General features: G+C 41.5%; 1 protein-coding gene across 6 annotated transcripts; it reads right to left on the minus strand.

The window, feature by feature from the left end:
• Window positions 1-2,201: 2,201 nt before the first annotated feature.
• On the minus strand, window positions 2,202-28,682 carry pax2a (paired box 2a). Of its 6 annotated transcripts, none has more exons than XM_070915459.1 (11): window positions 28,580-28,622; window positions 26,868-27,033; window positions 25,580-25,777; window positions 21,973-22,058; window positions 21,650-21,769; window positions 20,642-20,686; window positions 13,775-13,950; window positions 11,626-11,746; window positions 4,077-4,178; window positions 2,545-2,631; window positions 2,266-2,342 (listed from the first exon to the last, which is right to left on the minus strand). In XM_070915459.1, exons 1-11 carry the CDS (start codon window positions 28,620-28,622, stop codon window positions 2,266-2,268), a joined length of 1,221 nt encoding a protein of 406 aa, XP_070771560.1. The 6 variants fall into 6 exon arrangements, with proteins under 6 accessions (XP_070771559.1, XP_070771560.1, XP_070771558.1 ...); XM_070915457.1 differs by having other exon boundaries at window positions 26,868-27,045; XM_070915458.1 differs by lacking the exon at window positions 20,642-20,686 and having other exon boundaries at window positions 2,202-2,323; window positions 26,868-27,036.
• Between the last annotated feature and the right edge of the window lie 43,407 nt (window positions 28,683-72,089).

Genomic DNA, 72,089 nt, shown 5'->3' on the forward strand with positions numbered 1-72,089 from the left:
GTGTGGATGTGTTTCTATACATGGAGGCACAGATGACTGTAATTTGGATTAACATAATGATCACAACATCTACTAACAGCAAACAGGACAATTTCTTTGATTGTTGCCAAGGACGTCAGTTTGATCGCGTCTTCATTTGTGGAGCAAAAGTGAAACTAGAGAGAAACCATTTCACACTGGAGGTCTTTTGTACGTCTTAATTTTTATGCTGTTCTCCATGGGGATTACTTCTTCTCTTATATAGCCCAACAACAAAAGATGATACAGAAAGCCATTTAACTCATTGCATAGTGACATAAAACATCATCATGACATTATCATGGAAAAAAAATAAAATGACAAAGACAACCTATGTGATGTTAGCATCTGAAACCTGCTACCACAGTATATGTAGCCACAGGTTATACAGTAGTTGCGCCTTTCCTCGGAGCACAACATTACATTAAGACACAAATGTAATGCATGTTTTTTTTTTTCCGGTCTGTATATCTACAAAGGGAGCCAGTACATTAGTATGATACTGCAATGGTGTGTGTGATATTATTTACAGAGAAGAATTGTCTTCACATTATTCACAAATCATTCTACAAAGCAGCATTTTGTTTGCAACTGATGGAATATTGAGTCACTGAATTTCACCTTTTTCATTACAGTCATATGCATTATGTTGTTCGCCTGTTGAAAAGTCACGACATACATGTTCAGTGTTGACTACTTATTTAAAAGATAATACTGCTTTATTTATGCATACATATACTGTAAATAAAATATTAAATATCAAACTAAGTCTTTGGCAAATGTAGTTAAAAGTACATTCACAAAATATTTTCCAAAAAAGCAAAGTGAATCAGTATTTCCTTTCAGTCCCTATGGAGAGTAGAGCGTAAATCAAAGAGGGTGGTGAATATGTGTTTGTAAAGGCAATTAATTTCATTGAACAGGCATGAATTTTACGTTGAAAAAACAGGTTTGTAAGGCAATTGTTGAAGCTAATTTACAGTTGCTTTGCTCAACTGCGTACAGCTTTCTAAACTGTGTAGGCATCTAGTGGTATGACTAAGTAGCTGAATGAAGTATAACCCAGGAGAATTGAATTTCATGTAACCATAGAGCTATGGCTGACAAACTCCTCAGGAACTTGAAAGCATTGCTTTTACTCAGAAAAAGATGTTCTCACAATAACATGTCTGTCTGTCTGTCTGCTTTGTGTTTTTACACCTACAGTATGCAACATAAATAGTTTCAACTTATGTTTGAAATTGGTAGGTTAATTAAAACATAATCTTAAGTGAATGTACCAAATAAATTAAATAAGCTGAGGTTATAGTGCAAACAAAGAGCAAAGGAGGATCATGCGTGGACATGGACATGACTGGAAAATGAGGGAAATGTGACAACTACTCTGAAGAAATCTTTGATAGCTTCTTTTTACATTAAAAAATAGTGACAGAAAAAAATAATTTAAAGTATTTAAAATTCTGGCGAAACCGTTTTGTGGCCGCCGCGTTTTTAATACTTTGCAAAATGATTTACATTTTTACATCTGATTGTTTGCCACAGGGAGTGTGATGTTACCATTGGTCTATATAGGGTCAGTAAACGTTGTAGGACATGCTGTGTTTATCTGATAATGCAGGTGGGACTGGAGACATGGGAGCAGAAGACGTAGTCAAAGCACCAGAGTAAAGCCCGCCCTACAATGTGGAGCCAGGATCTCATGAAGTGTCTAAGGGGCCCTCACAACACTGGTTCAAGTCGCTGCACCATCAAGCTATGGGACCTTTCTCATCTCCCCTGGACTTCTCTCTTTAGAGCAGAAAAATACTGCAGTTCATCACATAAAAGGAATGTGGGGATCCATGAATAAAATAACAACAACAACAACAGCAACAAAGAAAACAAAAATAAAAACCCACAACATTTTTTTCCACATGGTATTCTTCACACTGTTTTTCTTCGATTTATATTTTATAATATATATATTTATATAATCTCTTAAAGTCATTCTGGAAATGTTCAGGCCTGTGAGAGATTGAGGGCATGATGGGTGAGTTCTGAACGCCCGCGGGCCCTTTGTGACCCAAAAAGTGTGTGACGCTGAAGCTGGGCTAGATGCACCGGCGTCAACCTGGCTGATCCTTCCTCCACATCACGGGCTTCCTTTAGGATTCCACCTCGCTTCCCTTTGACCTCAGTGTTTCTCAGACGGGGACAATATGGAGGCCAAAGCCCTGGCCCTGCAGTTTGAGCTGGTCTCCATGGTAACTAGTGGCGGTCATAGGCAGTGGCAGCAGTGGGAGGTGCGGAGCCACGGGATGCGGCACTATAATAATAAGGGGAACCTGAAAGTTAACAGAAGAGCGAGCCGTTGGAAACCACGAGGTCAAACATCATGTAAAACGTGTGTAAAACAGGGAACACATGGAGCCTGGAGATTTTATTATTATTTGAATAGGATTTTAATTTTACAACATGTCTAGATGAGGTTAAGTTCATTAACAGTATGCACAGTATGTTTTTGTTATATAAGAGAAAGTTGCTTACTTAGTAATGCTGGATTGCTGAACCGCCATGCTTCGTTGTAAGTGGTGTACTGTGGATGAGAGTAAGGGTTTCCGGAAAAGTCCCCTCCTGGAGAACAAATCAATTTAAAACAAACATTAGCAAAGACTGAAATGACTGACAGCTTTCGTAAAATATGAAGCTGTAAAAAAAAAAGAAAAAAGTTACATTACAATCTTCCCACATAACAACGTGTCTGTGGCTGCTCGTATAGCTTGTCTCCACGGTCCCTTCAGGTGAATTGATTGTTTTATTAATCCTCTGTTAGTCTTTAGGATTTCCTCTATTCTTTTCTTAAGTGGGAATTTCAGTGCTTTTTTCCCCCTGCTTTTAAGCGATGATGCTTCGCTTCAAAACTCCCTAATAGGTTCTCGGAGACTGTCATTCGCTCTTTGTCCTCCCCTGTGCAGGTCGTGGTGGAAAGGACGGGAGGCTGAGGGGATGTCGGAGAGCGATGCTGGGGGTCCACGGGTTTCTTTCTTTTACGAGACTATAAAGGCTGGGTTTTATATGAAGCTGCTGAAGAATTTAACAGTGTTTGGGGCCAGTCACTAAATCTTAGTCATTCACCAGCAGATGAAAAAAAAAAAAACTACAACCTCTGGATTAAGAAGGTAGCTGTGCTTGTGTGCTTGTATGTGTGTTTGGGTGAGTATATCCATAAGCACTCTCCAGTGACATATAATCCAATAAAGCACAAGTAATTTTCTTAATTTGAGCTTTTACCTCCATGCATATCTTAAAATGTTACCCTCATGCACACTGAGCTCACTTTTAAATACTACACGCCTGCTTTGATTATTGGTCAGTGTGAAAGGTACATGTCTCCGAGCGATAAAGGGAATTGTGTTTTCCGTTGTTTGGAGGAGAGATCTACACACGCTGGCAGCTATAGCATCCTCACTGCTGGTCGTGTAACCCGAGCTCATCCCTGAGAGAGATAGTGATTTAAATATTTACAGGCCCTCCACGCCTCTGTGTTTTGACCCTTAACTGTTTGCCGTGAACCTGAACTGCAGGTTAAGTAGAGGGGAAAGAGATACGCTCTGCAGCCCTGGGTGTCCGGGGAGGCGAGGAGAGGCGCAAAAGCAGTGTTTATCGACGGGGCTGGTAAGAGTGCGCTGTGTGGACACGGTGAGGGTAATGAGCGCTGGGAGCTGGAGTGTAACTGAGAGGAACTGTCCTATCTCACGGCCACTGATTGTGGTGATCGCCTATCGAGTTCATCTAATGTCCTCGTCCGCAGACGCTAACCACGCACTAACCGCAGTCTAACAAAGCTATAACAAGCTTGCTTCAATCCTTTGGGTCAAGAGAAATGCTTTAAGGTTTCTTCAGTTTCTCAATAGTGAATGTGTTTGTGTTACATTTATACAGAAAAGCATTGGCACTTGTTTACCTTAAAGTGACCTCAAGTTCTTTAAACAAGATCAACTGAAGGGTACTATCTGGTGAAAATACCACCTGTAAAAGTAAAATTAATGGCATCATAAAAAGGGAGTAGTGTCACCTACCAGGAACCATTCCAGCGAGTGTGGAGGTGGGGTAGCTGCCTTGTCCTGTGGGGGGGACATGAGGCGGGTAGCCAGGTAAGGTGGTACTGGCCATGTCTCGACCTGTGGGCACACAGGAGGAAAATTCTTACAAGGATGCTTGAACAAAGAAAAGTTGAATAACTTGCTATACGTGTTAATTAACAATGTTTCCTCATAATTAAATACATGCAGCATTACATTTGCCTCAAAACATAATTTCTAGGAGACAGGGTTAATCATTTGTAGGGTACAACTACACACTGTCATAAGTATGATCAAATATAGGTATTTTTGTTGAACTTCATGCATTGTATGTTAATCGTTATAGTGATCAGGGTCATTGTATTGTTATATTTTCCCCACTCCTTTTTATAGGCAAATATTATTTCTCCTTTGCACCCTAAATGCTGCAATTATGATATTTCATAAACAAAGAACACACCAAAATCACCAAAGAGAAGTGAAACATATAGTCATGGAAAATAACAAGCAGTGCCACCGTCTGACACAATGCATCACCCCATTTAATGCAAGATCAATTTGAAAAAGGAAAGTAGTTCAAAAATGCAGAAAATGACCACAAATTTGTAATATATGCAAATGTCATGAAGCTGCATCCATTTTCTGAACTGCTTATTCTGTCGGTGCTGCAAGAGGCTGGAACAAGTACTGGACGAGAGTGTGGGTACACAGGTCACCAGTGTCTATCGCAGGGCAATTTGCATGTTCTTCTGAAGAAAGTAATTTAAATTATTTGTATGAAATGATCTGATCAGAGATTACAACTGCTGCAACATTAATACAGCAACATCCTAAGCAGCTTTAAAACTGACAGGAGCATCAAGCCAATGAGGGCTCTCTCTGCTCCACATTCAATCCTGTAATTAATAGTGACAGTATCGGGCCTGGCTGGACGAAGAGGCACACAGGACAGGGTGATATGGGTCCAAAGCTGGTCCTAGCATCAGCCCTATGTCTCTGCCTCTGCTCCCCCTCCCCCCTTTTGGCCTCCTCTGGCCCCTCAGACCTTGGGCCTGTCACGAGGCTGGAGGGACCTGGAGGCCTATTGTTAACCCGAGAGATGGGCAAAGGGTCAGGGCTGGAGAAAAGCCGGGTGGAAAGGGGGAGAGAGCAGTCGCTGTTAATGAGGGGCAAACAGTCAGTTTTGCTCCTGTACACACAACAGTAGGGCTACAAAGCATGATGGGATTGATGCCTGTGCAACTCGAGAGGTGGACGCTTTAATTTGGGATTAAATATTTTTATGTTTAATATTTGAGAATTGCTAAATTATTAGAGACGAACACAGAAGTAAATCAACTGAAAAGAATGAGCTTGATTGGATTCTGATCTGGTGATCTGGGCCTTATGGGTAAAGTTGTACCTGCTATAAAGGGCTGGCTGGCATACTGGCTGTAGCAGGGGCCGTGGGCATGGGCAGGGTAGCTGGGAGTAGAGGCATCTACAGAGAGGCTGGACTGGTGGGACAAGATGTCAGCTAGAGCAGAGTCCCCAACAGAGGAGGGGGTGAAGGGGGCAAAGGATGCCTCATAAGGCTCTCGCTTTACACACATGGAAGGTGGATATGATGGGTGAGAGTCTGCCAGGTGGGGGAAAAAAAAGAAAAAGAAAAAAAACTAGATATAATGTAGACATGCAACTCCACACATGCAGTACATACATTCACTTCAGTCACTCAGATGTATGATGGGATGGATGTACAGCTTTCTAGATAAATGTCCAAATAACCAAAAGGAAAACTAACATACAGAGGCAAAAACAAATCAAATGTGTCGCAGCAGAAGTTTTTAGATTTGTCATGCACATAGCCGAACACTACCACGGAGAAATAAATCAAACAAAGACAGGCTTCAAAATCTTTAGAAGATTTGTGGCATGAATTAAAGGGAGCCTAAATGAGGAGGAACACTACAAAAAGGGCTACCATACATTAACTTCCTATCTTCTACCAACTCAAGACCCGACATTTCATATGAATTCTGAATAGATAAGCAGTCTTTAGCAGTTGATTTGTTCATTTACATAGTTTATAATAATAATCTCATATGCACCCAGCAGTAATTCATTGAACTAAGTGGAAACATACACCAGTGAAATGTTGCAACAACACATCGCGCCTGATCAATCAAGCTCAAACGCGAAAAAAAATTTCCCCAAGGTTTTGGGAAAACAAACAACATAATCTCACGGCTGCTTTCTCACAACAAAATCACTCCCACAAATAACCAAACAATTGGCCTGCAGACAGTTCAAAACTATACACTTTGATCTAATTTGGCTGATGAGTCTTGGCATCTTTCATTTCACCGGCTCTGCCTCTTGAACCTATGCAATCAATGTGAGCTCTGTCTCCGGCCTCTCCGCGTCTGCCGCAGAGCCCGCTCTGTTCGCTGGGGCCTGTAGGGAGAGATGGCTCTTTCTCGACACCATGATAGCCTCATTAGCTGCTTCCCCCATCATTGTTATTTTACAACAGGACTGTGTGTTGCGATTCCTCATTAAGATAAGGGCTGTTCTATGGAAGGGGGATGCAACCCTGTCAGCCCTATGAACCTAATGCCAGGGAAACAGGCAACGTAACTGACTGCTTTCCCATAGAAATCCGCAGCAGGTTCTCCAAATCTCTTTGTCTTTGTGACAGCTGTAAATGTGGATGATTTAGACAGAGGTACTGCAATTACACAGAATTCTTTCATCTTATTGAGACAAATTGTCAAAGAGGGAACAACACAATGTTTAACAACTAATGTTTTTAACTTATGATCAAATCATTAAAAAAATGGTTGCCATGAATCTCTGGCAAGAACAGAAATATTTTAATGAGTGGGTTTTACATTTAATTGGATGGACCTAAAGTTTGTCATGTGCACTGCACAAGTATGTCACAAATCTATTTCAAACAGGGTCTGAATATAGGAATGATTGCAAATGGCTAGTGTTCACTTCTGTGCTTCAGTTAATTATAGCTAACATGCAGTCTGTTTAAAGTCTTTAAAGTTAAAACAGCTTTCAAAAGTCCAGTTACCCTGAGGTTGATTTGGATGCATAACGACCCCCATCCACCCTCAGAGAACAGGGATTCAGTGACAATATAATCATGTTTAGGGTTAGCCTCTGTCAGAAAAACTATATAAACACTATATTCAACGGTCTAAAGTCTAATGTGTTGGCCTTATAAACAAAATAAAACAAAATAAAACAACGTACTCTGTTATGAAACTGCATGGCCCACCTAACCTTTGGGACATTGATCATGAACTTTAGGATAAGACTGTGGGCGCCAAAAATGAAGCCCAGGCCAAGTCAGTTTATAGTGCATCAGAGACTTCCTGCATACTACTGTAGGCTTCTGTTTTCTCAGTGCCTGAGCAACCGTTGTCAAACAGACAGGGGTTACGACGCAACAACAACCGATACAAACGCTGCGTTCAAGACCACTGAACTCTGAAACTAATCAGACATGGTGTTGCTTATTGTCCTGGAGACGAGGCAGAGCCCGGGTAAAGGGAGTCTGTCAAATCACATGCCCTGAAGATGGAGATGGAAGATAAACTCAAGGTCCTTGGGGACTCTTCTCCCCAGCAAACACATCTCTGAAAGAGTGGAGATGCTATAGAGTTCTCCAACGTCTGTCTCTGCTCCACCACTGATACCACATCTACAGACCCCATCAACCATAGAAATGAACTATTAAGAACCTACAACAGCCCTCAGAGTGATGCGTCCAGATATAGCTGCAACAGCCGTCTCTCAAGTGAGCATTTCATTTTTAAATGTACACCGAGGAACTTTGGTGCGCAGACCATTTGTTGGCAGAACTCTTGTTTTCAACGGCTGACATTCAAGCCACAGAGAACTTTTTCATTCCTACAGTATGTTCAAGACCACAGCAAAACTTCCGTCTTGTGCAGTCATGTTTGCTTCGAGTAGAGCCAGTTAATCCTCTGCCTGCATTGTAGAGGTGGTCATTTATAACCACTTACACCAGAGAGGAACAAAAGAACGATCGTCAAAGGCTGCATCCAGTTGTGAGTAAGTAAAGAATATTTGCGGGGCCAAATAGCTTGAATTCCCCATCCACAGGTTTAAAGTAATTCATTATCAAGTGTGTGCTCAAAGGTTAGTGTGCTATTGTGGGGGGGGGGTGATATAAACATTAATTTCCAAGCTCTGGGCTGCGGGCGTTAACTGAGCTGAGACAAGCCGTTTGTCACCAGGCCACACACCAGGCACCGCAGGTGAGGTGGCTGCTGCTTGTTTGCCACCCAGCAGAGGATAGCTGGTGCTGCCAAGTCATAAACTGAGCTCAGAGTGTGGTGTACATTTCAGATGAAATTAATCTGAAATAAAGCATCGCTCTCTCATCTGTACAGTTTCTCACTCATAGGGAGAGAGAAATATATAGGCAGATAGATACTAAGAGAGATGGAAAAGCATAGGATCTTCACATCTGCTAGAGTTGTAGTAGGTCAGAGGGGTGCCAATTTACACCCGGCCTCCCCACAGGCTCTGGTGAGAGTGATTATCAAGCCCAGCCTGCACAGAGACTACAGTATTCTCATTGGGCGTAACCCTATTTAACTACTGATAAGTAGCTACAATACAATACTATCATTTATTCCACATATAAGGCTTGTGTCAGGATTAGAATAACTAAAGTCACTATGCACTGGATACTCTATTCTGCTTACTCTGTCCAGGTATCAATAGAAAACTGTGTGGACACATGCTGGACCAGAGCCAGAGACCAGTTAATCATGACCTGTTGTTTTGTCCATGGACACACTGAACAGTTCACTGTGTTCATCACAGTACAGTATAGCAGCTTCTCTACAGATTGTATACACCAGAAACAAAGGTTTACCCAGTCAGGTGTGCACAATGCTAGCGTAAACATGGTAAGTAAATAAAAGACACCATTTTGATATAATCTATTTGCCAATATTAGCAAGAGGCTAGATTTGTTATGTCTCTCTTAAGGGAGGATAAGAGAATAATTTACTTTCAAAGAACTATTGACAAATTTGGTATTTTTTCACTAAATGGTAACATTACATTGATTTTCATGTACATATTGAAAATCTAAAGCATTAGGGGAAACCATTTGTAAATGATTGGTGCTTCTTACTAAATCCTAGTGGTGTGTTTCAGTGCCCTAAATCTGCCTCTCTCTGATTGGGCTGCCGCCCTCCTTCCTAGGTAGCCATCTCTTTCACACATCAGGGTAAACAGAGGACACAAAAGATGGCCGACATTGCCTTCGCAGGCGCCCTTGGAACGCAAAACTGAGCACTTCATTAATCATTCATCTTTAATAGATTATGCAAATTTCAGGACATAAAAATCAACAAGATCAATAACTGTATGAATTTTAATTGGGAGCAGAAAACATTTAAAGAATGAATATAATGTCGTAGCTCCATCCAGTATGAGAGCATAATTTATTGATAATTGGATCCCAGCCTAAGTGAGGAAGGTAATTTAGCATTTTTCAGCCTTGGCATACATTCCTATTTACAGGGTTTGCTAATGGCAGAAAAAATAATATTATGCACTAACAACCTACACCCAATCAAATGCCTCATGCATTGCTTTGCATAGTCGTTGAAATTAAGTAATAAAAGTTTACTGGATATTACTTCTGAGTTTAATTTGGTGCTCAAAATACTCACTCACTCACACATGTTTTAATGCTTGTGCTAAAGTATGTTGTCATATTCCACTTTAAGAAAAGTTTTGCTAGTTTGCCTCCTCATTATGCAATCTGTGGCCCTGACATGTATCGCTTTAGGAGGCCCCAGGCCCCCAGGTGGCTTGAAGGCCACCTGCTATGAGTGTGCTCCCCAGAGCGAGACCGCTTTCATAGGAGGAGCCCAGCATAAAAGACAAAAACACACCTTTCTTCTCCTGAGGCCCAACTTTCTGGGGCAAATCTACCTCCCACATATTCAGGAATAAAAGAGGGGTCTTTCTTTTCCCATAGCTCTGTGCCTGGTCCGGGGCTGGACTATAGGGATCATTTGAGAAGGGCCACTGCAGTTTTCAATCATGCTGTCCTCCTCTTTACTTACTCTCTCTCACACACATACACACACTTCCACACACAGTGGACTCATTGACTTTGATGCCCACTGCATAATTATGGGCGTTTTATTAAAAGGCTGGTATATTATTCTCTCGTCAGTGTGGCCATCAGTAAACCTAACCTCTCCTGGGAAAGAGCCTCAGCAGCCACATCGAAACAATATTTCAATTAACCAGGCGGCCATCAACCTCGACAGCAGAGCAAAAGAAGCCATAGTGCAATAAAGGGCGGGTTCGTGTGGGTTATATGATACAGATTGTTAATACTACAAGATATTCAATACACTGCACCTGCTATTACCTGTTGGCTCTCAGTGGAAGTTACTATTGAAAACAGCAGCCAGTTCATAGGTTGGGAAAAAAACCTGTAATTTCAGTGTTTCTCTCACTGTCTGCGTCTCATCTGTATCTGGGTCTGTCTCTCGCTCTCTCTCCACAGCATGAAGCAGCCAGCCAGCCACGGTGCTATTCCAGCCGCTGTCAATCAACAGGCTATCATAGCCTTTGATGACAATGTCGTGTCGCGGCGAGAACAGCAGCTGTCTCTTATGAGAAGTGCTCCCAGTCAATCTGTTAGCGGGCCAATCCAGGCTAACACAATAGCCAGTTAGGAGCAGCGTGTGAAAGGCCTGTAGGATTTAATGGGCTCAGATGATATATCACCTCACTCTGTCCCTCAGAAATAAACACACAGAGGGCCTCAAAAAGTGGCTTGAAAGAGCTTTTTCATTTAGTGATAAGGATTTTATATCACTGGAAAATGTGTGCACCATAAGGAAGTGGCAGTCAAACTCTTGGTGTGTCAATGATGATGCTATATCAAGATGATTTTTTCCAATACTTAGTCAACGTTGACCAAATTTGAGAAAACTAATTTAAAAACATTTACTGAAATCAGTGGAGTTTCACATTTTAATACTTTAATCCTTGTGGATAACAGTTTGTGAAGTGAAGCCACAAGCAATTGACTGATTATAACTATTCTCAGTTGAGTGAAATCTGGCATAAAATTACAATATACAGTGTATTTTCAGTAAATTCAGGTGCATTATGGCTCCTTTGTCATATGCTGCCATCTTTACCAGCTGCAACAGTATGTACATGTGGCTTATGGGATTGAATTAGACTGATTTTTTTTAATATCAGGGGGATGAAGAATGAGTAAAGTATGGAAAACAGTTCAACAGATTCGCTTGATGTACTATAATCAGGAGTATGATATTCTTGGTTTTATTCGTACTAAAAAACCTTTGGAGAACAGTTGGGGAGATGCCATGAAACAATATGGAAACACGCAGCAGCAGAAGCAGAGCTACATGCACTACGTTTGTGTTCTCAGCACTAAGTTCACTGCAGATGTCTTTGACCCGTTGCAGCTGTGTGTATTCTTTTAGGGATCAATCTAGCGTGAGTCAGATTGTACCTGTCACAACAGAGTAGCTCTGGGAGACACTGGAGGCGAGGTCAGAGCTGGCGCTGGAGGAAAGGCTCGGCTTCACATCTTCCAGGCCAGCGTTCAGGGGTGGGAGCGAGTACTCATTCGCCTGTAGACAAATGCAAAAATATGTCAGTGGAGAAATGCACATGTGAGGAGAAAAAGAGAAAATCACACTTTCTATATACAATAATTTCACATTCCACCATATTGTGTCATGATCTGGTTAATATCACTCATGCATATGTGCATGCAAGCCCACTCTGGGATCAGGTTTCCCACTTTAGGAGACAATACATTAAATATGTCTGAAGGAAACCCCTGGTGTATCTGAGGAAGCGGTCTGTGATCCTCTCGCTGTGTTTCCTTCTGAATATTTCCTGTGAATTCTGTGAGCACCAGCAACCCCCCTCACCAAGCCGTCCCGTCCCAACTCCCCATGCTTTACCAAGACCTATGATGTATGCATGCATTAGGGCTTGTCTGAGGAGAAGGCAGAAAGGGAGAGAGGGATGAGAGAGGGATTGGGAGAGGAGTGAAAGGACGGGGTGTCAGCTGGCTCTTTGTGCTCCACTGCAGTCATCCCTGTGACCAGTCAAGGGAGGAGACATTCAGGGCTTTGTTACAGGAGAGACATGTGGTGTGTTTTTTTAAAGGGGAGTACAACCTCAAAATCAACCTTTGTGCTGCGCCTCTAGGATGAACACATAAAACTGGGTTAATAAAATTATAAAATAGCTTGTATTGTTTTACACCTTTTTATACTTTTATTAGTATTTTTTTTTAACTTTATATTGGAGGTTTTCATTGCATTTCCTTTCAATTGTGATAAAACATACTGTGCAACTGCAGCCATCTTTCATGTTTTACAATTTCTCATTCAAAAAAAGATGCAATACTCTGCTGTACTGCAGAAAACTTCCTGTAAGGATCAACCACCAACTAGTCTCCTTAGTATTTATTCACTTTAATCTGAGGTTAAGACTCTGCTAGCAGCTGTGATGAATCCTGTTTGTTAATGAGATGACACTTCCTGACCTGACTCTTCTTCTTTGAAAGGATAAGTGTGTGTGCACACATTTGTGTCCGTGAGTGTTTGTATCAGAGTGCGTGTGTGCATCTGTTTGTCTCAATGGGATGGGGTCCCACAGGGGCGAGCTGGTGACCCCAGTCTTGTCTGCCTCTATCCCAGATAAACTCTAATTGTCTGCTTACAACTGTTCCCTGGCACTAGGCTGGATGTTCCTCTCTATTCCGCTGGGCCTCAGCAGCACAAGAGCCATTTTGTCATGCAGATGGGCTGTGGGCAGGGCTGGGCAGGGCTGGGCGGAGGGCGAGTGGCAAGCACAGAGCGGCCTGAATGACCTGACCACATGGCTGCCAGAAGTGTGGGAGGGATGAGGCCTATTCAGCCTGGCCTCTTCAAAATGGCTTTTTAATGCCCTGACGCAGACACCAGACAAGCCCCTAATAGCCTAATATCCCACCTTTTCACCAGTTTAAGAAAAGGAGGGGGTGTTGGAAACAGGGAGAAAAAAAGGAGGTGCACAGAAGGAGTGGAAAGCGGCCTGATTAATATTACATTAAATTAAAACTGATTTTTCTGGACCATTCTGATGCCGTTTTTCTCCCCCCTCCTCCACCTTCCTCTCGCCTTTTTAATACCTTCTCCTCCACTCTTTGTGATTGCAAGTCATTTCCAATTCGTTTTGGTATTGATCTTGCCGTAGAAATCACTTTGGTAATTAGCTGCATTAGAGGCTGTATAGCAGGCTGAGGGGCTGTCCCTCTGATTTATCGCCGCTGTAATTCCCCGCGATCGCGCAGAGATGAAAATGAACTCAATTAGGGCACTGCTAAGGCTGCATGGGCACCTACATATATTCCAGTGGAAAAATGAATAGTCTCTTGTTGTTTAACAGTCTAATGAATGTAAATAAAGGTTATCCGCTGTACTGTAATAGGCTGGAGGCTTGTAGATTGCTTTGAGCAAGAAGTTGCATGGAGCTTTTTGTCACCTGTGTCAGTGTGTGTACCAGTTAATTCACTTTATAATGTTAGAAATCAATGTAAGTAATTTTATTGCTGACTACTACAGCTTAAGGACAGAAGAAAGAAAAAAATCTGTCCAGCCAACCTGTTCAGGTTTGATGTGTTCTGAAGTGGGGAAGACATCAGGGTAAGAAGGACGTTCAAACACACGGTCCAGGGCTTCCAGCTGCTGCTGGGTGAAGGCGTCTGCTCGCAGGTGCTTCCTTAAACTCTCCACACTGCCCTGAGAGTCGCTGCCGGGGCCTGAGCCATCAGAGCCATCTAGAGAAAGAGGGAGAGGAAGAAGGGAAGGGGGGGTGGGGGGTGACAACAGTCTGCATCAGGACACAGCTCCAGTCTTTTTACCTGATATTATTAGATATAGGCTAGCAATGTGAGATAAGCATGAGGAGAATTTTTTTGTTTTGAGCTCAACGGGTGTGAGAGTGATGGTATGAGGAGGAGCAGTAGTAAATTCAGGAAGACCCACTAACATGTCTGCCTTTTATCTCCCTCTCTGTTTTTCACTGTCTCCCTCTCTTTCTCTCACACACATACACTCACTCAGGCGGCTCTCTGACTCCCCCCACCCCCCGTCCTCTCCTCGTGGCCACCATCAGCACGGTCATCATGTGATGGGTCTATGGTAATTGATGGATTACCTTCAGTGCAAATATATACTTGTAAGGGAGAGCGTGTGTTTCAGGAGGAGAAAGCAGGGCTGGCGATTACATACAGAGCCTCTCATTCTGCCAGCGGGAAATGGAGAGCCATTATTTAACTGCACTATTTCCTCCTGAACATATTACCCTTCCCTTCTCTCTGTCTCTCTTTCTCTCCCTCCATCCCCCACATATTGCCTGTCTTCTGGAAAACAGAATGGAGTGGGGACGGTACTCAGGGCCGAATGAGGACGGGGCGTCGAGGGCAAGCGTATGCATTTCCTCACTCGGTCGCACTCTATATAAACAAATGAGCCCATGCTTCCCTCGTTCTCCTGATCTCTGACCCTATCATCTCGGCCAGGGAGCCCACCGCTGCCGCTGCAGCTCTCCCTCTGCTCACTCATCAAGTCCTGAACACTGAAAGAAAAAAAAATCTGCAGCTAAAACCTCCAGCCAGCATCCCAGCAGCCTCCACTGCCTGCCTCCCATCGCCCTCCCTTCCTCCCTATACCCCGCCGCCAACAGCGGATGAGGGCTTTAGCTCCCATACAAATCTGTCATTCTAAATTTGCAGCAGATTATGTTCTCTCCTGGGCGAGCCAGCGGTGATATATGATATGCAAGGCCGCTATTGATTGCCTGATCCGCCAGCAGAGGAGGGAGGCGAAATGAACTTGGAATGAACATCATGCCTCAACTCATTGTGCGTATAATACTCTACTTAATCCCACATTTTTCTGTGCTATGGAATTCAATTGATCAATCATGTTCCACTGATGGTACCATTTCAGGGGCGTTATTGCCATTCTGCTCGGCTGCTTGACCTTTTTTCAATGGCTGAGGCCAGAGGATGAACCCGGCTCGCACCAAGAAATAGATCCATGGAGAGAATGGAATAGAGGACTGCAATTGGGTATGAGGGTGTGTATGTGTAGATGGGAGTGTGTGTGTATGTGTGTGTTTCACTGCTAAAATATATCGACTTTAGCTTTGTGTAACATTTATGAAGGAATCAGTTTTTTGCTCCTGCCACATGTGTTTTTCCCATCAGTTAACCGAATATTTTAGCAGGCTTTTTTTTTTTTTTTCAAACAGCTCCCTTGGGTGCAGGGTTGAGGTTGCTGGTGGTGGAGCAGCATTAGTGTTGCTGTATGAAACTCAATTGTTGTCAGTGGTACAGAAGAAAATGGAGTCATTAATTACCTCGTATCAGCTGGTCTGAGAAAAGAGGCAAGCTCGATCAATAGCAACTGTTTGTCATTCACTATGGAGGAGCATGCTTACACTCAGCACCCCTTCACACACTTAATCAGACCTCCTGAGCTGGCTGCAAAAGGACATAGATTCCCATCATAGGATACTTTTTGGTGCACTGGATATAGACAAAAGCCTTGCTATCAAAATTAAAAATCTAATTTTGTAGCCTGGTAATTGGTTGGCAGGCATTTTAACACAAAAACTAACAAGAAGCAACAACAAAATCTATATTAGCAACACTTTGTGATGTTGTTAAAGGTTTGTTTACACCAGTAATGTTTTAAAAATTGGACTGAAACAGGCCTCATTTCTTAAATCATGTTCGGTTCAGACACACACATTCATCTCTAACTCTTATTTCACATTTTTGTGGTCAAATAATTACTGATTTGGCCTTTAAATAGAAATACTAGTAAATCATTTCTTTTCAGAATTCACCATTAGACGTTAATGTTTGACATATATCATAAGATAGCTGCAATAAATCAGATTCATCCTTTGACAGTCAGCGTGTCAAGTGGAGTGTGAAGCCCGACTGTCAGATCGTCTGTGTGTGTGTGTGTGTGTGTGTCTCATTGACTGGCTTGTTTCATTTTCTCAGTGTTTCTTCAACCCCTTTGGGTGTCTCAGCAGGTATTCTTTTATCACTCCCACAGCACCAGCTGACTGCGTCTCTTCGTTTTAACACCAAAGTGTGAGGAGACAAACCGAGATAAAAACAAGACTCTCCAACAGCTCACTTTGATCAGCTTGAACCAACAGACACTGTTTGACCTGTGTCCAAAAGTTTCATTTTTATCATGACATATTCAAACATTTAAGCGTAACTGGCCTTCTTGTTTAAAAATGCTGTGATAAAAGAATCTTAAAGTTGCTGTAAGTCTTTAGGAAATATTCACACTCATTCCCTTTTAGCCATTTGTACACACACGTACAGATTTAACCAATGACAGTAGCTGCTGTGAAACAGACCACAATGGTATCAAAGGCTGTTCTGTTTTGCTTTGTCTCTAAGGGGGATGTTAACGTCCTGCGGTGGCATGGTGCCACTTTATGTCCTTCTTTCATCTCCCCTGTTCCTGTGATAAGATAACTCAGAGGAGAGGTGGGGGCTTGTTTGAAAGGCAAATTAATTCCTACACACTGCCTGGCTCTCTACGTAAATCAATGGCACGGGGTTTCCTAGATCAGGAGGCTGTGAGTCCTCTGCTGATAGGTGAAATGATGCAATCACAAATTGTGGATCATTTGTTGATGTTTTTAAAAATGCAGTTATGCTTGAAAAAAAAAAGAGAGAGCACAAACAAACTGGTATACCCAGAGGGTGAACACTCCTCCCCTGTAAGCTAGCTATATTTATGAAAGCTCTGAAGCGGAAAGGAGAGAGGTGGGTGGGGTGGGGGAGAGAGAGGGAGAGAGGCAGCAGCACTGCCATGGCTGTTAAGATCCTGTTATGTTGTGGCGTGTTTAAGAGCTTTATTAATTCGATTTAGCACCACCAACCAGTGTACTGACTGTCAGCAAGCATAGCGATGCTTATTTGATATCTGCACTCACTGCCAGCTCTGAGCCTGCATCGACAGTATTTTGAAACACTCTAGTTATTTTATTTACTTTGATTTAAATTCTTAGATCCAAGCCAATGCAGAAAGTTTATAATGAATAAATAAAAGCACACGACTGTTTGGATATAGTTATAACATTAATAAGAGGGAGGCTGTAGATCAGCTGGTAGTGGTTTGATTCCTGGCTACTCTTGTCCACATGTCAAAGCGGTCTTGAGCAAAACACTGAACCACTCCTGATGTGTGTTTGCAGGGGGAAAAAAAAGTTGGTTTGCAGTGAGACTATTGTAATATATTCATGAAATTAGTCTTTAAACAAACTAGAACAATGAAACTTTATTTAAAAAAAATACTTAAAACACTTTCGTTTGCATTGCAAACAAGTTTAAAAAATATATTTTTTAAGAAAATAAGTAATTTACGGCTCAGTTGCAGTTGCTCTTTGTCCTCCTCTGCTTTCATCGCTACCCTCCTCTGGACCAGCCTGTTTAGCGTTGCCACCCTGTGTGGCGAGTATTTGTGGAAATGCAATTAACGTATCCCCTCTTTTCTTTTGCCTTTTCTCCCTCCTCAAGCTGAGTAATGCATCGCTCCATTAATTCTCGGCATCGCTGCCCGTAATTGACTTTTCTCTGACATGATTCCTCTCCATTGAGTGAATTTCCCTCCCTTATATTTTTGTGACGGATCTCATTGTATATTGTTTACAACTATACGTGGCCATGTTGCCGAATGCAAATGGTTAACCCACAAGACTCGGAAAGACGACGGGGGCCAATAAGAGGAGAAATTAAATGTTGACGAGAAAAAACGACAGAGATAGAGCAGAGAAGGAGGAGGGGGAGAAATGCATTGTCGACCCTTTTGTGTCCTCTTCTACTGTCGGGGCCCTAACAGCTTCTTGTCTCTATGTTACGCTCTGTGGCCCCTCTCAAACCTGGGCTTTTCTCTCTCACACACACCCCATCAGGGCCATCATGGCGCTCATGATTCCATTTATTTCTGTCTCGCTCTGGATGCATTTATTTTCTAAAGTGATCCTCTATTGACTCATTGTCATGGACTGGCTTGACTAGCCAACCAGTGTAGGCCCAGGTTCAAATCCATATACTAACTGATTTAAACTCCACAAACGGGTCATATGTGCTAAAAGATACACACCGGACAATCTCCAAAAGGGCCAAATATCACATTTGAACAAATCAAAACAGTGACTGTATTCATTTTTCCTCAAGCTATTGAACAAGGCTGATATGACTCCGGCTGCTGCGTGCGGTCGTTCTTTTATGCCATGAATGAACAACCTGCTAGGCCATATTTTTTTTCTCCCTGCTCACACACTCATCAGTTCCTTCTACACTCATCCCACACCCACGCTACAATCACAAGTTATGACCTTTGCTTTCTCCATCTAATTTATCACTGTAGCTCCCTACTGCCTGTCCTCCCCAGAGCTCCACTGGGCTCCATCCAGGACGTGGGTAAGCCAGCGATGAGAGAAACATACAGTTAGGTCACATCAACCTGACTGCATACAGCAGCAAGGTCAGGAGTAACCTGTCAGTGTGCGCAAGACTAGGAAAACTCTGAATTAATAAAATGAGCTCTAATACGAACAGCATTTCCTTTAAAAAAAGAACAAATTCGAGCAGAAGTCTCTCACATGATAAATAGCTCAAAACCATCTTTGAGAATCGACCCAAACTTTTCAAATGAGTGCATGGACTTGTAGCACAATAATACACATTTGACAATCACACAGCAGTTGTCATCCAATCCTCTCTGCCTTTTCTTGGCGTCCTCTTCCACCATAGGTTTAAATGACTGAGTGAGAGCATGCTGTACAACAGGCTAATTTCCCCACTTCACTATTAATGCATTTGGCAGGAACAACATTCCATTTCCTGTAATGAGATACACAAATAAATCTGGCTATGGATAGATTCGAGGTGGGGTGGTGGTGGTGGTGATGTTGGTGAGAGGCGGAGGAGGGGGGGGGGGGGGGGGGCAAAGGAGGGGGCGCATTGAGACGTATTCTCCCAGCACTGGCATAATTGGTATCGCTGCTTGCAGACATGCAAACCAATCTCTCCACAGATAGGGCTGAGACTCTCTCTTTTCCCCCCTTAAGGCTATTTCTTTTGTCTTTTCGATAGCTTGCACATCCAAGATAGAGGGAGAGAAAAGGGGGGGAGATGTTAATTTGTGAATTAATAGCTTTTCTCTGCAGAATTGCAAATTCTTTTAAATGTCACTATGTTCACTGTGCGAGGAGCATCTGAAGCCACAGAGTTACAAACAGACACACGCGTGTCCGTGCATAGGTGTGTGTACATACGCATGCACAAATCCTAAAACGAATCCTTGCTCAACTCTCATCGAGGCTGCCAGGACCTCCTTCTTCCCTCCTTCCCTCATAAAAGCCCATTTTTTTCTCTCATTCCTCTGCTCCTCTGTCTCTCTCTCTTTTTCCTCCTCCCATCTTCACTTGAAGCCATCCAGTGTAACATGCTACTTTTAATTTGCAATAACACATGACAAGGACAGATTAATGGCTCTTACGGCACCTATGTCCCTGAAGCTCGTCTTACGGGGACCCGGTGTACATAACGCGTGTCACACTACATTATCTCTACAGCCCTCCAGTAATGGGGGCCTTTTTCTTCCTCAAAGGGCAACCGCTGACTTCAGCCACACAGGGATCACACGCCATCACAACACCAGCGGTACAAGGACCGTGTTTCATGTTCATCACGGTCAAATTATCACAATGTAGGCACAAACATGTGACGCTTTCAAGGTTAAAATGTTTACAGGCATGCAACAAAGTCAGGTGAGTCATTTGTAGAATATTCTAAACAATGTGAAAGATCTGCTGCACTTTAATGTATTCATTCACTTACTTATCTAGTTACCTATGTATTTACTGAGTCGCCTGACATGTTAACATTTTAGCAGCTAACTTTCGGCTGTGACCTAGTCTTGGCTAGCTCAGGTAGATGGTCTGACAGACAGCTGAGACCGTCCCTAAAACTCTGTTTTGTAAAATAACAACAATTCTGAAATCATTTTAAATAGGTGGACAATTGAAAATGTACATAAATAACAAAACACAATAACTACCGTTTCCTGTAGGTTTCTTGAGCTTAGAATTATTTAAAAAATAAAAGTTTTGTTTACAATAAAGTGCATCTTATTGTTGAAAATCCTCAGCTATCTTTGCCTGATCAAATATCTAAATAAGCTACACTGTGCATTACTGTATATTGAACTGCATGCCATTACGTGGAAAATAGGATTTTCCACAGTCACTTTAGCTTCATTTATTTTAATTTCTCGTGAGATTATTTATTGGAAAACTCTCCCCCGCCCCGTCCTCACAAGCTCATAACCCTGGAAGAGCAAAAAAAAAACAGCAATTGAAAGGAAAGTGTTGTGGTCTGATTGACCAAAGCAAAAGAGAAGGGTGTCTAACTTCACACTTACAATGTCCTATTTTCCTTCCATCCAAGTGGTTGCCACTCCAGAGAACTAAAGAGACAGAAACATAAAAGAAGGAAGTGGCCTGTTTTGATGAGTGCTCTTTGAGATCATTTTCAACCACATCTTACCATCAGCCACCTCAAAGCAGTATCACTTATGTGCACACATACAAACACACACACACACACACACACACACACACACACACAGGCACACACACACACACGCGCAGCCCCCTCCCTGCCTCCACCGGTCTGTTCCTACACCTGTTCAGGCCTCCACCAGGGACATGTTAATTCATAGGCATTAAAAAAGCCAATTGTTTGCAAAACCGATAATCTATTAGCCCTCAGGCAGTGTGTGTCCACTCTCTTGCCTTGCCTAGGAATGAGAAATTCTGGCTTGGACCGGATAGGCTTCCACTTAATCTTTGAGTGTATCTAGGTCTTTTTTCTTGCCAGTCCCCTGGTAGTGCATAGTCTAGGATACAGTCTTACAAAAACACTTAATTATTGAATGTTGTAATGCTGTTTAGCTCCACAGAATAAAATATGATTAAGTCAAAAATGTATTTATGTACCTATACAGTGCAGAATATGAAATGACTGGTAGATAACTGATAGTATCAAGCTTCTTTTTCTGCCTTTTGTTACATTACAGACGTGAAAGCAAAGAGCAGCAGCACTGATGCCTTGCCAAGGGGGATTAGAGTTGTATGACAGCTATATGGGACATCTACAGTACGTCTGAGTGGTGTATAAAATTGAGATGCAGCTCTGTAGGAGTATGGTAAAACGTAGGGCATCAAAAAGCTGATTGAATCGCAACACTCTCTCAACATTCGCCCTGCCTGATATACAACATAACAAGTCACTGGAGACAGCACAGAGAAACACACTTGGCTGCAGCGCTGTCATAAATGCCATCTTCTTCACACACAGGGAAAAAAAGTAGTAGACGAGTGATGGAGAGAATTAAAAAAGAAACAAAGGGATGTTGTGTCTCCCTTACCATCGTCTCGTTTCCTCTTCTCGCCGTTGGAGCGGGGGATACCCAGAATGCCGTTGATGGAGTAGGATCCTACGGGATCGTTGGAGGCGCTGCTCACTGGGGGCGAGGCTGTGCTGGGCACTGATGGAGAAAGCTGAGTTAGTGTGTGTGTGTGTGTGTACAGTATGTGTGTGTCTCATTTGTGTGTTTATTCAGGTGCATGTGGGCTAGTATGTGAAAATGAATGCATTTGTTCATGTTTAGGTGTTTTCTTTCTGTTTCAGCAGCCCTGATCGGCTTATTTGACTGTGCTGTAATCTGTGTGTAGCCTCGTTCGCGCTCACCTATGGTGTGGCCGGGCGTGGAGAGCGGCGTAACAGATCCGTCAGGGGACGGGTGGAATGGCTGCTGGACTTTGGTGCGGATAATCCTGGCAAAGTGAACAACAGACACAGATCAATCAATACTGCTTCCAGAGCATGGAGATTTCACACCAGCCCAGCCACCCCGGGACACTTAAACACGGCACATCAGCTCCACTTACGCCTGTGCATGTACAAGTGCTCCATCGTTTGAGGCGCTTGTATCCTCATATTCAGGCCCCTGTCACAAATAGCCAATCTCGGGGCTTTAGGGGCAATCTCTCTGCTCCTGTGTGAGGCTGAATAGGGGCTGCCCCCTGAGATTGTGGATTCAATCTAGCTGGATTCTGAGGTTAGAAATATGATAAAGTCCCCATACCAGTAAGATGTGATGTGGCGGGAAAGTCTTCATTGCACTTTGGTCTGAATGATCTTGCAAACAAAGCATGAAATCACATCAATTCACCTCAATGATCAGCTTCACTGGCTCTACCTGGCCAACTCTAATAATCTCCCTCTCCTGCTCCCCTCTCCCTCCTTTCTCCTCGCTCTCTCTTTCCCTCTCCATCTCTCAAACCTGATCTTTCACTCCTCTCTCTCCCAACCTCATCGTCTTTTCTCATTTCTACTCTGCTGTCCAATGTGCTCTCTCTTTTACTGTACTTTACGATATCTGTCTTTCAAACCCCTCATCTCGTTCTTTCCTTCTGTCACTCTGCTCCAGTCTGTTTCTTTATTTCTGCCTGTATTCTGTCACCTCTCTGGTGTCTGTAGGAGTTTTTGGTCTTTTCGTTGCTCACTGAGGATCAGAGCCTATTGATTGGGACTCCGGGATAGAAAAGTTGACGACGAATGGCAGCGAGGAACAGCGAATGCAAATGGTGATCTATAAATTACATGTGACAGGAAAGCAATAGCATCTTGTTGGCCCAACCTGAGACCACTACCACATCCAGTGTGGTTTAATTTTGAAATGATTACATAAAAAAAAAAAAAAGTGTCACAATAAACTGAAAACTTTAAAGATGACAAAATTAGAGGCCTTAGAGATAATGTTACATTTGTAAATTTGAAGATTTTTGTAATTCTTTCAGCAAAACAGAAAAGGTACAGTGGGATTTACACAAGCTCAGCTTTAGCTCTTATGGGACATGATCGCATTACATTAAACCATGACTACGATAATCTTTTGATTGACAGACGAACGTGAGATCATTGAATAACAGGCAGTGTTGTGTACCGACAGAAATCCCACATGGAAGCCCTCTCGCTCGAGAGGTGTGATAAAAAACAGACTTTTACAGACTGCAGATGAGGCGAGCGACGTTCACATGTGCATGCAGCATCCAGCAATGAGCTATCAATTCTGAATCAGGCAGCTGCGGGGTTAACTTCCTCAGGGGCAGAAATGTACATCAGACTCTTTTCATTCCCCTCACTATCTCATGTGTCCTCCATACTCTCTCCTTCAGGCAGGGCAAGAAAGGCTAGCAGCCTCCTCCAGAAAACACACATCAATATTTTATTTGAATTTCTAACATCTCACCACAACAGTTATCTGACCTCATGACTCGAGGGAGCCTCATAAATTCAAGGACTTTGTTTCAAGTCTATGTTGCTGATATTGAATAAGCAATTTGGATGGGTGAATTAACGACTTTGGTGTTTGGGTGTTGTAAAAAAAAAAAAAAGAAATCTCCAAAGAAAGATTAAAATGTGGATCAATATGATTGAAAGCCGCTTAGGACCTTATGGGTACGCCTCTGTCCACTGGGCATGGTGCAGCGGGTGGAAACTCCTCTCTGCGGCAACAAAACAAAAGTGCAACCCAGTATCTGTGTAATCTTTAATAATTCATGCAGGAAAAATGTGTTTAAAGCCAGGACATCCTCTTTAGTCAACAGAGCAGAGGTCAGCCCCTTAACCACAGAGACCACCAGGGGTCCGCTGTCTCTTTTGTCTCCCTCTGATATTTCTCTTCTTCACTCCCTTCCTCATCCACATCTTTCCCAACCCTCCCTTTAAGACCAACACCATGAAACGAAAACATTAGATATTTAAAAAAAGCTTGTAATGTGAAAATTATTGCTGGAGTAAATGTTATATTCAATAAACATGTGAAAATACAAATTTTAATGCTGTAAAATAAATAGCTATTAACCTTTCTTTAATGCTTATATACATTTTGGGGAATAGCAATTCAAGAGTGAAACCTTCTTATTGTTATGTTGTAATTTGTGAGGTCAAAAAAAGGGTCTGATGTTAATTATTAAACTGCAAGCAACCTTAGTTTCAAAGGACACACTTTCTCCTAATAGTGCTGTTCCACACAGCTTAAACCAAACAGGTTATCAGACATGTTTTCTAAAAGTAACACATGAAACTTTGTCTCCACACACGCTTGAATACATTTTTCTGAGTTTAATGAACAACAGGTGAAAACAGAGAACGGCGCCAAAAGACCTGTTGAAACTATAATTTCCATGGCAGCCTGATTTTCTAATGTTTCTTTTTTTTAACATAAATATATATATATATATATATATACATATATATATGTATATATATATATATATATATATTTATATATATATGAAGATTCAGCCATCTCCTGCATTTAGCTGGATGTGTTATGAGACTCTCTTCAGCTCATTAAAATGTAATGCGGATGACCAGCTCTCTGGAACAGTGCCTCCTAACCAAAGTTCATCACTCGCAGGCACTATGGGGCTTTTTTCACTTTGCACACATGCACTGGGGCTTTTCACCGGCGTCCTCTGTCTAAAGACACTTTGTCCACTGCTGTCCCGCTTCACGAGGAAAGGTGAAGGTGTAGGGTGTCTGCTGCTTTAGCTGCTTCAGTGGAACAGAAACTCTTTTATAGTCCATTTAGCCACAGATCATCACTGTTTTAGGATGGCTGTGTTTCTCTACTCTATAATTTTCTAAATTCTACTTTAATTAAAACGAATAATAATAATGATAATATTATTAATAACATGTGATTAAAACCGGATTAATTTATAATGGTGCAAGCACACTACCATCCTACATGTGTGATCTGTTGTCGCTCCACAGTCACCTCGGTGTTGGAAAACAGAGCAATTGGTTGGCAATAAAGAGGCTGCTGCCGCCTGTGTCGCAGTGTGGTCCCCGTATTGAACGACTTTGTTGGGTATTTCCCTCCGCCCCTGGATCTGGTTACGCGGTATTGATCGGTTTTTATCGAGACAGATGTGATTCTTCGTGGCCCCAGCCTCGGCTCCCGTGCTGGCTGTGTTGTGGAGGGCCGCACGGGGGGATTGAATTGCGCTTGTGAGACCACCCCGGATAGGCTCGACTTGAACTGACTCTGGTTCAGCCTTGTAGGTGAAGATGAAATAGCTATCTGCTTATTTCAGAGTTGATTTATCCAATTTACGCATGGCGTTCTTTTCCTCATCAGATCTGGCTCACTCAAACATTTTCTCTCACATGTGCGCAAAGAAATAAAAAAAAAGCTGTGTTTCAGGATGAATTTATGCGCTTTGGAACAATTCGGCATGCTTTTTTAGAATAAAGAAAATTAATAACTGTCATGTCCACCTACCTGTTGATGGATGAAACGCTGGGGACAGTGTCGTTGTCGCAGACGGCCTCGGCCAGTAGTCGGTCCCTTATCTCCCAGGCGAACATGGTTGGATTCTGGCGCTTATATTCAGCAATTTTATCCACCACTTTCGGAGTTGCAACCTTTGGTTTGGAACCACCAATGACTCCGGGTTTAATACTGCCGGTTTCATAGTACCTGCATGGGGACAGAGCGAGTGTTCCTGAATGGATCCCTCCTTTAATTCAGCAATCCATTCAGTCGTCTGATTGATGGGAAAGGTGGCTTCAAAAATAGTTTGTGTGGAAACAAATCTCCGCCGACCTTCTGCAGTTACATGTGAAACTACCTACAAATATGATGGCGGCATTAATCTATGAATTGGTCTGGAGGTGTGCTGTTACATGGGCCTAATTGAGTGTCAGCTGGAAGGCGAACAGAGCGGATTTTCAACGAAAAGCAGTATAATTAAAATCACACAATATAAGCAGTGAGACGGACAGAACAAAGGACAGTTTAGCTGTAAAAGCACAGTTTGGACCTCATTTCCAGTCTCCATGAGCTTACAGTAGCATGCACGACATGCCACCATGACCTATTGGTAAATGTTGGTGACAAAACATTCAGTGTGTGTGAAATGAAATACCTCTGAAATGCCTTCTGATAGCTGAAAAAAATATATTTCAAAATATTATCTCACAGCATTTGTGCTCTGAAGTAAAATGATGTAGACCTAATTTGTCAGGGTTAAAGTAGACTTTACACTGATGAAAAAAATATAGGAACGTAGCGTAGCCTGTCTGTTTATGGTATTTATCTGATTATGACACTAATAGGTGAGTTTATGATGGCCGTAGATGTGGTGTTTTTTCTTAATCTGCGAGTGATCTTCCAATTTGTGTCTCTAGACCTGAAAAGTCAGTTTTCAAGTGACCTCGTGGTTCTTTATATACTTTCTTTATCACCTACAGTCTCCTATAATATTAATGCAGCCTCATATTCCTCTGGGATATTTTTTATCCTTAATGTTAAGCTGTAAACTCCTAAAATGTATTTCATGATTGTGACGCTTTTCTCTTGCAAGGCTGCAGGTGATGGATAGAAAATCTCGGACGCAGAACTGCTGTGTTCAAGCAAAAAAAAAAAAAAAAGAAAGAAAGAAAAAAAATGACCTGCCTTTATAACCGATGACTGAGGCTGAAATAGAGCTGGGTGCGCGTATACGAGCTATAGAAGATTGATGTTTGACACACATAGGGCGCTGTTGGTAGTGGATCCCCCCTTTTACCTGCCGAGGATTTTGCTGACACAGCCGTGACTGACCCGTAGCTGTCTGGAGATGTCGCAGGGCCGGACGCCCTGGTGGGCCAGCTCCACGATCCGCTGCCTCACCACGTCCGGGAGGGGTCTGCCGTTCACAAACACCCCGCCGAGCTGGTTCACACCGCCGTGCCCTGCGTGGGACACAACAGCAGCACAGGGGAGCATAACATTACATACCTGCAGAGGAAACGGCTTCTCTTCACGTGGACTCATTTTAGGTTTTCTGTTATTTTCTGGGAAAATCTTTGCGTTTTAATTTCAGTCTTAAAGGTTAAATCACATTACTGTTAACACACACACACACACACACACACATAGAGTATAGCCTCATGTACATGTATATATATATGTAGCCTATATATTTATACACACACACACACACACACACACACACACACACCACACATAAAAACAAACATTTTAATTTTGCCTAACAGTGAATTCTGAAATATACTGAATCAGCAGTGGAATTTGAAAGAATAATAATATTAATGGGCCTAATAATAATAATGATAATAATAATACAATTAATAATACATTGTTGGGTAAAACATGATAGAAACTGAAGGCTCCTGAGAGTAAAATTCAAGAAAGATTGTGTTTAAATAAAAATTTTAGAAAATAAAAACAAAATAAAACAAACAACATTAAATTAAAAAATAAAAATGAAAATACACCTAATACATAAAAATAAAACTCCTCTCTCTCTGTATCATTGGCCTGGTTAGGCAATATTTTCCAGAGCATCTACCTCCACTGCAGCCTAACACATGTCGCACATATTATGTTTCAACCTGTTTAATTTTCCTTGCACAATTATTGTAAATAATTAAAATGAGCTTTGATAACTCATATTACAAACACGGATGGTGCGAATGAGGAGGGATCAATAATTTACACACAGTCCGGGTCTTCTTTACCCATATCGTATGGAGGGAAACACGAAGAAAATAAGCAACTGCTTCATTTTTCAGCCTCAGTTTTACTCTGAACCACCTTAAAGCTAAAGTGAGAGATGGTAAATAAAGAGACACGTTTCCATCCATTTACACACAGCCTGCTCCCGTCTCTCGAAAGTGAACTCTCATTTCACAGGTAATAAAAGCTTTGTATTTAAATTGGGGAGTTTCTGTTTTGTCACTAAATGTCGCTCAAAGCAGCCCACGTTTTCTTATTTTGATCAACCTCTGAGTCATTAAAGCTTTATACAACAAACTACCGAAAAAATTAAAATAAAAACAAAACTCTTCAGTGACCCATGTGCTCTTAAATATAACCAGAAATGTTCTTGTTTCTAAACATTTTAGCAGCAATCTATCGTTCAACCTCCGCGTCTTATTCTTGTTTTTATTATTACCTAAATTAACGTAACTAAATCTTCTGGCAAAACTTTGTTTTTAGGAGAAAAATCTGTTTTTTGAAAAAGAATTAAAGATGTTAACATTGTTTGAGAGCTGAGTTCATCTTCAGTACAGTAATAAAACGGTGGCAGATAACGAGCCTTAATGGACTTCACATGGAACAATATATATAAGAGCACGTTTTAAAATGTCTAGCTCCGTGTTTTCTGTGTAAATTAGACCAGAGTCATTGCAAACATCAAACGTCTCATTTCTACAGGAATTAAAGTCACAACACAGAAACGCTGTGGTCTATAAACTTATTCAGTATACTCACGGTGCATGGCAGAGAAGGGGTCCGCTTTGCAGTGAATATCCATTGGATAGCAAAGGAAAGAAAGGTAATCGACTGAGGTCGCCGTTTCGCCTCTGTGGTGCAGCTTTAAAGGAGTAAAAAAACAAACAAAACAAGGACTTATATTCTGGTGTAAAACAGTCCGTGTGGGAAGAGTCCGCGGGCTGCAGCAGTGAACAACTTCTTGGTTGCGATGCTAAGTTTTCCTCCTGTTCAAGTCTAAAACTCAGAAGTCTGCAGAGGGGCTGTCAGGTGCAGAGCATGACCCACGCGTGTGCAGAGCGCACCAGTCGCAGCAACATTGACTCAAACCGGGTCACTGTTTGTGTTTAAAGGACATCATGAGGAAAACAAAAAGGAGTAGCTGAGTGTCCACGGGTCCGCTCGGGAATCTGCGGCCGAAAAATCCCTCTCCTCTGACGGCGTGGAGGACCGGCGGGCTCTCTGTGGTTTAATCAGATAGGGGCGGAGATGACAACAACATGGACACGGCGGAGTACAGAGCAGTGCGTCCCCCTCTCCTCCAGAATGGGCTGTGCCTGAGCGAAGCTTTGGGCTGAGAATGAAACCCCTCTCCTTGTGTGTCTGTTTCTAAAAGCTGCAGTCCCACAGATCACCCCCCCCCCAACCCATTCCCACCCCCCCTCTCCTACCTCCATCCCACAGATCCCTCGCATAGAGATGGATGACTTGTCAGACAAAGGCAATAGATTCCAACACTTTGTGATTCGCCCACGTAAAAACCTGCAGCTCAAATGAGGAGGTCCCTGCATCCGACAGCCAGGAAGGGGAGGGAGACGAAATGGGAAATGATGAGACTTTGGGTGAAGAATCAAGGAAATTAAAGGCAGGGGGTAGAAGAGAGGTAAAGGCACTGTCAGGCTGCTGTGTGTTGTTTTAAGCGACGCTCGTCAAATGTTTTCATATGAAGGACTCCCAGTAGAAACACATGACTTGGACTCAGGGATGCCCACATGGGAAGATTTGTGCTGTTGGCACTACATTTTTAAAGTGATATTGAAAAGCCCAAATCCAGATATTTAATATATATATATAGCAATCACAATTATACATTCTGTAAAAGTTCTTACTAAATTGAACTATTTTGCTGTGGACCTCTGGAAGCTCCTAAACACAACTGGCGGCTCAAATAACCCACTTTGTGAGTTAAGTGTAAAACTATTTTGTTTTTGCAAATATGAAATATGATACAGCATGTTTTTGTATTTAAATATCTTCTATTTTGTAAAATGTTTTACAGCATGTCCGCATTCTTGTTCTAGCTTCCTGTTCTTAGATGAATCCGAAAAACAAAGAAGTGCAAAGTCTTCAATCAGCTTTCATGCAAAAAACAATTTCCAGCTACTGAAAAGCTGCCGTGCTTCATGTCCTGGCTGTATTTAGCTGTATGTGTGGTCGGACAGGAGGTGTGCAAGGTGAGCTCACAGCCTGCAGAGGGAGAGTCAGTCAGTAGGCCATCATCATCACCATCATCATCACTATCACCATCCACTCACCGCCTGTGTGCAGCATCGCTCTGTAGATGGCGCTCATAGGTTACACAGGCCGCTGTGCTCATGCAGGCAGGCAGGCAGGCAGGCAGGTAGGCTGGTGCTGCTGTGACTGGCCGGGTCAAAGGTTGGGGGTGAACCTACTGTAGCTGAATTGTGCACTCTTTAATCTCTTCCGGTATAGAACTCAATCCACAAAGGAAACAAAGAGAAAAACAGTCAAAGAAGATTCAAAGATTTTAAAAGAGCTCACTTTATTGGTCTGTAGCTTGAGGTTAACATCAACTTCTGCATGTCTATAACTGACTGCTATTCAGCGGAAGTAGCTGCAGTTTTTCCTGCATAATAGCCTCAAAATGATTTCTATGTAGATGATTTCAGCACGGTGTTAGTGTACAGTAGAGTGTTTTATTGTGGGGAAAGTTATTCAACGTATATGTACAAAGCTGCAATATCCTTGAATGTATTTATGTGTTGTTGAAAGACACAGCAGAACATTCATAATAATAATGACAATAATAATAATAATAATAATAATAATAATAATAATAATAATCTGTTATTAAGAGGGGCTGTGGACGCCGTGTTGCGTCCAGCTGCCCTCTGGACAAGTTCGAGGACGATTCCTCTTTTTTGTTTCTGCTTTTTTTTGGGAGGAGGGAGCTTCTGGTACAATATGTAGCACCATGGGCTGTAATTTCACACGTCAGTGCACTTTTGCCCTAAAGCTGCTGCTATTTCCCCCACAACACCCCGATTTGCCCCCCGTACCTCTCTGCACTGCCACGATGACGTCCCCGTGTCACAGTCCCACAGCAAAACAAACGCCGTGATAATTAAGAAACTGTTAGTCTGACTTCACCCCTTTAAAAAAGCCTCAGTCACCAACGACCCAACGCGATTATTGTTTTCGATTTATTTTTGCATTTTACAATAAAGAGCCTCGACACAGTTATCACACACCATGGGAACAGATTTTAATATATTTCTGACACTTTAAATAATAACAAAAACGTTTCAGCTTTTTAAACATAGTGTTTTTTTTTTAAATGTATATCAGTAGAGGTTAAATTGTTGGCTTGTATTCTGATTCATGTTTCCTTTTTTAAAATATACTATCACTAATACACTAATATGAAGTAATAAAAAGTAACTAATCATAATATTATTAATAATAATAAATCCGCCGTTATTGGTATTTTAATAAGAATATTGAAGTGAACAGAGGAGACAGGGAGGGAAGGGAGGATGATGAATTTCCACGGAGGACAAAACAAATCCTTTTCCTCCGTGTTTTGAAACATATGGCCTGTAACGCGCCTCCACGTCAACAATCGATATTGCTGTTTTTATCTTCCTGTTGTGTCTCTGCTGCGTGTTTGGAGACGACGCGGGGGCTCCCGAACACTTTCAGGTCAGGGTCCCTTGATCCCACCTTCACTGAATAAAACATAATTTGATATTCGATCTGAGTGCAAATAATTGTTTGAGGAATTGCAATTAGAGAGTGAAATAGAGAAATATGAACAGCAATTTAACTTGGAAACTTGGAATATTTCTAAAGACCCCTGTGATCCCCCAACCCCAGTTCCAAGTTCAAAGTTTGACTTTGAGTGTGTGAAGCTTGTTAACTGAAAGTTTCGTCCTTTAGAAGCATTTGTGTATAAACGTTGAGTTACCGAGGAGTCATTTTAATCATAGACTGATTTATTTTGAGCCTTTTAAAAATATAAGTATTTCAATCTCTACTACGTAGACGTATGGACGCCATTAAAATGTTTTCATCTCACTGAGGACACACTGAGAAAACTCACCTGTGATGCGTCTGATACTTTCACTCTCACCTCTTGCATTGGATAGATTTAAGAGCGAATTTGACAAAACTGTAATACATTGCACAGTATACATTTCCCTTGGATCTATTTTTCCCCCATTAGCCAAAACATGCGCATCATATCGGGAGTCACTTGTAATGTCCCACAATGATTTGGTGTCTCCTGACACCCAAAGCCATATGGGTAGTCTTTGCCAAACTGCAGGATATCAGCTGCGTCCTTAGATTGCTTATTCATGTGCTTTATAACGGGAGCAGATGGATATCAATTTGACTCTATCCTCGACACCACCACAGATTGATTTTGTACTTGCTTTTAATTTTGCCATAATTAATTAGATCATTACAACTGTTTTCCATTGATCTTTCCATCTAAACCCAAAATTGAGAGGTGAATTAGACTGTGATCTATGTTTTCAATTACAGCCACAAGCATATAGGTGATGTTAATAGACTATTAAGCTATTATTTTCAACAGTAACAATAATAATAATAACAATAATAATACTTACACAACACGTCAAAATATAATTTCTTGACCCTAATTTCTGACATTAAGCAATAACAAAAAAACGACATGGAAAAACATGAAGTCATTGCATAATATAGAAGGAAAAGCACACTATGTTTTGTTTGATCTTTTTAAAAATAAAATAAAAATAAAATAAAATAAGAAGCCAGATATAGAAGCAGGGAGCTGCTGCCTCCTCACAGTTTTGTCCCACGCAGTGCAGCCAACATACCTGCAAACAAACGCTGACATTAGTATGAGGCAGAGGGAGAAATCCTTACCTGATCGACCAGCGCTGTGAGGCATGGCTCTCCCTTGTCTAATGGTGCGTCTCCCCGATGCAGCCCAGTAGATCTGTCCGGCCTCCTGCGCTCCCTCCCCGGCTGGGCGTCGTGCTTCTCCCCGCTGGTTGTCAGAATCTTTGACCGATCATCCAAAACTAAACGGTTTAGGCGACAACAAAAAGCGGAAGCAACCCTGCTCCAATGAACTAGGAATTGATAAAGAAAGAAAAAAAAAAAGAAATCAAAGAACACAGAGCGATGCAGGTGCTGAATTAAAAGCAACTGTAAAACTTGCTTGTGTTGAGTTTAAAAACTGGATTTTAGTATTCAGACAGATGGAGCTTCCAGTGTTTGACTCGATGGAAAGACATTTAAAAAAATCTTATTTCGCACCCACTGGTATGTATTACATTCATTTTTTAAACTCAAGTACTTACTCTTTTCTTTGAAAACTCTTAAGTTTATTTACAGGAGATGTGTTGAGTTGGTTTGTGGCTGAGTAGCTCTGCCAGTTTGTTCAACGCTTAAACTCAGTGTGAAATTATTAAATGTAGTGAAATTATAACAGAAAAAATACATGCATGGAAGTTATTAGCAGACAGAAGACATGAAGTTTAGATGCCCCAAAATAATAATATAATAATAATTTATCAAAACGAGATGTTTTTATGTAGTTAACTAAGTTATGGCAGTGTCATGTGCATGCAGGCTTCTAACACTGAATACTGGTAAACATTTACAATGAGTCTCTCTCTCTCTCTCTCTCTCTCTCTCTCTCTCTCTCTCTCACACACACACACACACACACACACACACACACACACACACACACACACACGGAGAAAGGTGTGGGTGTGTTTGTGGGGGGGGGGTTGGGTGAGGAAAAAGGCACACAAAAATAGTGACAATTTAGAATTCAATTAATCCTTCTTGATTTCCAAAAGTTAATTCAAGTAAATGTTGTCATTTAACGGTCCAGTCACATCTGTTTATTTTTTTCTTATCAAACATGGTTCTGACACCTTGGCTCTAAAACAGTTATCTCAAAGTGCTCTTCTCCGGAGATTCAGTCCAGTCAGATATCTCACAGTTACATAAACTTCACAGTGGAAACTTTCTCTGCGTGTTTAACCGTGTGAGGGAATACAGAGAAGAAAAAAAAAGTATAAGGGAGAGTATTAAACTTAGTAACTGGAACATTAACAGATGAATAACCAGTAAAAATGCAATATTACAATATCCACAAGAACGACAGAGCGTGGTAAAGCTATAAAATTCAACATTAAAAGATTATAGCTTCTCTATCGGCTATTTAACAAACATTTTGTATTATAAGTCTCTTTACAGTGCTTGAAGTTCAGAAATGGCAATAAGACTGCCACTGGACCAAGGACCAGTAATGGATATTATGGAACACTTTATATCTGAGATACTCAGCTTAAAAAAGTAGTAGCCTGCTTTGTAACTCTCAGTGCTGTCTGCTTTTTAAAGCATCAGACCTTCATAACAGGCGTACATTAATATCCATTTTAATATTTGTGTCTTGCCAGTTCATAGAATTATAAACTAGTTATCCAAATATGTGGTGCACAACATTTTTTATGAAGTTAAATAATCCATAACCTACAAGAAACAGCCAACATGTTAATTTATGCTAATTCCCAACCTCGGACTGACAGACTGGCAGACACCATTGTGCTGTTTTTACAGTGTTACTGTTTATTGCTGTGCGTATTAAAAATACATTTCCAGCAGTAAGAGCTGAGTCTGCCTTGGTAATCTTGACATTAATGATCTTAATAAGTGTTTTTTTTCCCTCTATCTGTTCAGGCGACACACTGGGGGTCTGCAGGAACATCCGAATGGGAGGAACCCAAATCGAGCAGCTTAAATGGCCATAAAGCTGTGTGGGCTGTCAGTAATGGAACCTAAGCTCTTCTCAGAGCCACACACCACATTTACGGGTTATGACCGGAGTCTGCAGGAGAGGCAGATTGAAAATTGAGGGAGAGGAGTGATTTTGGTTGGACGGTGTTGTGTGGAGGGGGGAGAGAGAGATCTTATGGCATAGTCCATTAGACTGGTCAATGGTATCTACTCTGTCCAAGATTGCCGGGGGGCTGAAAGGGAGGGTGTGTGTGTGTGCGGTGGGGGTGGGGGTGGCTCAGGTTAATGTTGAAGTATGTATCTTCAAACCGTCTCTTCCTGTTTCCTCTCCACGGACAGACAAAGTTCTCACCTGCACTTCCAACCCTTCCTCCTCCAAAACCCCCACCACATTGCCACCACCACCTCTCCACCCGTCCTCTCCCCCTTTTTAAAAATAGTGTCCCACTTGCTCATGGGCTGAACATTAAATAAACCTCCCTTCTTCACCCTTCATGCGCCCCCCCCCCCTCCTCCATCTCTCCCTGGCACCACCTCCTTCCCCTCACTCGGAGGCCACTGTAACTCTATGCACCATCATTTATCATCAGCACACAGAAGTCAGATGTGTTTCACACAAATTGTATAAATCTTACACATAACATTACACACTTATCACATCTCTAAACCGTATATGAACGATCAAATATATATGTTTGTGTCACATTTCTTTTCATCTGGAGGGAGACGCATGGCCAAACTAAGACAACAACAGGACAATATGTTTCCTGCCTGATGTCTGGACGGTTTGTTGGAAATCTGGGCTGAGCGACAGCCAGAGTCATCATCATCAACTCTTGCCAGCTTTTCATATTTAAAGCCAGCAAGGGTTTAATTACCAAATGATGACAGTGTCATATGGTACCATGATGGCACAGAATGAGGATGTGTAATGTGTGTACGTGTGTGTGTGTGTCTCTCTCTCTCTCTCTCTCTCTCTCTCTCTCTCTCTCTCTGTCTCTGTTGTACACATTTGTTTGTGGCGGATGTGAGAGTGTGAACACCTTTGTGTGTTAACATCATGATAGCAGGTAGCTGAAGGGCCTGAACAGGGAGACAGACAGCGGGCAGGAGGTGTTGTGGGAGGAAAAAAAAGACACAGTAAAACATCTGTAATTTGTAATTCCCTAGTATTCAATGGCTGCTCATGGATTAAAGATTAAAATCTATTGTCTTGACAGATGGGAGAGAGAGGCAGAGAGAGGGTAAGGAGAGGGGAGGACACTCATGCACATCCCATTTCCATTTGTATATGAGCGGCACAGTTTGGCTAATCACGGTGGAAAAATAAGCTGTCTGCTTGCCTCACTCTGGGCGATGCCACCATGAGCCTTCATTCCAGCTGTGGAGACATTAGAGACAGAGGACTCGTTCTGTTGTGATGGGACCGTGTCAGCCTGGAACGAGTGTTTGTTTATTAATATTCCAGCGGGAATAAAGCGCAGAGACGCACTGTGATCAGCAGATAGGAATGGCAGCATAATACAATAACTCCCACCTTCCCCAAAAAACATTAAACCAGCTGTGAGGAAATGAGCTACCAAGGTGCTGTGAATGACACGGTAGTCTGCTCTCAAGGCCCAGCAAAGCAGCAAACAAGGTGACTGGGTGGTTAGAACATGTGAGGGTTTTTCTGTAATTAAACATTGTCATTTGCTCGTTTGAAATGTTGATAATTGTGCACAGAAAGAGCACAAGATGCCGCATGGATGAGTTAGAATTTCTTGTTTAGTCTGTGTGGTCTACACTGAGAGGGCTGTATGTGTGTGTGTGTGTGTGTGTGTGTAGGGGGTAATGGTCTGGTCAGTGGAGTGAAGCAGACCACCTGAGAGTTGTTTTTGGGCATTAGTGTGTGTGTTCTCTCTCTCTCTCTCTTTCTGTGTGTGTGTGTGTGTGTGTGATATATGACACTGACCATCTGAAGGAGGTGCCTTGCTCTCCCTCTCCAAGCTGCATGAAAGGGAGCTGAGAAGCCTGATGAATTAAAGCCTCTCTTCAATAAAACATCAGAGTCTTTCAGTAACACACGCTTGAGATGCCCCAGTAATTGACTTTTGGACTTTAGGATTTACATGAACCCTCCAAAAGCAGCTTACCTGTGCAGCGATGCCCCTTGAGTCCGCATCCATTCCCTGCTGATGTGGATTTCCATAAACTCATGCAATCTTTTTTATTTTTTCCCCCCATCTCTGACAAATGCAAAACTACCCACTGTAGATAATTTGAGGGATTTATTGAAGTGTTTGAATTTATTTATCTTGAATGAGAAATCTTGCCAAATAAATCTTAATCCATCGGTATTTGGCACAGTTGTGTTCTAATGTAGTCATCCTACAGATTCTACTCAATGGCTGTTTGCTAATTTATTGAATTAACATAAGTATTAACATTGCTCTGATTTTGTTTATCTACTTGAAGGGACTCAATACTTGCAGTAGAGTCAATTCAACACTCTGTATATTAATGTTTGACATCATTTAAAGGTAGAAAAAATAACACAAGGAAAATATAATGTATCTCATGAAGATATCTTATTATAAGACACACGCATAGTGGACAAGTTCAGTATATTGGATGTCAAAAACACACATTTGTGACTATCTGCCAGTCTGCAGTCGGTCAAAGTAGCCCAAGAGGCTTTGGTACATTTTTGTTCTCTCATAGCCACAACACAGAAGCTTTCAACTTGTATGAAATGTGAATTCTGGGCAAGAATGGGAAACTAGAATTACAATATTACATGTCAGATCGCAGTTAGAAATCTAGAAATCTGTGTCTTGGAGAGATAGCGCTGGACAAAGTTGTGAATTTACTCCTCATCTTATGCAGCAGATAATAAACTCTTTAACAAGATGGGGAAAGTAAGAATGAAGGGAGATCTATGGGAGGGGCAGAGTAGCTTGGCAGATTTAATTAATTACTGCATATTAAAATGTTTGTTTACAGAAGTGAGCAGCTACAAGAGGTCCGATGTTAATTAATTTAAGGCGTACTTCCCCCCAGCTTCAGCAGTGTGTCACAAGCTGCAGAGCTACTCCCTTTGGCAGGGACTCTGCGTCTCATTGGATATCCATCAATTGCTGTGAGGTGTGTAAGAAACAAAGATGCACGATGCACAAATTAGACCCAATGTTAACATGATTGCATATTAAGATTTCTAATTAGCGAGCAGAAGGAAAAGGTGAAGTAGTGAAGACGGAATGTGTGGTGCATGGATGGCCATTCAGGAAACACAGCAGCTGAAGCATGGATGTTTGTCTATGGAGCATCGACAGTATTTTCTGTTTCACTATTGAAATGACTGAATCGCATGCTTAGGGTCCATGCTAAGCAGCCCAGACACTAGCCTCCAAAGTATTTGTTGACAGATTTAGCGGCAGGACAAAGTCAGACTGCTGCTTCTGTCTGGTCTCCAGAGGTTCCTCTTCGGACAATGATATATCTAACTCCCCTTCGAGGTCAGCTGGACGGAGTCCAGAACATCACCTGCAATCAATAGTGTGGGTAAAGCAGGCCCAACTGAACGCATGTGAGGGCAAAGACTCCACTCAGAAGCCCACTGTGGGAAAGAAAGGCCTGCATGGCCCATTGCCTTGCTAAAACCAAACCAGAGACAGGTTTGGACGCCTGACACTCTGGTGTCTTTAGGAGGGAGGTGGAAAGAGGGTGAAAATAGAGACAGACGAGTGAGGAGAGTGAGGAGAGTGAGGAGAGTGAGGAAATAGTGAAAAATATATATAAGAGGAAGCAAAACCAAAATACACTTCAAATAATCAAACACTGCCTTTTAAAATGTCAGTAGCCGGTAACAGTGAGGGTCTATTTGTTGCAGTGGGCTACATGAGGACACAACAAGCACAGCATGAGAGAGAGAGACCCAGAGAGGGGGTGTTCATTGAGGTGAAGAATGGTTGTATTTGTGGGGATGCGTGTAATTATTTCACTTCTTAGAGTCATTATTGGCCCTGCCTGCTGTACTGTCAGCGTCTAAGAACCTTACATCTACATGCGGAGCACCAGTGTAATGTTCCACTGTGGCAATCTAACATGTGTTTCCCTCAAATTGCTCTCTTACCTCTGATCATGATTATCAGGCCAGAGCTCCAAATAAGGGCAAACGCCTCCTCCATCTTCTGCAAATAGGCAAGACAAGACAAAACATTGTTAAAAAGAAAGATGAAGACGCTGAAAATAAAGCTCCACATGGAAAATTCAACTGTATTTTCCTTGAAAATATAAATGGCATACATCATTTTTTATCCTTATTTGACATGTTGCATTCTGTCATAACTCGTGTTTTTCAACTTTATATTCATCTTTTTCTGTATTTGATTTTGTTTTTACATTCATGCCTTTATTTTGTGAACAGTAGAGGGATGAGGAAATTGGAGAGAAGGGATAATGTGCAACAAAGATCCCTAGCTGGACTCAGACCGGGGACATTGCAATTTCATTGTCAGCATCCTGAACCACTAGTGACCTGGTATATTTCAGTATAGAAAATACTGCATCCAGACACACTATAATTGAGAGGTCAAGTGTCCTTTTAAGTACATGAAAGAGTTTTCTGTCCCTGTTGACTCCATCTCTGCCTTCCTGTTGTCTAGAATAAAAGATAAAAATATTAAAATGTCAGTGGCTTCCCAACCCTTCATTAAGAGAAAAGAAATCCAGCTAAGCAATTTGAAATGATTCGATACAACCATACCACCTCTGTCTTGCTCACTCTCATACACACACACAAACACATGCACACCTTCTCCTGCGAAGAATGTGACATAGAAAAACTAACCCATTTATCCAATATAGACTGGTGTTGCTTCTGCCCAAACAGGCATGGTGTATTTTTTATTCTTAACTCTCAGCTGCCGACAGAGCTGCGACTGCTTCCTCAATCAAGACCTGTGAGTGCCACAGTGCAGACTCCACCGCAGAAGACACTGATGCCTGGGACACAGAGGCTGGGGAAAGTGGCAGATGCTCTGCTGTGTATGTATGTGTGTGCGTGTTTGTGTGAACTCCTACTGTAAGTGGGATTTGAAGAATTGGCACAGTCATCTGAGCAGCGCTCCGCATCTCTCTCAAACAAATGAAGGCCCAGAGCCTCAAAGTGAGATTGATATCTCTTTCTGAACTTCACAGGGAATATTCTGAATATGGAGAGGGGTTCCTCAATCCCAGGGGATTCAAAGGACGCCTCCTTTCTCCTCTTTTCCCCACCTACACGCCAACAATAACAGGAAAAAATGGCCTGGGTACATCTTTTGTGTTCATCAATATTCACTCATTCATCGTGTGTCCTGGCAGCTCAAATGCCGACAAGCACGGCACAATGGATGGGCCAGAAATCCACTTTGTCTGAAATTGAGTTTGGAATTAAAATAAAACAATCCCCAATTTTTCTGGACCGGAGGCAGAGCCATACATTTCACTTAGCGACTGAAAACTTTTCAATTTGTGCGGCGGGTCTTCAACAGAACCCAGCCATTAAATAGGTCAAGGATGGATGTACCCAGGCTACATTGCTCTCTCAGTCAGACAAAGAAAGTTGGGAGCACGTTTGCAAAACATCATTTGTTTCACACTGAAGGAAATGCTTGCACGTTACTAGGGGTTTATACACATAAGCAAATAATGCATTGAATGGATGTATGAGTGAGGGTTTTCCAAAGCAACAATAAACACTGTGCAGGCACAGCAGCTAACTCCTTTTAAAGCCGCCTAGCTTCGACTGGAAAGACGACTCAAAATGGAAAATCCAAATGCCACCACACATATTTCCAGTACCATGTGTAGTCACAGGAAACAGATCCTTGGGTGGGATTCATCACGGCCAAATGTAACGATTATCACCACATGGTGACTTTGACAAAGCTGGCCCTGATTTGACTCACTGACCTGGTCCTGCATGGGTCACAAACTAAGCAAAAGTTTATGACACTGAGGCAGCGAACCTCTGAGTATGTCTCTGTTAAGATCTGTCTCTGGGAAACGTGGTGATGTCTGCCAGGATCAATACAACATGCTGATATGATTTTAATCATGCGCAATTGATGCTGATTTGTCTGTCATTTACTCGGTGGATGCACATAGCTGCTCAAAGCACATGTCCACTCATGGGGTCACTGATTTCTACAGTGTCAATATCAATTTAGTTTTTTCTACCACCATGATTTTATTCACAACTGTTGTATTTCTTATATCTATTTTTAATAATTGATAAAGTGTGACAAATACTTTTAAATAACTGTATGACTTTTGTTAAGGATATTAATCCTTGCATGTGTTATATTATTTCTCTTCATTTGGAGCACTCTAAATATTATATTCATATTTGTAGACATATATGCTTGTGCCCACCTTTATAACATTGAGAACATGTACAACTGAAGCTAATCCCTTTTTGCCCCCTGTAATCCCATCCTCCCAAAGCCACTTCATAATGATCTCCCCCTGAAAGGTAAATCAATTATATAACGACGACAAAAGAACCGTTTTGTCATAAAATGATAATTAGTTTGGGTCCTGACCTCCCTCTTGGCACCCCGACTCCCCCAGCTGAGGACCGGGGCAGGTCCGCAGTCCACACTTAACGACAGGCAGGCGTAACACACTGGCTGAGCATTGTGGGGCCTTTGTCTTCATTCAGGGGGAGATGAAGTTCTCGCCGCCACGTTTATCAATCATGGAGGGGCTCCAGCTGTTCCACGGGCTTCGGCCTGGCTTCAACAGCCGGCCTAACAAATTGTCTGTGAATAGCGAGGAAAAGGGAGCCCCACCGCACACACAAACCCCACCGTGCACACACAAACAACATTAGCATCAACATACATGCACAGCCATATACTAATGCACAGACCGGCATCACATGCACCACCATCACAAATACATACAAAAGCTTTCATCGCACATGCAGATGCATCAGAATACATGATGCCTCCTATTGTTCACGTCTGGTGACAAATGTTTCTCTACAGCCTTTTCCCAGACACGACCAACCCTGCCGTCTGCTCGGCGCAATTACAAGATGGATTAACAGCTCTTTCTAACGCTGTCATCATCACCTTGCATGCCTTGGAGGAATCTGAGGATGCTGCATTCCTGGATAAGAATCACGTCCAATTACAGCTTAATGAATGAAGGAGAGACATATACAACTGAACAAATCAGGCATACTGAAGCCACTCTCAGTTAACTTACAGTGTATTTTTCTGTCTTTAGATCTAAGTATCGACGGCTCAACATGTCAACTAGCCTGCGAAATCAAATCCTGCCATTATGTAAGAAGTAAGAGTTATTCTTACTTCCAGCTTTCACTGGAATGAAAAGTTACATGTGTCAAAAATACAGATAGATGAACATATGAATTAGCTGTTCTCCAAGGTCAAATAGTGATTGCATTGTTACTCTCACGTGCCACGGTGTCAAAGTGCTCTGCACTCTCACTTTTTCATCATATTCTGCACATCAACAAAATAGCAAGAGAATGAAGTGAAGGAGTCAAAGAGAGAAAGAGAACAGTAAGAGAGAGGGAGAGAGAAGGACGAAGGAGAAAGAGAGAGGGATACAAATTGATCGTTTGGTGGCTAGATCAGTCATAGTCATCCTGGGCGGATGGATGAATGTCTTTGATGGCCACTGCAGGTTCAGGCAGGGAGAGTGTCTGAAAACAAGAGAAATTGGTTTGGGCCCTCGGGAGGGGAATCAATGTGTGAGGGGCATGTAAGTGCTGTACTGTTGTTTTGTGCAGGGCTATGGGGGTTGTCCAAAGTTTGAGGGGTCTTGAATGTGACAACTGAATTCTCTTTTGAAATGTTCATGGTTTTTTTTAGCTTCTTTACGAAGAAAAACTTTCTGAGTTGAAATGTGGAGACTTATAGGGTCAGTTTCCAAATTTGTATGTATAATTGGGATGTTGAAAAGCAGATTTATGACATTTATACATCCCTGTGTATGGCGAAAATCTTGATGCTGAACTATGATCAAGCTAAGATTGGGTTGAGGCCACTTTTTCTCTCATCTATAGTTTAATATTGTTAAAATTATGATGTGACTGTAACATATGCAACCTGATGTAATGAGAAAATTCATAGTTATTAATGCAAAAATAAATGTCTTATTTTGGATTAATTTGAATGAAACCCTATCCTAAACTGTGGCAGATCTGCAACTCAGTTCATTCACAATTTCTTTGCTGCCTCACTTAAGTGACAAACCACAAAAAGTGACTTCAGATGTGTTGTTGTGGTAACATCCCTGTAAGGCAGTTACATTTTTAAAAGACAGCCATACTTCTATCCACTATTTTTCCATCTATGGTGTCAAATGAAAAACACTTCCACACATTACTTTTCAGATGGTTTGGTGTCATAATTATCTGTTCAGCACGCCTCACTAGTTTCCACCATTTTGCCTTAATAATGAGAACAACAATTTCCAAGGCATGACCTGTTGTGCTTATGTGACAATATTACAAAACAGAGCATCGCTGCCTTTTGTAGGTTAAGTTATGTAATTGGAGCAATTGCTGTTTGATGTACAGAGCAGACGTATGTTGATTTGTAGCTGTGAGCACAAGAAAGCTGCCTTGACCTAACCTCTTAAGAATTCACTCACCAGAAACTTTATGTGACTCATATTTGAATATATCTAACGGCTATTTAAGTATAACATAGACGTTGGAGTTCACATTAACTTTTACTCTCACTGTCCTCCTCTGACACCTGCTTTCCAGCAGGCCTGAGGAGGTCAGCAGCTGGCCCAGTCACCATATTTCATTTTCTTTCTTCTATGGAAAAACTTGCAGCTCCAAATGATGACCCTTCATCTCCTTTGGGTTGTAGGGCTGCAGTTTTTAATCTTTGACCAGAGGTAGTGGGCAAGCAGATGGTTAGATGCTTCAGGGAGTGTTGCACTAAGAGTGAAAGAGCCAAAATATAATCTATCTATATCTATCTGTGGGAAGCACCGCTGTACTCACAGGGTTTTTCACGCTGATGGCAGCCACTATCTCATTCACGGCAGCAGTAATAGAGTTTTATTAACTGATTAGTCTCTATTTTCAGGGTGGAAACAAGAATCAAAATCTCATGCTAGTTAATGGGCCCATTGTGACTTGAATAGTTATATCTGTTGGATTATGATTTTTCTGCCAGATAGTCTCTTTGAACGATGATGCAACCGACTGTCAAGTCGACTGTGTTCTGGTAATGAGTCATATGACAACTCCTGGGGTTTCTCCTAACTATCCAGGCAAATGTCAGCAGTCTACCCCCCATTCCCTTTGATGACCTATTAAATATTATGAGGACCCCCTCCTGTGAGCACTGTAGTCTCACTCATATCAAGATGGTGTTTAATGCCCATGAGACAAACAACAGACAGATTAAAGCTATTATACCCTGCTGCACTCCCACATTCACCCTCTACAAAGTGGAGTTGTGATGAGTTGTTTAATAGTTTCGTGGCTTAAAACCAGTTTATGTAGTAAAGCACAATGTTGGGTTATAAATGACGTCTGAGAATTTATAGTACAGAGATCTTTCAAAACAAAAGGCTGACCTCTGCAGCAGCTCTATCTCGCAGCCAGCGTGTCGCTCTTAGACGCAGAGGACTTACCTCCCTCTGATCCAGTAGTTGTTATTAATAAAGCTACTGAAACCTAATCAAATTCAAGTACTGCTTGTCAGATAGACATTATATTAAGACAAATGATGATTTTATTCTCAGTCAAATGACAGACTTCAAATCTTTTCGAACATGGTCATTTTCTGGCTTGCGAGTCAAGTATAAGGAGCTAATTACATGACGATCTGAGCAAAAATAACTTCTCATTTTCAAGAATAATGGGAAAGAAATGTTATAGATTAATGGTACTATTTATCTTTTTTAAATTTCTGTCTTTCTCTGGTGATGGCGGAGCTCCCCAAGGAAAATATTCATAAAATGAAATTGAAGTCATAACTTAATAGGTTATTAAATTTTTTGAATGCATATCACTTCTCCTTTTGCGGCGCTGTAAATTTAAATTGAAGTTTGTGGCGTTCGGAGACACCGGCAGGAGTTTTTTTTTATGGTGGCACAAGAGAGGGAGGACATGCATCTCTGTCAGTGGGGTATTTGCTATTCTAATTTTATGGCAGGCCAGATTATCAGGCAGGAATGTCAGTGTGCGCAGGCAGACTGCTGACAACACCTCAGCCCTCAGCCATGTGTTTCCATTAGAGAGAGCCAGCGTCCAGGGGTTTGTTCCCCCTATTATTTTCTATTTCTGTCTTTTATCTTGATTTAAACTGAGACTTTCTGCATATTCCTCTCCTGTCATTTCCTGCCCTTTCTCTCCTCGCACTCTTGCTCTCTTTCTTCCCCCTTTCCCTCCCTCCAGATCAGCTATTTTCTGTACTCTCACTCCCCTTTCTGTCTGTCGTTGGTCCTCAGGAGGGGCTGAGGTCTCAACAGAGACAGAGAGGGACGCAAATCTCAGGGGGTCGAGGTATAGAGCGAGTGAAGGTAGGACACCTATCTTTAGCCTACTATCTTTATATGGACACAGTGCCAAAGAAGGTAAGATGTATGGAGGTGATTGAAAGAGAGAGAGAGGGGGGGTTAGGAGTGATGGAGGCAGAGGGGTCCATCATCTCAGCTGGATGGGTGGGAGGAGATTTTTTTCCCTCAAGGTCAGGGGGCAAATTTATTTATTTCCCGGGAAGTTACAATGAAATTTTACTGAGTACTTTGCTCTGATGATGAGAGAGATCAGTGGCCATAAATTTGTCTTGCCATTTGGTGGCCAGTGATGAACCATTTATTATGCCGCCTTCAAGGACACAGCATGGTATTTGTATGATAGTGCTATTCTATGTAATGATATCCATTTCATTGTGCCATATAACACAAATGAGAAAATTAAGAATAAAACTCGGTGGGTGCAGAGCAGGTCCAGCTTTATTCATAGCTATCTAATGGGATATGTACAGTAAATGTCACATGATATTTGTGATGCCCTTGTCCTGGTTTTACAGTAGCGGTTAAAAATGTTGTCTTGCCTTCGAAAAGTACCAAGGGCTTTTGGGGAAGTGCAGCACAAGTGAAAAGCTTGAGTTTTGGTAAATATATCTTTTTTTAGCAGCCATAAAACACAACACTGCTGTAAATTTGCTATCTGATGTGTAAGATAAAAGGAAATTATCTCCATAAACAGCAAATTTAGCTCATGTGTGGTTTCTCACATTCATCATTCACAAATAATAGAGCTCTTGACTGCACATTTTGTCCCTTTTTGTGCTGCCTCTCAACACACAACAGACACCTCCAGGGTCCCTCAGAGGGCATGATGAACTAATGCTCTTTATTGATTGGCCATTTAAAAGCCTCTTGTAGCCTTGGGAGTATGTTAATGCCTTGAGGCCCTTTCCCCTGCTACCCCTGTGGTCCCAAGGGCCCTTGTGTGTATTCCTCAGTGGGCTATCATCGGGAGTTCATTAATGGTCAATTACTAATATCTGATGAGGCTCATTGTGTTACGACGAGGCTGTAACTGGACATCTGTCTCTCCTGCTTTGCAAACAGACATCACAACAACACAGGGGCTGTAAGAAACCACATGCCGAAAGGAACGTGCAAGGGATAAGACAACAACATCCCATTATTTAAGTGTCTGTGGCTCTTATGTGGATTTAATGTTATTTATTTGACTTCTTATTTCAAGTGAAATGTGCGTAGTTTCTGCAGAGGGGCCTGCAACGATACCTCTGGGAATTTTTCCTCAGTAATTTTCGATTTCTGTTTAGTGACTGTGCATGGTGAAAACCTTAAAGTATAACATATTGGAGCGCTCACACGATCCTGACCTGTTTATGCAAGGAGACTTGATAGGCTGTCAGGCCCCAAGTGGGAAGAGCCCCCCCTCCCCGAACGAGGCGAGGCATCCTTTGACTGCTGGGCTGATATTTGTGGATAATAAAAGGAATAAATCAGACAATGGGGCTGAATATTTCATTTGTTATCCATATTCCTTATGGGAAAATGATACAGAAATGTAAAAACAGCAATTTCCCACCAGTCCCTGCTGGGATTGTGCCAGAGCAGAAGGGCTATTTTCATGTCTGAAGATAAAGTGCATCTTTACCAGCATATTCTCTCTGGTATAAATCTAACAGGCAGCTTATACATTACCTGTTCCGATGCAACATAGTTCTGCATAAATATGTTGTCGTAATATGTTATTATTTCCAAGTATTTTCCTCTTCTCACTTCCTGTCTGTCAACATGTCTATTTCTCTCTCTATAACTGTCCCTCCTCCCTTCCTTTCATGTCCTATATCCACTCTCCAGAGGACAATATTCAATCTCTGGGACTTTTGGGGTCGGCAGGATAACTTGTGATGACATTATAATGACCTTCACTTTTTGCTCTTTCTGGTGATAGATCCCCAGAGTTATCTCTCCTTTTGCTGATAGGTGAAGATTATCTGAATGAAATGGGCCTGTGAAGTGATAACCACCGTGCATTGTAGGCACTCGGCTACTTTACAAATGGCAGAAAACAAACACGGGAGGGTAGAGTAGAGGTACTGTGCTCAACTGGCTTTGGTCCCAGACTCAGTCAAAGTTTGGAATGTGGTTTTGAATGTGTCCCAAAGCCGATAAGAAGCTAATCAGAAGACATATTAAACAAAAAGGGAAACTAAAAGGAGTCCAAGAGCCATGATTCAAATTCATGAGCAATTAAACTTTTGCCAGTTTAAATCATCAGTAGCGGTTTTCATTCTTCAACATACTAATTTCATCATCTCAGAAAATCCTGATCTGTTTGCTCAAATTTAAATATTGAAATTTAAGAAAGTAGAAGAGGAGCTTTTGTTTTCTTTTTCTTTAAAAATTCTGAACTTTTGATGTAGTTTTTTAGTTCAAAGAACTTATGCCAATCATGAACGCAAGGCAAGATGCAGACAATAACAGTCCCAACAGTAAACTATTTGTGCAGGCCTATGATGCCAAGAAAAAGGCCTATTTGGTGGGCTTTTTATGCCAACTCAGCACTCTGTCCCACAGTGCCCCGTTCCATCTGTCAGTGGACCCTTTAGTGCCGGGGAGCACGGGGGTGGCAGGGGCTGAAAGCAGGGCAATTGGGATCAGTCTGTGTCCCACTGCCATTATCAGTTTTGCCCTGACAACACATCTACTTTTCACTTTCACCCCAGAAATGGAGGAGGCAGAGGGGGCCTTCACAGAAGCAATGGCAAGAGCAGGAGATGATGGACATGAAAATGAGCTTCTTTTTTTCTCCTTCACTGAGTGGGTGGAAGAAAATGTGGTGTCATATCTTGTCAGAGCTTGGCTCCTGGCCAAGAGGATATTTATGCTGAAGTACATGCAGCCACCTTTCTGCTTCTGGTTTCACTGTTAAACAAGACGAACAGGCAGGGAAGTGTTACTTGTTACACAGACCCTTTGTAATTATCAGAGGTTAGCACAAATCCATCAAAATACACTGTGTTGCAAATGTCATGGTAGCTTCTGTTAGAAACTACGAAAAGGAAACTCAACATGGTCAGTTTGGTCAACTTTGACATTTTGTTTGACATCTTCTACAACATTTTACATCGGAGTTATTAGTTTAAGGCAAATCCTCCTATTATAATGGAGTTTTCGTAGTCCTCAAACCCTCAAATAATATTTGACTCGCTTTATTACACTTGCTTTGATGCTCCTAAATATAACAGGATGAATCATGTGACACATTTAAGCTAAGTCTGGTACAATAGGTTTAATATTGAATATTGTCTCTTACAAATAAATCATCTTGTCAAGGTGTTGTACAAACAACCTGTAACTATGATTTCAGACTCCTAACACTTCTAAATGCTCCCTTTAAATTGTCTATTTTTTTGACATGCCAAAAAGTATAATGTTTTGAGTGCACATTGGCTTAGAGGAATCAAACAGACTCAGGTGTGTGTAATGCCACCCATGGGTGTGGCTACAACCACCGAATCAATGTACACCTCCATGCCAGACTCAAAGCATTATCAATAATACATTATAACTTAGCACTGTCTACAAAGGAAATTATGAAGAGCTATTTCAAAAGTAACAAATACATCCCTCTGTACCTGACCAAGACCTACAGTATGTGAGCTCGAAACATGGTATTTTTTCTAATTTAATAAGATTACAATCTAATACTAACCTTACAATATTAAAAGAAGTATTTAACAGTGTTGGGATCACCTTGACAAAGAAATAAAATGAAATAAGCATGCAATGTTCCACAGCCAAGTAAAGTGTACAACATCTGAATTAGCATATTTAATTCAATACAACCCTGATTTATTAACAAAATGTTTTATTCTCAATGTAATATCAAATGCAGCAATAATGGATCCAAAACTACTGTAAATACAAATTGTAGTTTTTCCTGTGTTTCCACCACCACAGGTGAAGCTCTTCAACATGGCGACTCAGCTTTATGATTTAAATCTACAGTGGGCAGAGGTGTGGGCGAGGGGCCGCTCTTCTGATCATTGATGACCGTCAGCCGGCACAGGCCTCTGGTGATATGTGGGCCATCCGAGCTCCGGTAGCCCCACCACACCACACCCTGGGGTGCAACAAATATCAGCATTGTAATTTCACGCCTGTGATTATTATCGCGAGCTCTATCTCTGACTGGGAATCCTCCACCCATCCTCTTTAGTCCTCCCAGCTGAGAGGCTGTTTAACAGCCTCTCCCCTGGACCTGTGCACTCAGACACACACACACTCTCAGACACTTATGCGTGTACACACACACAAACACACACAATGTTTTAATGTCTGCCCTCCATGGGCCCGTTTTAGGCTTTCTCATTTCTTCTTCTCCCATCTTCTGTTAATTCACCACCATCTGCCTCAGCATCTGTTTGAGGAGCCAGAAAAAAGTGTCTGCCATGCCGGAGAAACTCTATGCTTTTTCTCTCTCTCGTTTTTTTTTTTTTTTTTTTCTCCGCTTCTCTCAATTCCTCATCCTCTTGCCCATTTAAATGCCAGTGGCAGCATCCTCTTCAGTCTTTGTCTGGCCTTCTGCTCCACCCTCTCTTCTAACTGGCCCTGATTTAGCATAATCTCCAAAAAACCTTGATCCCTCCCCCTCAGCCTCCTCCAAACACACACACACACACACACACACACACACACACACACACACGCACACACTATCTCTGTACTGAAACTCTTCCTCTCCATCTCATGGGAAATGACAGAGAAGGCAGTCACATCCTCTTCATCTAAGCACTATTATTATTCATATTCATCTACAGTCAACAGGAACATTCAAAGTAGTTTTGTCGTAACTGAATGACAAAAAATCCAATTCGCAAACACATTTTGGACACATTACTGAAGTTGGCAGATACCAGGATAACGATGGTTTTCCCTGGACAACAGGGAAAAGGTGAGTTTTATGAGGAGGATTAAGGGAAGATGCTACCTGCTCCTTACCGTCACCTCCACACTGTTAATCCATCCATCCCTGCACTATATTTAACTGCTTCCAGAGCCCTTTTCCTCCCAGTCCTTTCTTTCCGCCTCCTGCCTGCCCTCCTATCTTCCTTCTCTCCTTTGAGGTTTTAGGCAACAATAGGACTGTCCACTCCACAGCCGGCCTGAGCCACAGGATCCGTCAGGATCCTTCCCTGCCAAAAGAGATTACAAGCATTCTTCAACCGGGCCAGAGTTGCCGTGGAGACCTGTGATGCTGGAAGCTTTCTGGGGACACTTTTCTGAACATGTCTGTGCCTTTAAGTGGATTTTTTCATCAGTTTCGATTGTTGCAGGGACATGGACTTTATAAACTGCTCATCAAGCTTCAAAATGTATTTTTAGTACTTTACCTAAGTATCAAAATTAACACTTGGCTGCAGGGAAGTGAGCAACCTCATACAGTTTGCCAGTAAGAAACACAAATTGAGAAATTTTCTTTGAAGTTTAAAATGTTCCTTTTCCTCCATTTTAGATGAATAGTGATTTTTATTTTCAGTGATCGTTACCTGAGGTTAGCTATTTAAGGATAATTATGTAGATAACTGCATGCAATGAGAGTAATAAAAAGCCTTTTCTTGCTTTCTCTGTAAATACCATAGCTGCAATTTACATTTGATCAGGGGAAAATGTGCTGTTTGCTTTTAATGATAACGGTAGCATGACATTATTTGACATTATTGTCACCTCCCTCTGTTGGTCTACGCCTCTATTTCAGTCTCTAATTCTTTGGGTTTCTCCCTGTCGTGTTTACATCTTAGGAGTGACATGCATCCTCTCAGGCCCACTGGGACCTGCAGTGTTCATTTAGCAGCTCTTACAGACAGCAGTAACACTAACACTAACACTTCAGGCCTTGCCACAGGCGAGAGGTATTAGAGTCATCTAATTAAATACAGGGCTGGACGTCCTCTGCTCCCTGCCTCCCCTCAGGCCGACATGGATTGGACAGCTTTGTGCAATATGCTAAAACATATGGGGCAATGCTTGGGACTTTGAATAGACATGTGATCTTTGACACCGCATCCACTTCAGATAATTGTGATTATAATACAGTTTCTTCTTCTTCATCGCACATTATATTATCTGTCTACGGGCAATGATGTCTTCCTCCCTCCCTCCCTCCTTCCCTCTCTCTTTTTCTCTCATTTCCACATTCTCTGTGGGGAGCTTTTGTCTGATAAGTTGTCACATTAAGTGCTAACTTTTGGGTGATCGCTGGGCTTTTCTTTCTATCTCTTTATGGCCAGACCCTCTAATAGCTGTCCTGCGGCAGCGCCTGAGGCAATCATGTTACAAATAAACAGGCTGACACAGTCATTTACTCAAATCGTCCCTACACTATTCACAACCCTCCCCTGGTGATGATCCTTCGAACAACAATTATTTCAAATGTCAAAGATCCAAGCCTTCGGGGCATAGACAAATGAACATTAAAAATCTATTACCAAACACTTTAAGATATATATGTAGGCTTTCTTTATTTTCCTAATAAAAGATTAGAGAGAGTCTGTGTAGCAAAACTTAGAGGAACACCAAGCAAACAATCACATTATAGTGTTTAATCAACATCAATTTTGTCAAATTCTGTCTATTTATGACGATGTAATGAGGCCATACGTCACCGGTGCTGCAGAAAGCTCTGAGGTGATGGCGTTTTGCCCATAGAGGTTTGTGTTTGTGTTTCATCTCCTTGTTTCCTTTTGTTTCACGTGACTCCATACGGAGGGGTGGCCTCTGATATGCTGTCACACTGAGCTGTTCTACATGACCTCTCATAACCTCATCTCATCTCTCCGAGGACTCCCAGGAACCCTCGGCCGACCCTGCTGATGAGATGAAGATATTTCCACCTCAGCCAACTGAAACCTCTGGGCGATAATGGTTTTTGAGAGATCACAATAATCCGAGTTTGACCCGTCTGATTCTTTGATTAACACATTTAAATAAAGAAAAATCAGCGTGAATAAACAGAAGAAGAAATATGACGTGCTTCTGATTAAAGTTGTCTCCCTTTGTCTGCAGAGTTGCTCTGTTTCAACCACTTCTTGTTTTGCCTTCTTGTGGGTGAATTGTCCAGTTAAGATATATAAGCCTAATATAAAAGTATTGCTTGCAGTATCAATCTATTCCACGTGATTGCCCCTCATGATGGGCACAAAATCCATCCAGTGATAATGGCATCTATCTCCGCCTTTATATTGCATGTATTTGTTACCTTTGGCCCAGTAGCAATAAATCCAATCTAGTCTCCTGGATGTGGACCGCTGACCACTGTGAACTGGTCAAGGAGAGTGGCTACAGTTCATTTCACGTTGACGCCCGTCATGATTACGGAGAGATTAAATGCACCCCCCTCCTACTTTGCAGCTTCTCTCTTTCCATAAGCATACATATTTTAGATCTAATGTTTATTTTGTAATGTTGGGCGCATTGACTCCGAATTACACAGATCTCAGTCTTTGAAGAGTTAATTGGACTCTTTGAGTGAAATCTGTTGGATTTACCTCTGTCAACAAATAATTGGCATGAAAAACAAAGCTGTTTTCTTTAAATCAACTTTGACAGTGTCATCATGATGTTTTATAACTCTCTGAAATGTTAACACCAGAACCGACTATGACATCTTGAATGTTAATTTGTTAACAAAACCTCTTGAAATTTGACCCCAGAACGACACAAGTCTCTTTGGACCTTCATTTCTTTCCATTTCTTTTGCTTTACTGAGGTAAGTTAAAAAAAAGTGCCTTGTGAGTGTCACTGTATTCATATGTGCCTTGCTTGCTGTGATTTAACAGTATTATCTGCTGTATCCCACCGCAGGTTAGCTAGCACAGTGGACTTCTTTTGCTAGCCTGACTGCTCAGGTTCTAATCTACAGCAATGTAATTGCGTGCAGTTTTTATTTTTTTTCTTATTTTATTGTCAAATAAAGCTAAATATTTTTAACTCGATCTTTCTATTTTGACCTACATTGATTCAGTTAGCATGAAAACATCTCAACTCTATCTTGACCACACTGAAACAGTAGGGCCTAGTACTTTTACTTTTAGGGATTATCAAAACTACAGTAGAGATGCTAAAGTTTTGTTTCCCCCCTTGCAACTCCTGTGGTAAATAATGTCTTATGAGATAAATATTGACTAATGTTGACTATTTTCCCATTTTAATTATACTATCAGAAAGTTAACCACCTCTCAAATCCCCCTATTGCTTACAGGAGATGCTGGCTAAAGTCGAGTTTGGAGGACTGCACAAAGATGTTGAAGGTCCACAGAGCCACGAATTCACTATTTATCATTTACAGGACATTTTATATTAATGTGAAACAGTCATGTCACTAATTGTAATGGACTTAACATTAATATAGAAGCTGAATGTCTAAATTATTGTTTCATGCTGGATGTTATATGTTCATTGTAAAAACATGCACAGAATATGGATACCCTCTAAGAGACTAAACTCAACTTGTGAGCACCCAGGACCCTCATCAGCAATGATTTCTTCAACCGATCACGACCATCCTCAGGGGAGCTCTAAGTGGAGCAGATGGTAGACAAATAGCGTGTAAGGGGGAAAAAATTAAGGAGTTTTACAGGATTTTCATCAATTACCCGGGCTAATGTATCAATATAGAGTAAAAAAAATGTTATTTGTAATGTTTTTGACAGCACCATCAATATATTAATAACAGCAATGTAAGACATCAATCTTCATTCTCCAACTTCACAGGATGTTCCTCAACAATGGGACCTGAGAGTAGAAGTAGAATTCTCGTTCTCGTAAGAGGCCCTGTCTGCATTTTCATGTATCATACAATCATTTCTGTCACAGCTCTCACGTTGGGCCTCCACTACTTCCCATAATAGCAGGCAATGAGCGAGTCATTGTCCTGCATTAGCATGTTACGGTACAGGGAGTTAAAGAGCCCAATTTCATCTCTGCCCCACATCTTTCTGATGGGTTTGGCTCTGATGGGCTTGTGTGTTGGCTTCATAAAGGATGATATGAGTGTGTCATGGCTTCATAAAGCAGTAAGACATGCCTTTTGAAACCTGGAGAGATTACTAAACTCAGCTGTGACTGAAACATTTTAGGTCAAGAATGGAGCAACCATTTCTGTCATCCCTGTTATATTCAGTTAGAGCTATGTAACTTAGAACTAACAGAATGGTGGGACCAACCAAAAAGATGTGTTGTTAATGGGGCTTTATGAAAATAATATATTAATAAAACAATAAACCACTGACGACAAACTCATTGATGAGTTTTAGACAACAATGTAGCTCTATGGCACAGATGAAATAGTTGCATCAGCAACAACACTTGTTAGTATCAATTCATAGTTAGTTTTGGTCTTTTTATGGGATTTGTTCACAAAAAAAGTATTATCTCCAGACTTATCTTTTAAGCAATGCGTGGCCTATACCTCAAACAGCAATGTTTTAATTGTACGAATGGAAACTACTGACGCAAACAAGACAGAACCAAAGCCTCCAAATGAAGAGGTGATGAGGAGTCAGCACACAAGAGAGGAAAACAGCCTTCATTTCAAAATCTTCAAGGGTCCAAAAGTTGTTTTTCAGGTCTTTACTTCCAACTGTTATGTTCCTTCAGAGTCCTAATTAATATGTTAAGACTTCTGTAATTAAAATGCTCCTGGTGTAAATGCAATATTCAACAGTTCTCCTGACAGTGATATATTCTACATGGATTATCCTCAGTGATTTTGACTTGCTAATTAATCAACGTTATTTATGATGATAAAAGAGGGGGAAAAAAACTTACTGATGAACAGACTGCCTCAGCAATCATGATGTACTCAGTCAAGTAAACTTCTGAAATATTTATTACTCAATGTTAATTTTCCAGTGTAGCTGTGGCCACCAGCTGAAGACTGTGTTTTTATTTATGTTTAAATTAATTTTCATGCAACTATAAAGATATGGTAAAAGCGTACAGTGTGCTAATGACAGAATTAATTATATACAGTGATTACAACTCCACTGTATCTGTCTTAAAGCATTATTATTGTTATGTATTAACTGTTTATACACATGTACGAATCATTCATATGTGTATAAACAGTTGCCATAAATATGTTCAAAACTCATGAAGACACATTAAGCATGAAGATTCATTCTTGACCTTAGAAATAGTAGTTTGACAAAATAATTCACAACTCAAGGTCCACGTTAGGGCTTTCAGCTACAACTCATGGCCTTCACCAGTGGATGGTTTTTGCTCTATTGTCATGGAAAATGAAGAAGTATTTATAAATAAATACTTACTTAATATATATATTAAATATTGTTATGATAACAAGTCCATGTAATGATAGATATAAATATTAGATTAATAATATTACACATTCATATGACATCATTGTAATGCGAATCCTTCATTATTTGTTACAGATGCCTCATTTGATTAGTTATAGTTGTTGACAAATACATTAATAATGCACTTACACCTGCTTACAACTATATTTTTGTGTGTAGTAGTAGTAGTAGTTTTGACTTTGGGTCAATTGTTTGATACTACATGTTTCTCTGAACTCCTGGTGGCCTTCCTCTTATACCCCAAATTATTCTTATGAAAACTCATGATCTTTAATTATTCCAGCACAACAAGGGCTAATCTACAATTTTAAGTTGTTCTCCCTGAAATAAGAAAATATGCACACCCACTTCCCAAGGCTTCCAGGCTTGGCCCTGCCCATCGGGTTTTTTTCCACAGTTTGTCTCTATTCATTTGCGTTTTTATGCAAAGTTAGTCGTGAGAGACTTCTGTTGCTGCCATGAGTGCATTAAGAAAACCATTAATCAAAGTGTAATACAGAGTGAATCGGTGACATACCTGTCCTGATCGCTGGGGCCCTTGTTACTTATCACTCCCACTGGGCAGGACAGGGACATGAACCCGAGGCAGACACATCCAGACCTGCCCTCTTCAACAAGATGGATACAGTTCAGTCATCGCTACCCATTATTTATTTTTCAAAACTTGTTATGACATTTAATTTATTTTGTTTTCCTGCTATATTGTTCCTTCTTTAGTTTTTTGCTTTCCTCTCTGGAAGTTTGAAGTGAATCTGGCATGTTTTGTTTCATGGCCACATTAAAGCTTTCATTAGGCAAATATTAAAAGCTGCATAATTCCTGATCAAATAAGTCAAATCCCTTAATAAATAATGATTTATCACATGCAAAATTATGTTTCTTTTGGTGAATTCTGAGGCATGAAATTGTTCTCATCAGTTGTTGCCCACTAGCCCCTTAACCTGTGGCTAAATAAAGCCTAACTGATGGTTGAAGCTATATTACCAAACAACCAAAGCATCAATTACAGATTATTAAAATGCACTTAGACCAAAGAGGAGCTATCTTTCTAAACATCACCAGAGAAACTGTAGGAATAAGCCAACCATCAAGGAAATAAGCAAATAAGCAGACAGCATAATGTAATAGTTGTGGTGCTGCTCCTGAAGTTGATGTTCCACCTACCTTTTCTGTTTTTGTGAAAGGAACATTAATCTGACGCACCAGTGGAGCTCTGTCTAATGTGAAAATGTAGAGTTTTTTCCCCCCCATGCTTCTGCAAGGAAGAGGCTTCTATCACACTAATGATAATAAATGGCAACTAATGGGATGACCAAACATAACAAATGGAAAGTTTTAAAGGTATGGGGCCACATTAAATCTGCAATGACATCCTCAAGTCAGAGCTGTGTCTGTGCTAAACAAGAAAAATTGATCACATTTATGAGTAAAGTTTCACTGTTCATAATAATGTGCATCATATACTGTACATCCTATATAGTGTAGTTTTTCACGTGTTCTAAAATTGTAATACATTATAGTGTTCTTTATAATTTGGTGATATACTGAGCTTTCAGTGTTATTTAACACTGTCCACTTTAAAACAGGACAGACAAGAATCATTTGTTCTCAGGTATTAATGTGCCAGCTCAGGACTGAGATCAGTTTCTGAAGATGGTTAAGAAAGAAAATGGGTGCACAAAGTGAACAAAAGGTGTAAAAATGTATTGACAAGTCAAACCATAACTATCTTCTCATGTTTCCTTTGTCTTCTGTGGCTCATAAATGGCTGACAGTTGTTATTGTTATTTGATGTGACTTAGACTTAGACTCAGTGCATTTACTCAAGTGCAAATCTGAGGTACTTGTACTTTACTTGAGTATTTCCATTTCATGCTACATTATACTTCTACTCCACTACATTTATTTGACAGCTTTAGGTACTTTACAGACTATCATTTTTCTTACAAAGCATATGATGCATTGTTATAGACAAAACTACCCAACAGCATGTGCTACGAATGCTACTTACACATTAATGCACCAGTAATCACAATGCAGTAATATAATATATGAAAAAACAGCATTCACAAAGGCCATTTGTCTGCATTAAGAGTACTTTTAATTTTTATAGTTAAAGTAAATTTTGCTAATAATACTTCCATACTTTTACTTAAGTGACTTTTTCAATCCAGAACTTTTACTTGTAATGGAGTATTTTCACTGTAGTGTGGACTACTTTTACTTAAGTACAGGATCTGAATACTTCCCCCACCACTAATTCAGTCTCTTGTGTATCTTTCAGTGTTTTAATTTATCTAAAAAATTCCAAATGGAGAGTATTAGATACTCTACATAGTATTTTTTAGGGAATTGCTCAATATAGACTCCACAATAGGCCTAAAGTGCATCGAGGACTGTGCTGTATCTTCTAAAGTCTGACACTGAGAAGTCTCAGAGAATTTCAGGTCTTTGTGCGTTTGGCATTGAGTGGAACTGCATTTGTCTTAATGATCATGCTCCTTGAGCTGATTTTTGTTTCACAATAATCAATATCAAAGTCGCCCATGGCAGCAATGCCCAAGAAAGGGGGGAGTAAATGTAGAGATGCATTCTTTCTCTGCATCGGCCTTGTCAATGTAACAATGCTTTTAGAGTTTGGCCCTGAGCATCTAAACACACTCTCAATCACTCCTGAAATCCTAGTAGGCCACACTTGGCTGCTATTGTAACTGAGATACAGTCTCAATTTGTATGTTGTCTCTCAGTAGACATGGGAAAAATAAATGGATTGATCTCTCGTCCCAGTCCAACAGTTACAGCACATCTGTTTTCAGACAGGATTTATAAAAAGTGTCACGGCTGACAAATACAGGTATGTTCACAACTTCTGGATTATATTGTTATCATAACTGTATGACATGTTCACACTTCATTCATCTAACATACCATGAAAACACATGTGACATGTGTGAAAAGTTGAGAATAATTTGAGAAAATTGTGTTTATTGCACAAAAAAGGAAGCAATAATTATTGGAGGCAGGTGATAAATATATATGTGAAAAGGCAAAAAGAAAGAAAGAAGGTAAAATTGTCCCATAAATCATCTTTTTTCTGTATGAGGACTCATCCATTCAAAAATGGTTTCTGTCACCAACTCTATTTTAAGCAATAATCTACTGAACATGACTGCAATTACCCAACATACACACTGAAAACTAACAGAGGTCAGTGACTCTACCATGATGGGCCTACGAAGATCCGAGATACTGTCCTGCTCACACAATGAAATTCAGATACATTTCTCGGCTTTATCATTGTAACCAGATTTATTCAGATCGTGGTCCGATGAAGCAAAGGGAAAGTGTGAGAGGCGTGCAGCCCCTTTTGGCCCCTCAGTGACCAGAGAGGAGGTGATAAATGACTACAACACTCATCCCTGTCAGCAGTTGGGGGGGGGGGGGGGGGGCGTGCGGTGAGCGGCCCTCCTACCGTGAGCTACATCATCCTAACAACATTATTCTTTTCATGCGGCTTGTCGATAGAAGCCCTGTGTGATTGGCATGGGGATCCGCTCAGGTTAATTGGAAGCCTGAACTGTGTAACGGCACGGGAAGCTGAGCAGACATTGTCCCCCTTGTAATAACACAGGAGGCCTGTGTGTCTGTGTATCGATTACATCTTAGGTTCATGGCACCCGTATGGGAATGAAATATCAGAGGACAGGTTATGGATGTTGCCATCAATGGCACTGAAGGAGCGGAGATGGGCTGCTTGTACCGAAGGAAAAACCCCCAATGAAACACTTTAAAAGATGACATTATAATGACCTCTTTGATCAACATCCCTCATACCTCAGCCCAAAAGCACCTCTGATATTGTTATAATTAAAGCTGAAAAGTAAAGTTGAACTTAATGGGATAGATCTGATTTATAAGCGGAGATGTATGCACTTGTTTGGCATGTGACAGGTGTATTTGCCCTCATGTCCGAACTCTAAGGGCACAGAAAGCTCTGTCTCTTCCTTTCATTTTGACCCCCCACTCTTTAGTTTCCTTTTGATCAAGGGCCCATAGCTTGCATTAGATGAGAGACACATGATACCCCATATAGGAGGTAACCTAACACACAGCTCCCTACTTGGGAAGCATGGCCTGCAATCCTATGGACTGGGCCCACCCTGGTCAGCGGTGAGATTAAGAAGACAGAGTGAGTGACAGTGCTAATATGCAGGAGGGGAGAGTGAAGGCGTGTTATTTTTTGCAATTCTCAAAGTTTTTTAAAATGAGAGGGCGCCTTTTTTTTAAGAGAAGATAGATCATCTGTAATTTGCCCACACTCTTGTTGCATTACTCTGATATGAAACAACCAAGTTTGTGAAGTGTTCATCTCCACCCAGAGTCTCATTCTTATTATCGCCTCGATCATTCCAGGTGGCACCTTGATGCATTGTTTAGCGACCAAGGTAAAGGGTTTGATGCCATAACTCAGAAATTTTGCTTATTAATTTAGAAATTAATTACAAACACAAAGTGACATTTTACAAGAAATGTTTAGGATAGCATGAATTATCGCTGCTGTAAATTGGATGCAAGCAACGGAGTGCAAAGCCTTGACTTGAGCTCTTTGTGATTAATAAAAGAAGCTTTCACTTCAGTTTTAAAGCCAGTCATGAATGAACGATGCGAAGGGATGAAACAAAACCCCTCCTCCAGCTGAAGGACAAGCTATTTTAAGGGTGGATGTACATTTTAAAAGATGTATTAGATTAAGAGGAATCAGGGCTATCATTTATTGCATTTGTTGTCCCGTCAGACAGTTCAGTGACTAATAGCCAATGAAGGACATAACTTAAGATGGAGGTCACACATTTATAAAGTAGATTGCAATTTCTGCCTTTTAATATGCTAAACAAGTCAATATATGTCAGTAAGTTTTCTTTTCTTTCGCTGATGATCACATTATTATGTTACATTTTGTCATAGATGAAATGCCTGCATTAGCAACTGCACAGGCAGGCAATGACTTGGACACCCTCACTCTGTTCTGTGGAACGCAAACAGGAGGTCCAGCTTCGTCTCCTGTGGAGCAGAGGATCTGGATTCTACATGAGTGACTGAGACACAGCATCCTCCATCCTCCATCCTCCTGCCTCTCATAGCCCCCTTGTAGAGCCCCACAAGGCCCACCACGTGGCTCTCAGCGCTAAGGTCCAGATTGTGCCACTGGGCTGGTACCGGACTGGAGGTGGGCGATGGAGCCCCAATCCATCTCCCGCAGGAGCCCGGTGACGGGAGCATCGGTTGCCCACTCCTCGGCTCTGAGCACACTCAGGAAGATGGATTGGTTGGCCAACTCACCAAAGGAGGCAAAGCATGCCGTTAAGAGCCTGTGCATCACTTGGCTGCTCATATGCAAAGTTTGATGAAAGAGGTTTTTCTGGGAGCGATGAATTAGGGCTCCGCTGTGAAATTAGATTTCTGGTAAAAACCTTGCAAGGTTTAGAAGTAGCATTGTTTCTTCGCTGCCGTCTAGCCCAACGGTAATTATAGATGAAAGTGAAATTATGTTGGGAATGCAATGATGAATGATAAAGATGAATATCAGAATAGCTGATGAACCTGAAGAAACGTGTAAAATGATGTGCTGTGCATAAAATGTACTACAGAGAAAAGAAAAGGCAGAGGATATAGCAACCAACTGTACACTGTTTATTTGTCTCAATTAATCAGGTGGAATAAGTAGCAACAATTGTCCATCATTGTTAAACTACATTGCACATACTGCAGGTTGTACTGTATGTGAGGGGGGAGTGGAGTAGGAGACACAACAAACAAATGGAGAGCATATGAAATATTTCCCTCTGATGAAATAAATCTTGTGGAAAAATTGTCTCATCTTCAGAAACAGTCCAAATTGCTCGGCACTTTAACCTGATACACTAAGGATCCCGCCTCCTCCTCTCAGTGACCCAAACCTAAAACGGCGGCATGAACACTGACAAATTTGACAAAGGGAATTTGCTCAAAAAACACAGCCTCTATTTGGTCAGCCAAGCGGCAAATATGTCGGATGATATGGTTTATTAGGCAATCCATTTCTCCACAATAGTGGGGCCATCTGCAAAGGTTAGCGTGCATAAGGTTCGTATGGCAAATTCTATCTAATCTGCCTTCGAAGGGCCGCCGCGAAAACTCAGTGGCACATTTTTCATGTACGTACGATTTGGAATGCAAATAGAATAGCTGATGAAAGAGGTGACCTTCTAAGTGCAGAGCAGCGGGGGCTTTGTGGAATATGCAGAGGCAGAATAGAATAGAAAAGAATGAGTTACTGCCACTGCCACCTCAGCTGCATTGTAATATACGACTGTGGCTCAGATACAAGTGAACCTGGCCTCAAGAACATCTAGGTTAATCTCAGAGGATGGCACATCATGTACGCAGTGCAAAAAAATAGCTGGCTCGCAGAATTATGTGATTTTATGCACTGAATAAGGCCTCCAATGTCAAACAAAATACCTCAAAAAGAATGTATTTCATATTACGTGCTACAGTATTGTATATTAAAGTTAATATACTGTATTTAAGTTTTTACATAGATGAAGTCATAACAAATACTGCCTGGACTTCTTACTAGATTTAGTGTTTTTTTGAGCCAAAGTTGACTGACATTAATTTGGATTTATGCCCTCATAGCACATTTTGCGTAATAAATGGCAGCATGTATGGAACATTAAGTGGCCAATCCAGTTGATGGATGCTCTAACATGCTCAAAATCTAACTCAAAATGAAAGTTGGAACAAGATATTCCACGATATAAAGGTGAGACTATGTCAATAGTGTAGTGTACGGACTCCTTTGTCATACGTAGTGCAAAACTTGAACACATAGACAAATGGGTGAGGTATACCATGGTCATTCAGCCGTGCATGTCTCATCTGTAGCCAGCTTTGGCAGAGTAGTCATCTTCATTCCCTTTGTCCTTACTGCAGTAGGTAATCTATCAGCCTCGAGACGTGCTGGAGAGTCCGGCTGGCCTACTCGCTGTCCCATTTGAATTGAGAACCCAGTTTCTGCTTTACCCGTGGTCCCAGTTAGACCAAGCTGCAATTGAGAGTGAGTGAGCTGTCCTTGATTCATATTACTGTCCCAATATGATTGAGCTTCTTTGGTATCGCCAGAGAATGGAGCGAAAATTGAGCACTTTACTTTGCAGGGTTGAAATCCCTGTACTGCATGTATGCATTTTCTCAGGGATTTTCATGGGACACGCTTGAGGTGCGTTCTTTATGTTGTGCTCAATGAGACAGAAGCACGGGAATATTTAGGGTGGTATTTAGAATTTAGCGCAAACCACTTTGTTGTTTTCAATAGGTATGAAATCAGTTGCAGCTGACTGACACCAACTTTATTTAAAGGCTATTCCATATATTCATTATTGTCTCTTGATAACCACAACAAAAAATATGTTAGCTCTCATACTGCTTTCCGACTTCCCCACCATGTCTGTGGCTCTCAGCCCCAAGCCCATTCGCTCCTACTAAAGGTGTAAATCTTTAAATATGGGTCACAAATATATAGTTTCATTTTCAAAAAGGGCTCAGTAATCTCCTGAAACAGCTGGGCACTGTATTTGGAAGCAAACATTACAGTAAAATGTGCATTTCATGGGGATTATTTTCAGCTGCGGACATACACATTTAATGAGATAGTGAGTTTTTATGACATCAGGACTGTGTACATGGGACTCAAAATTAACCACAGTGCCCATATTCATCATATCAAGGGATCATGTCACTCTGTGCAATGATGGCGTGGCTCATTAATGTGAAGTTTCTAGACAACAATGGAGGCCTTTGGCATAGAGGAATAAACTATATCACAGTCAATACTTGTTAATGAGACCAATGTCTTGTTGGCATTGGTCTTGGTCATGGGATTTGTTGACAACAAAAAAATACAGAATACTGCCAGCCTTATCCTTTAAATCACGTGAGCAATAAAATTGGACATAGGAAACACAACTTTTTAATCTAAATCTGAAACAGGCCATGCGGTACACACAAGTATATATATACAGCATATATAATTTGACTATAATGTAGCAAAAGAAAAACATCACAGATGCAAATTTCTCCCTGTTGTCTATTGAGGTTAAAAAAGTTAGCTATTGCAGCACATGAGGTGACCTTATTCTGTGTAAGCCAAGAGAGTGTCTTTCTGTTGATGATTAAATCAATAGAGATTTGACACAGACTTGTGGGAACATGCCTGTCTTATTTCAGCCAGTTCCTCCCCTCATGGTTAGCTGTGGGGGGGATTCATCACCTGACTGGTCTCTGTCACCTGATGGAGATGGGCCTTTAGCCGTGGTTTGATAGAGGGAACCGATTATGATGCATGTCGATCGTTCCAGCAAATATTGACATGGAAACAGTGAGAGAACAACCCCACGGCTCATAGCTCTTTCTTCCCATACTGGCTGCTACACTCGCTAACTCTGTATCGCACAGACACACACACACAAAACATGACGCACCTACCCAGTTTATGGACATTTTTACAAATAAACACTCACTTGCACTGTGCACAAAGATGCCCAGAAACCAATCATCCCAATCGATGGTGTCTCATCAGCTTCTCCGGGTACATCCCAGCTTCATTTGCTATTAGTACTCTGGTGTGTGTGTGCGCAGGAGGCTGATTGGTTATTCATGTTTATTTACTTAAGGGTGGAGGAAGAGGCCATTTCCCCTGCCACACTACGCTAATACTGCCTCTTAACCACCTTTCTGTCTTTCCTACATCTCCACGGAACATGCTCCTTCTCGACCTGTCCCTGGGAACCAGGAGGGTAAATGATGAAACACAAACAGTATTTGCTGTGAGAGAAAAAGCAAAGAGGGTCTGTTAGGACTGTGAAGACAGTGAAGAGAGACCAGGGGAGTGAGAATGAAAAGAGAGGATGGAGGATGTGTGGAGGAAGGGGCGGGGGGGGTGCTAATGACAGGTGTGTCTGTAAATTCTTCATCCTGCATAGACTGCTAGGGAAACTGCTTGGCAGGGCACTCAACCGTGACTTTACAACTAATCCTGTTTGTAAGTTATTATTTATCTTCTGCAAAGTTTGTCAAACTCAGGCTTTGATTTCTCCCCCTGAGTTCCCTCTCGTGGCCCGCTCCCGCACATGCTCCCCACATAATTTATGACTGCCTCTGGTCCTGATGACAGATTATTAAAAGTAGAATTAGTTTTTTGCTGGGGATTTTTCCTGTGGGAATTGGGAAGGCAGGGCTCTCAGAGGAAGGTCTCTGACGAGGTCTCCATTACTAATAGAGGCGGATTTTTTCCTTCCCTGTGTGATGGCAGAGTGAGAAGACTAATGATTTGAATTTACTGTGGCAGCCGTCACGTGGTCTGGAAGCCAGCATCGGAGGAGAGGAGAGGTTAAGTTCTTCCCTGTGGAGAGGTTTATTGGATTGTTTAGCACCAGAAGGATAATGTTTTTGTCATAGACTGCTGGTGCTTCTGCTGCTAGGCTAGAGGGAGGCCAAGAGCAAATCTACTTGTGTGTCTGTGTGTGTGGGAACTAAGAGTATGAAAGAAAAAAAAAGTATGAGAAGATCAGAGAGAAAGGGAGATATGCAGTTATTTTGGAGTTGTGGGACATAAGAGGAGGTACCAGGGAGAAGCCCATAATTATTACAGGGAATGTCTGTAGTAGTTACTATGTGTGGACAGAATTTCAGATATTCACTTTGACGGCATCCAACAAACTGATACAAACACCACTTCTTTTTCTTTCTCTGAAGTCGATTCCAACTCTCTGATCCTCCCCTATCAGCAACTCTTGAGCACCAAGTCCATACTTTTCCTCCTTCTCTGCTGACACACAAAGAGGATGTAGGCTTTCCCTTTTCCCCTGTTCACCTGATGGCCGTTTGGAGCCTGTTCCCCCAGCGTGTGTCTGCAGCCTGGGAAGCAGAGGGGAGTCTCAGCACAGCTGAGAGGCTCGGCTTAATCTTATGCATCATTAAGCACTCAGCGGCACGCCGCAGCTCCTCATATACATCATCCACGCTTAATAAACATAATGATGACATAAGATGTAATTCCAGATGAATTTTCATTTTATAGGGAAATGGAGAATTCCTGTAGAAAGGAGGGGGAAAAGAAAAGAGGAACGAAAGGAGGAGAGAAAAAGTAAATTATCTGGGAAGTACAGAATAAATGATGTTTTTTCTCCACAAGATGGATTGTGGGGTTCTGGGGGCAGTTGAAGTGGGAGAGGAGTGTTGGAGGGAGGGAGGGTGAGAAAGGTGAGGGGGCAGAGGGCTGCAGTGGTGGTGGCCTGAGAGCAGAGGGGTGGCATGGGGGACAAGGGTTTGAAGGAGGGGATGGAGATAGAGAAAAATGTTGGTCATTCCAAGTGTTTTAATCGCAGGCCTTGATGGACAGGCTGAGAGGACCTGAGGTGCCACCATCCATCATAGGCAGGCTAGAATGGTGGAGCGAGGGGTAGAGTTTCAGAGGGGGCTTTCGGGCAGTGGGGGGAAATGGGATTCTGATGAAAGTGTGAGAGAAAGGCAGCAGTACACAGTGAAGGCCAATGAAGGCAAGAGGACCAAAGATTAGCAGCGTGCTTCTGCAGCATGTTGGAAATGGCAGGAGGAAAGGAGATTTTAATAGCACTGCTGCCATGTGACAGTTTCGCCACCCGTGTTTTTATGTTCATTTGGCTTTGGATTCCTGTTCAGGGATTGAAAAACACTTACAACCAGAGAGCTAATGAAATGCATTCAAAACTACTTTTCACAAATTCATGTGTCAGTCAGAACGTAACAATTCTCCCCAAAAAAATAGAAGCACACATTGTCTTTGTGCGCATACATGTGTGTGTGTGTGTAGTTTAGACATGTTTTTGTGTGTTGAGTCCACCTCACCACACTAGGTCAGGGTGAAGTTGGGTGACTGCCATGTCGAAAATAAGATATGGTCACCAGGGGCTCACACAGAAACACAGACACACACATATACACATACATATCATCTGATGCACTTTTCCTGAACTCAGCCCTCACCCAGACATTTCCTCCTGCAGACACCACAGGCCAGACACCCATCCAACAAACTAACCAGCCATCCAAAAAAACAACAAGAGGGAGGAGAAGATGAATAGTGAAGCACGATTTGGAAATTATCATGTCTCTTACATTCCAATGGGACTATAACATATAACCCTCCTCCATCTTATCAGCAACTTCTGGCACAGGTGAGATAAAACCTTTGAAAGCCAATCTACAAATCATAATATAATTATGGCTATTGAGGGGGTAGAAACCACAAGTAAAAAAGCAGTGCAAAAACTTACTATTAAATACTTGATTTTGCTTCCTTTATTTTCTCCTTTTCACTGACCATTTGAAAATGAGAAACTATTTAGTTCTTGCCAGTGAAGCCAGGTTTGTCGCGGGAAAGCAGCATCCCATGCATGCTTCCAGCTGGACCCCGTCCCAGACTGCCATGCCTGGTTAATGTGGCCATTCTGCGCTGCCAGAATTAGAATTCATGGTTTATATTAAACAAACAAACACACAAACAAGAAAACAATGACACAAATTGACCTTGCATGAACTGAACGTACTGTAACTGATTCTCCAAATTGATCGAATTTTAATTTATGCAAACTTGTTATGGACCTTTAATGTTATGCCCACTTACGTAGGAAGATTAATCTCAATTGCTCCTCAGGTATCGCAGATATACTGGAGATCTGATCTGTGAGTTTAGCTATGGAGTCTTGACTGATGCGATACAGTTGGGGATATATTAATGAAGCCTCCCACCTCTCCTCTGGTGGCCTGTGCCGCACAAAGGCATTTCTGGATTCAAACCTCAGCATGTTCAGGGCCAGTGGAGCATGCCCAGCAGTATGCCAAGGTTAGATGGGTGCCAAGGGTGCCACTAAACAGAACCTCATCCTCTGCTCTATCCTCTCATGCCCAACACAAAATGCTGCAATATAACACAATGCCATATAAAACAAAATGCAATGGACAGCTCACAGCACCAAAACAAAAAGATCACACACTGTATCAGTTCTACCGGGTGTAACACAACAATTGTTAGTAATACTTATGAGTGAATTCTCCCTTTAATTCACACCACTCATGCTTTTGAAAGACTAACAACACATCAGTGACTAGCCTTGGCAACAGCAGATGCCCATTTCATCTGTCACTTTCTCTATCTTATGGTTCCTATACACTTCTCCCTCCCGTTGTCTGTGCGAGTATAACTCACAGATAATGTCTTCATCAGTGATGTACTCACAGTGCTCTGTTTGCGTTGACTTACAGGCCACACTCCCTCCCTCTCGCGCACACACACAGCCTCGGTCCGCTCCTGGCACCGAACGCAGATTACATCTTGTTTCCCAAACTACTAAAAGTGTCAGAGGCTGTCTGGCTTTGCTTTTATATAGTGTTATTAATGGCAGCGAGCACCCACCGCCCCAGTCTTTCTGTATGTGTGCTTGTGTCTAATTAAAGGATCGCTGCTTACAGAAGCAGAGAATGGGTTTGCAAGATAGGAAATAATAATTGCAAATATTATCATTATTATTTTCACGGCTTATAGAGAAATGACATGAGGTTGGAAGACCATATTTGAACTGTGATTTTTGCAGTTGCTCAGTGATTGTAATGGATTGCTGATAAAACCATAAAGGCCAGCCTTAGCTATTATATAACCTCTTACCAAGGCCTCATAATATCCTCAACTGAAGAGGACTAAGGATTTGAATTTTCTAGGGGGAACTTTGCACTGCTTAACTATGAAGCCACTAAGATTAGATGAACAGATCAAATCCTCCAAAGGATTTTTACTGAATTTAATTGACATTAAATCAACTGCAAATATTATGGACACCATGCATTCATACCAAACCTCAAACTATGTCAAAAGAACGTAGAAAAATGCACTTTTTCAGTCAGAGAATGTCAATATTACATGTTGCCCAAAAATGGAAACAAAGCAGCATATAAAATCAGTCTGGGAGGCCTTTGGTTGCAATATTTCAGGATGTGCAGAGCAACCTTTGAACAATGCTGGGAAAGTACCTGTGTATCTTTTCAGTCAACAACGTTTGCTAAGGAAACTAAAATAGAAATTTGTCTACATATTTACACAAAAACACTTGGACCTCAGCTTTTTTTTTCTTCTTTCTTCTTTTTTTTTTTTTTTAGCTCTTTTGCGATTCATCAAACATGACATATGGAACAGTTTGCTGCACACAGATTAATCCAGGTCCTACCCTTTTTAGCTAAGCCTAGCTTATTGACAAGTTGCACTGATAAACAATTTTATTTTGAATTATTCTTGACCAAGGTCTGGGACCTTAGGCCCTTTGTATAGCCGAGCCTTTTCTCAGACAGCTGGGGCTTGGCTGGCTCTCAGCTCCCCCTGTCTTAACCTGAAGAATTATGTGCTCAGATAATTAGCTCTTATAGGTACACTCTCCATTTCTCCACTCCACTGGGCACATCATCTTCCTCGCCTCTTTATTGTTTGGTTTGCTTTGTCAGATCGATGTCTTGCTACTGCGTAACCAGCACTCATATCTCAGGCTGCATAAATCACAACAAGGTTTCTGTCGCTCGGGAGAGTGGTGTGGCTTTGCTGCACACATGCACACTCACAAACACACACATACACATAAACAAGTGGGTGGACCACTTTATTCTCCACATCCAACAAACTCTCTTCACCTCTCTCCTTGTTACTCCTGCCCCTCTCCTCTCCTCTCCTTCTTTCCTCCCTGCATCTCCTCTACTGCTGAGTGACCACTGAAGAGGAACCCATCAGATTATCCTCTACCCGGTAGCGATGGGTAGGGTGGGTGCAGCAGAATGGAGGGAGGGTAGGGGTCTGTATCACGGCTTATGATTGCAGCGCCACCCTTGTAATGAATTCGAAAAATGCAAATGGCTCTCCCCATGTAAAAGTTGACATTGTCTCCTGTGATAAATTTTCTGCTGAGGTAAGAGACAATTTAGATGCGAATTACAAGCAGGCTCTTTGTCACTCCTCAGTTCCATTTACATCCTTAATTAGCTGATTCCCTCCCACTTCCATTAGAGGGTGAGAGAGAGGATGAGAGAGAAAGACAAAGAGACAGACAGGCATCTAGTGCTGAGCTCAGTTAGACAAAAGCAAGCTTTCAAATATTATAAACACACATACACGTCTATCCAACCTGACACAAAAGGTACATAAGCCTTGATTATGGTGCAGGAAATGAGCCAGAAACACCATCCCATGTGTTAGGACCTCAGGGTTGATCAGCATCCCCGGGTCTGTGTCTCTGTTAATGTCATCCATAACAGCAAACTAAACACCACAGGTTTGTAGACATTAGCTATGCCTGCTAAAATACTCATTTACCAAGCCTCCTCATCACAGGGCGCTCCTCTGCTTTGAATGACAGGCCTAAACATGCCATTCTATTACGAGGCTTACTCAATAGAGCAATGTTCAGTCATTCGTGTCCCTCCCAAGTGCACGGCTTGTCTGCGAGACCCCACAAAGAATATGCTCAACGCGAGGTCATATATTACAGTTTACAATATGTGCTTGGTCTCCATGAATGGAGAATCACTCCAAGCATCACATCAAAGCCCGCATTGGCACACATGCTATGGTTTCTAACGATGTAAACTGAAGCGTGGTGTGAATATTCATGTTTAGACCAAAGGATGATGATGTCCTAATTTCATGGCGCAGAGTAGGCCTTGCCGTCTGATTTTGTTCTGCTATCTTTAATGTATACATTCAAACAGTGGGGACTAATAGAGCATGTGGCAGCTTTACAATGCGAGGGATCTGTGGGTGGCCAATTCATTCTGCCAGCTGACTGTCCCTAAATATGGTCTGCCAAACACAGTGTGGGGTTGTGTGAATAAACTGACAGTGCAACTTATAGTTAGTTCAGTCATAGATGTGTCGTAAAAAGGCTTCAGAGTGTTTCTCCATGCTCCTATGGCCTAACTTACTGTATGATGATGTATGATTACTGTGCAGTCATGTCCTACATATTTTTTATTTAATTTTTTTACAATATATTTTTTTTGTCAATTTTCTACTGCAGTATTTGCTTCATCTTTCTTTATATTTTCTACTAACTGTGTTTATTGTTATGCACCAAATTCCTTGTATGTGTAAACCTACTTGGCAATAAATCAGATTCTGTTTCTGATTTTGTTATGATTATATTAAAGTTGAACTGAAATTTGTTTTCTCCTCACTTTTTGTGCAAGTATGAAATTCAATGATACTGCAGCTATCAGCATATTTAGCCATTAGAGGATAAGAAACGTTTTTTGACATATTTGTGGTAACAGTATCTATGTCAAGTCCCATGTTGTACTACTGATGGGAGCATGTCATAGCCATGCACAGCCTGTGAGTGCTGACACAAGACTCTCCTCCCTTTTTTAGCGGCTTAAGACGTCTGCTTGTGTACCCTATTTACAACATTCAACATTTGGGAGGACCCATTGTGCTGTAGCACGCTAGGCTAACTAGCTTCCACTTGGAAAGTGGACACAAGTTAGCCAAGCTTGGACTGCAGCACTGATTTTCATAAGAAAATGTGTTCGTGTTATTTCAGTCGGAACCAAAATTTCATGTTACTTGGAGAACACTAATGCAGGGGACGCTATCAGGGCAGAAAAATAAATAAGCCTTAAATTTCCTCTTTTTGGTATTTACAATTTTGACCTCATAAGTATACAAGAATACATATACTGATTTCTTAGCAGAAGCCACTTTAAGCCTATTTTTTTGGAATAAAAATTGGTTTCCATTTCCATCGCACATGTTTGTTCATCCTGATTGTTTGCCTGCACAACCTTGTTTGTCTGCTTCCTTCAAAGCAAAATAGAAAATCTCGCTGGCGGAGGCACTCTCAGGTCCAATCGCTTGCCAAATTCTTAGTCAGAGGTCATTAGCTTCGTCTGGAATGTACTGCTTCCCTCTGTAAACTGGTAAATGAAAAGCAACTTGTTTGCAATTTACTGTACAAACAATTGATCAGCAGAACAATGACACAATTGACCGCCCACTTGACCTGGCCTCATAGCAAATCAGATGGGTCTCAATTTTTTTTAGACTCATATGTAAGTTGTTTATGAATGTGGCTTTCTCTCTAATAAGGCTGTTGGTCGGGATGTTTGTGGGGGAAAGACTTTGTTTATGCTAGTGGCTCATTGTGTGCTGCGCTCTAATTGATTCGGATGACCAGCACGTCAAAATAATGAATCTGATTCATTGTGTGTGATAGATTGTCTCCTTCCCATCGAGAAGTGTTGGAAGTATTTGACTCAATGCATATTTCTGTTACTATATGAGTTTATGATTGACAGCGTTGTCTTTCTCTGTCTCTTTTTTTTCATCTTCTTTTGTTTGTTTCGGTGCTCTGACATTTTCTTTTCTTGGGGACCTTAAATGTAGAGAAAAGCACACATCTGACTTTCACACTGAGAAAACACTGTCATTACCAACATCAATCATGTGCAATATT

This window comes from Enoplosus armatus, chromosome 12 (genome assembly GCF_043641665.1).
Source record: "Enoplosus armatus isolate fEnoArm2 chromosome 12, fEnoArm2.hap1, whole genome shotgun sequence".
Lineage (NCBI taxonomy): Eukaryota > Metazoa > Chordata > Actinopteri > Centrarchiformes > Enoplosidae > Enoplosus > Enoplosus armatus.

Excerpts from the sequence above, each read along its gene's own strand:
- pax2a (XM_070915457.1), bottom strand. The coding sequence starts at position 28,622 with ATGGATATTCACTGCAAAGCGGACCCCTTCTCTGCCATGCACC. Across the intron at positions 27,046-28,579 it reads CCCCTTCTCTGCCATGCACC|TGTCCCACGCAGGGCACGGC; the intron begins GTGAGTATACTG and ends GTGCTGCTGTTG. Across the intron at positions 22,059-25,579 it reads AGCGTTTCATCCATCAACAG|GATTATCCGCACCAAAGTCC; the intron begins GTAGGTGGACAT and ends TCACTTTGCCAG.